Raw genomic sequence first — 72,089 nt, 5'->3', positions numbered from 1 at the left:
CCCGGATCACGATAAAATTTTCATAGTATTAAGACTGCCGCTATTTATTATAACTTATCTCGAATACTTTATACTAGAAAATCACTGCTATTTTTCGATTATTTTTATTATCTTTAAGTATCTTAGAATACCCGATATCCTTAACCTGTCCGAGGGCTAAAAAGAGTAGTAGAAAAGGGTGGTAGAAAAGGGTAGAAAAGAGTGGTAGAAAAGGGTAGAAAAGAGTAGTGGAAAAGGGTAGAAAAGAGTGGTAGAAAAGGGTGGAAAAGAGTAGTGGAAAAGAGTAAAAAAGAGTAGTAGAAAAGAGGGCGGAAAAACTTTCTTATAAGGTCACGTAATCAGTTATATAATTAGTTACGTAATTAGTTATGTAACTAATTACGTAACTAATTAAGCACCGTATTATATTATATTAAGGTATACGTATTATTGGCTTTTAGTTAAGTAACTAGTTACGTGACCAATTACGTGACTAATTACGTGACCTTATAAGAAAACTTTTCCGCCCTGTTTCCACTACTCTTTTCCACCCTTTTCTACTACCCTTTTCCACTACCCTTTTCCACCACCCTTTTCCACCACCCTTTTCCACCACCCTTTTCCACTACTCTCTTCTACCTCTAGGTAAATAGACGTGATATATTCGTATCGCCTAGAGGTTGATATATAGAAGGTTAGTATAAGTAGTGAATTCATAGTTACAGATATTAGAGATAAGATTAGGTGAGAAAGTCTTGTCCGAATGTATACGTACTGGTACGCTATATCTGTAGCCAAGATAGTGGCGTATACAGACTACTACGCGCGCTCGCGTAATCTTCCGGAATAGGATAGAGAGGGCTGCAAATACCAGACAGGTCGGCTGCACATAGTGGTAATACTATTCCATCTCTTCCTTAAAGTTACCCTTAAAGCCGATCACGATATCGTCTATATAGAAGAACAGGATTAGCCCACGGTATATAAAGCAGTAGGGCTCTCATGGCACTATCTTAAACCCCTCTCTTTTCAACACTTCTATAATATGCTTTTACTATAGTAATAAAGACTCCCGTAGCCCGTATAGCGCCTTCTTCAGCAATAATAATTAACCCGGCACCGCGGTCCTAGGCAGGAACCGTATATATATATATATATATCGTGGGGCAGAAGGGCGTGTATAAATGCGTTAGTAACGTCGTACTATATCAAAGATAGAATTAAAGTGGGCGGCGATCGCTATTAACGATCTAAAGAAGCGACCGGTAAGAGTGGCTGTATATATATCTTCTAACGAGTCCTAATACTATTAATCACCGCAGACCACTAATCTAGCCTTACACTTCTATAGAAATCCGTGCTTATTAAACTTATAGGTTATTTTCTATATATAGCTAAGCACCTAATACCCCTTCGCCCTATCCTTTAAAAGTAATCTATAAGCCTATCTCTTTATAACTCTTTGGGTGATCCCTTTAGGCTTATCGGAATAGGATTTCGTATAGGTGGTTTTTAAGGTCTTATTAATTTCTCGGAGGGGCCGGTAGTTATTTACGGTATATCTTACTGGGTCTCTTAAGTGCCTTTTTAATTTTTAACTTTGTTAGCGGCTTACTATTTAAATTACGGACTAATAGTATCAGAAGGTGTTCGCGCGCGGAGTGAAAGAAGAGTATCGCAGGGCAAAGGGATATAGAAATCACCCCTGTGAGGGGGTGTTAATGAGGTGAAAATTAAACTCTGGCCTCCTCCTAAAGAGGGGTTCGGAGGCCACGTATTTATAATATAAATCCGATTATGTAAGCGTATCGCTTACGTATTCGTGCCCGTGACATAGCGCTCCCTCTCGTGTACTCCTGCCCTTAGGAGTAAAACAAGCAAAAGAGCTGCCTTTAAAACAGTCAGAATTAATCCAAAATAACCGAATAAATCGATTAAGATTAATCTATCGAATCGATCTATTAAATCGTTAATCCGGGCCTTTAAAAAGGTCCAGCCAATTACTTAAAATAACCGCCTAGGTCCTTCGTAAAGGTCTGTCCGGTCGCTCGGTTTAATCGGTTCAATTAGTTTAATCGGTTTAATTAGTTGAATCGATTTAATCGATTTAATCGCTTCGATCGCCTAGGTCCTTTAATAAGGTCCGCGACCGCGCGGTTCAATCAGTTCGATCCATTTACTCGCCTAGGTCCTTCGTAAAGGTCCGCCCGGTTCCGCGATTCGAACAGCTTAAAACAACCGCCCGGGTCCTTCGCAAAGGACCACGGTCACACGGTTTAAACAGCTTAAAACAACCGCCCGGGTCCTTCGTAAAGGTCCCGTTTCCGCGATCGGAATAGCTTAAAACAACCGCCCGGGTCCTTCGCAAAGGACCACGGTCACACGGTTCAAACAGCTTAAAACAACCGCCCGGGTCCTTCGCAAAGGTCTACCCGGTCACACGGTTCAAACAGCTCAACAGCTTAAACAGTTCGATTAATTTAATCGCCCGGGTCCTTCGTAAAGGACCACGGTTCTATGATTCGAATTAATCAGTTCTATCAGTTCCATTAATTCAATCAGTTCGATCAGTTCAATCAATCCATCAGTTCCATCCAGCTAATCAGTCAGTTCCTAGGCAGCCCCGCCCTCCAGCCAGTGAGTCCGTAACAGCCCACGGCACGAATACTCTATAGCAGCGCAGCGTCCCCTAGGACCTGCCTACCAGTAACGAGTTAATCGCCCGCGCGTATATAAACCCTAACCGACCTAAACGATCTAAATAACCGAATAAACTAATCGAACTGCTTAAACTAATCGAACTGTTTAAACCGAAGACGTAACTAAAGACGTAATTAAAGACGTAACTGAAGACGTAACTAAAGACGTAACGATCGTGACTGCCCTAGGCGATATAAGCCTAATATAGAAGACGTGATAGAACTGACCTGGCTGCCCTGTAATAGTTCCTAACGGTCGGCGCGCCCTTTAAAAGGTAGAGAGTTTAATATATCAGAAGGTGTTCGCGCGCGGAGTGAAAGAAGAGTATCACAGGGCAAAGGGATATAGAAATTACCCCTGTGGGGGGGTGTTAATAAGGTGAAAATTGAACTCTGGCCTCCTCCTAAAGAGGGGTTCGGAGGCCACGTATTTATAATACACATCCGATCACGTAAGCGTATCGCTTACGTATTCGTGCCCATGACAAATAGGGCATATCTTCCTACGTTAAAAGCAGCGATCCAGACTCGGTTACTGCTATAGCTTCGAAATTTAGCTCCCCCCTGCTTTATAGGTATATAGCCCGCGAAAACAGCCGCCGTGAGCCCTGCCTAAGGAGGGGTTTTTAGTGGAGTTAGAAGGTAACTATCTAGGCGTTAGTAATCAATCTCGGCTATAGAAGAGTCTTTTTCTAGCTCCGGCCTCGTAGGCTTTATAAGCTCCTCCCACTATTCTAGCCTTTCGGGCGCTGTAAACGGTTCCACCCCCTAAGCCTCGAGGCCGGCAGGCGTAGCCCTTAGGAGATGTTCGTTAACCTCGCTGCCCGACTAGAGAATAGGCTCGAAGTATACTATTATATACATCTCGGGCGACGACGGCTCGCCTTACTTAATTACGTATATATCTAGCAGGCAGATCTAATTAATAATATCCGCCAGCTCTTCTTACGTTAATTAACATAGGTCGTCCTTCAGGGCTTTAAGACTACCGTTAAAATACTCCTTTTTATTAAAGATAACGTTACTTATACGAACGATCCCGTTCCTTCTCGTCAAAGCTGCTCTGGTTATAGGAAAAGCTTTATAGCTAAAGGCCCGAAGGTGACCTAGCTATAGCTTACGATAATAGAGGACCTCGAACAGGGTCTTCTAGCTAAGGCGTTTTCTTAGCGTTCTGTTTTATATATAAGCGGCAGTAAGAACGACCTTAACCTATAGGAAATCGGGTAATCGGGAGTAGATTCGTATAGCTCGTCCCTTTAGCATAATAACAGCCCTGGATCTTTCGGCACCACCGTTCTAAGCGGAGGTCTCTATTAAAGAGAACTCTAATTAGATACTAAAACCCTTAGCTAAGCGCTGTATTTCGAGTAATTATATAAGTTTATTATAACACTTAAAGACTCGTACCTGCCGGTTAAATTAACTCTGAACCTATCGGATATATTAGTTTATAACTGCATAGATATCGGAGGCCCTTTTTAACGTTATAACGTAATAGGCCACGAATCCGCTATATCGATCCTGTAACGAAAGGAAAGTCCGTAGACTTTAGTTAAGGAAAAGATATCATAGAAAAGACTCGATAGCTTAGTATCGCAGAGTGATCGTAGTATATTCGTTAACTAAGCGCTGACTCCAGAACTAAGACTTTAACTTAAGGCATTAAACTGATCCCTTAACGCATATACGGACATAGGTTCAGATCGGTGGTCCGTGCGCGGCCATCGGTCCGACTGTATGCCGATAGGTCTCCGATCATCTTATTATACTGCCCCCCCTCCTGACGAGTCTGGTCCCGTAGACTCGTATTATCGTGATGCCTTTAATTACGCGTTTATCGCGATTAATTAATTACCTCTCCCTATTTAGTTCTATACGAGCCCTTGTTAAAACCCCGTAGGGAAAAAAGAGTGGCCGCTCCTTTATTTACCTTTATCGGCGTTCTATCGCCGACTATATACCTCGTGATTTATCCGAATATTACTATAAAAACTCCGCGATACTTTTTATTATTACTTATAGTTATCTAACTCTTTATAGATATTATACCTAGCCTTAGGTAATTATTCGGCGATAGGTATATAGCTCCGTTACGTAATTCTCCTTATAGTAATTCTAACCTTCCTTCTATAACTATCTTTTATTATTATTATATTGCCGATTACACGGCGATAATCTATATTTACTATCCTATTAATTATTATTATTTCTCGTTATCCGTTCGCCGAATCGTTATTATATTAGATATCTCTTTATAGGTTATTCTCGCTATAAGTGGCTATCCGTATAACGCTACTCGAGGATAGTACTCCGTCCTTACTAATAAGGCGCCCTGTTAGCGTTACGTTACTAGCTTAGGTCGGTATATCGAGATCGAGTACTTTAATAAGTCCGATAGCGTTACTGGCGTTAGTTATTATATTAGTTACGCCCGTGATTAATAATAATATTCCGCTATAAGTTCGATAATACCTTAGCGTTCCGTGGTCCTTAGTTACCAAAAAAAGATTATTAGACTCCCGAGTTCCTGCTAGGAGCTGCTTAGCTGCTTTAAAAGTATAGTAAGTAAATCCTAGATCGGGATACTCTTTCAACGCCGATCGAATAGTAGCGTGCTTATACGCGTATTTCTATTACTTATAAGTGGTTCCGTGTAGTTATTCTTCGGGGTAATCGTGATTTACCTGTTATAGCCGTAAGTTATTCTTCGCTAAGCGTTCGGCGATACTTAGCTAATAAGTTAATAGAATCGGTAACTTCTTTTAGATAAGGTCGCGTCCTTTTATTCGGTTATAACTTTAGACTTTATACACCGCCTTAGCCGTATCTCCGATAACGATACTATAGTCCTTTTAAATCAGGTTCGCCCTCCGCGTAAGGACGACTTACGCGACGTTATATCACTTCGCCGTTATATCGCCGACTTATATACGATATATCGCTGCGAGTATCCCGATAAGGCTCGCTAGGAAGGCATAAAGGCTTTCCTATCTCTCCCTAGTCTCGCCGACTTATTAGCGGTAATTAAGGTCCCGCGCTGTCTTTTTTTAGGTCGTTATTTCGCTAGCCGCCCCGCGGCTCCTTATCGCACCTAGGCTCCCCGCGCCCCGCCTACTTAGAACTAGGCCGGTTCTTCTAGCGATATCGACTATTCCGCGCCCCCCGGCCCTTAGGCTAATAAATCCTTTATCGACGGTGGTAATAACGAGTAGCCCCCCCGCCGCCGTATTCGTATTCCTTATCGCCGCTCTTCTGCCGCGTCTTTAGCGGCTATTATCGATACCGATAAGGATACCGAGGGTATTCCGGGCCCTTTCTAGCCTAACCGCTAACGTTATACGTCCGGCGCTTTATTATCCGGTAACTTCGACGATTCCTTTTATGGGTTTAGCGATTAAAGAAACTTTTTATACGCTAAGTATTCGCTAGTAGTAATTACCCGTAATAGCGTTAAACTTTATACTAATAGGTTTAGGGCTAGTCGGGGCGCTAACCCCGTTTATTAAGTCACTATAAAAAAGGTTATTATAGCCTATAATTAAGTTTCTATTTTTATCCGATAACCCTTCGGCGCTTTATACTATCTCGTAATCGTCCTACTTTTTATATCTATGTTTTTTATGCTTTTAGTACCTTTTCCTAATCCCTAGAGCGTTCTTTAGGTAGTCCTCTGGTTCCTAGGTATTATACTCTACCGGCTAACCCGCCCACTTTATAAGATAAAACGTTTTCCTTTATTTTTCTTTATAACTAACGATATCCTTTACCTCCTATTTATCTTACTCCTCCTCTAAAAGCGGGAGATCCTTTACCGATAGCTCTACGGCTACTCGGTATTTTTATAGTTCTAATAAGAATACCGGGAATATATCGTGTATCCTTATATACTATAAAGGAAGGCGAACCCTATACGCCTACTCGCCGATCCTCTTAGTTATTTATACCCGAATATATCGCGGTGCTAGCTTCGAGCCTTATCGGAATCGGAAGTTCCTTATAGATAGTCTAACGACGTCGCCTACTTTATATTACTATAGCTGGTGGCGTTTATTATAGTGCCGAGCCTGGTACTCTATAGCATGCGCGTAGTATTCGCGGACCTTTTACCGAACCTCCGCTAGCTTCTTAATACGTTCTTAAACGTCCTATACCCGGGTATCGTCCCTAGGGCAGATATACTCCACTATACGTGGATAGTACTAGTATAACGCTTTATACGGCGAAATACTAAGTAAGGAATACTCGCTATTATTATAGGCGAACCCTGCTTCTAATAACTAAATAGGCCACTACGTCGTCGTATTACCGGCGATTATTCGTAGGTACTTAATCAGGAACTAATATATTCGTTCCGTCTAACTATCCGTCTACGGATAGTATATAGTGGATAGTCGCTAGGCGTTCGCCCGCTCGCGGCAAAACTCTATCTAAAACTAACTAATAAATAGCTTATCCCAGTCTATTACTATACCCTTTAGGCTACCGTATCGGCACTTAATTTCCCGGTATAGTAGCGCCGTTAGCTAGGGTGCTATTAAGTCCTTCCTTATAGGAATAAATAAGGCGTACTTTATATACCGGTTAACGATTATTAAAATAGCGTCGTATATTTACCTATTAGCCCTATTTATAGGCGGTAGACCTATAATAAAGTCTATACTAATCTCTTAGAACGGATATATAGGTAACGGTAGCGTTTATAGCTGGCTATACGGTTTATATCGTGGCACTTATACTCTTTAACACGCCGAATATACGGCGACGTAATCGTGAACGTCCGCCGCTAAGTCCACTTAGTAGAACTTTCTGGAAATCAGCTTAAGCGTCTTATTCGCTCCTATATACCCCGCCCTAGGGTTATTATAGTGCTATTATAGGACTTCCGCCTTTAGGGAGCCCTATGAAGGTAGTACTAACCGTCCCTTAAATAATAGTATATCCTTTTCTCTAAGAGAGTACCCCGCTCTTTTTCCGGTCCTTCGGCGAATATTCTTAATTAAGGATATATAATCCTGGTTAGTGGTCTATAGCCCTCTAACCAGATCTTTTAATTCCTCGCTAATAATACGCCGACCTACCGTTTTATTCCTAGCTAGCTCTTAGGCTATAGAATATAGGATATACTAATCCGGTATTATAGTAACCCTAGCCTTAGCCTTAGGTATCGGCGATATTTTATCGGCGACCCTTCGCTAAGTAATCGCCCTTTACCCTATATCTTATCTTCGGGAGTAGGTAATAGCGGCGATAATAATATACCGGGTACCGTTAGTAGGATATAGGGGTTATAGCCCTTTTCTATCCTTATATTCTTTTAAGCTAGGTAGGACCCCCTCTTATAGAGTCTATGCCCGCTTACGCTTACTAGACTAGTATTCGGGTAGCGTTACCCGAGCGGCTTAAAAGTATATTATCTTTACTACGTTACTTATTATGGTAAGGTGAATACTTATAATCCGTTAGCGAAAGCTTATTAGGAAATCGCTAACTAGTCGTAACGTTTATAGTAAGGTAAGAAGCACGTTATCGAATAGTGTCTTATTTATTATATAATCCGGCTATCTTAATAGGCCGTTTACTATATTACTTTTGCCCGGGCGGTGTTATACTTCGAAGTCGAATAACGATAATCGGTATACCCACCTAGTAAGCCTTCCGCGAAGGTCCCGCGCCGGCGCGTTTAGTATACCCTTAAGCGCCTAATAGTCTATTAGTAGTGTAAACCCCTATTCTATACCTTCTAGGTAGTGGCGCTAATACTCGAGGCTCTTTACTATAGCTAATAGCTCCTGCTATCTTATACCTTATCGTTACTCCGTTTGGGAAAGCTTCCGTGAGAAGTAGACGACTAGTTATTATCTAGTCTTATACTTTTAACTTAGAATTCCGGAAATAGCCTTATTCCAGGCGTCCGTTTCGACCCTTATATCTAGTACCGGATTCTAGTATTATAGAATAGTCGCTGACCCGAAGGCGACCTTTAGTAGTTCGAACGCCCGCTTAGCGGTATCTAGGAACTTAAAAGGTCCCTTCTTCTTACCCGCTTAACTGCCTTTTAGTAGTATAGTTAACGGTGTTATAACTCGGGAGTACCCCTTAATAAATCTTCTATAGAAATTAGTAAAACCGAGGAAGACTTAGATATCCCGGAACGACTTAGGCGCCGGCTACTCGGTAACCGTATATATACGTTCCGGATCTATCGCGATACCTTTATAAGTTATTATAAACCCTAAAAAGTCTACTCGGTCATAGTAGAATTCGTACTTTAATAGCTTCGCGTATAGCTAGGCTCTACGAAGCCGATCTAAAACCTTCTTTAGGTCCTTCATATACTATTCCTTTAACGTGGAATATATAAGGATATTATTAAGGTAAACGATATAATATATATCTAGTAAACCGGCGAGTGCTTAGTAAATATACGCCTAGAAAATAGCCGGAGTATCTATTAGCCCGAATAGTATAACCGTATACTTATAGTAGCTATATCGTGTTCTAAACGCCGTCTTCTAGCGTGCCTCCTTTTTAATCCAGATCCTATAATAGGTATCCCGGATATCTACCTTAGAAAAGTACTTTGCCCCGGCGAGCCTATCTAATAGCCCGCCGACTAGGGGCAGAGGGTACCTATTCTTAATCGTTATAGCGTTTAATCCTTAATAATCAATATAGAGTCGTAGGCTACTATCCTTTTTAGGTATAAATAGCACCGGTAAGCCCGCGGGTCTTATTAACCGTTAGATACGACCGCTTACTATCCCTTCGGCGATATACTTCTTTAGCTCCTTTAGCTAGGCTTAAGATAAGGGATATAACGGCCTGAATAGCGGTTCCTTCCTATCTTATAAGTTAATCGTGTATTTAGTGTCCTTTAATAAGGGCGGCTCCTTCGCGGCCTATTCCGAAAACACGTCCTAGTAACTAGCGATTTCCGGCGGTAGTTCGATAACTAGTCCGTATACTACCTTATCCTCTATAGACGGAATAGTTATATCCGGCGTCCCTAGTATAATAATAGTAGCGGTAGCGATATATATAATATATACCTTTACCCGCTTTTCGATAACCTCGCGAGCCTATAGCTCGGGGTCTATAATTAAAATCGACCCGTAGACGAATATTCGGCGAGCCGTATTAATTATAATACCTTCTTAACCTATATTATCGTTTAAGAGTAGTAATTACCCGGTACCCTTAGGTCGATCCGTATATAGGAAGACCCTTTTTAATAGGCGTGGCCGTCCCTCTACGTCTAGTAGATAGAAAGCTAAGCCGTATACTCCGCGAACTCTCGCCGGGCTGCCATCAAAGCCTTTAATCTCCAGAGTCTTAACCTTTAAAAGCAGTTTTAACCCTAGGCGTTCCACTAACGGCGGGCTAATAATATCTACTTACGTATAGGTATCTAAATCCACGCTAAACTTAATCTCCTTCCTATAACGGATTATTATCGCTATAGATCTCGCTACCTTACTAACTACGATCGCTGGCTAGTTATTAGGCCTAGGTTCGGCCTCCCTATCTACGCCGACTCGTTTCCTAATAAGTGGAGTTCCTTAACCTGAATATCGTTATCGAGGTTATTATATATAGCGTGTATATTACTAACACGGGCATAACTCTTCGCCGCCCCGTCGTCGGCTATTATCCGCTATTCCTTATTACTATAATAGTCCTTAGAATAATAACCCTTTTTGCCGTAGTTATAGCACTCGCCCGTGAAGGTATACGTGTTAGGCTGCGCTTACGGAGGCTCTAGGCCTCAGCCCGATACCTTTTAACCCGTAAGGGCCGCCCCCTTAGAGTCCTTACCTGGTTTAGCGGGTATACGCCGACTAGTCGCCGGAGTGCCTGCCCGGCTTAAGCGACCATCCGAACACTAGAAGTTCGATAAAGTCCTTTTATAACCGGTATCCGATCGCTTACTACTCGCCTTCTTAATAGGGCTTATATCCTAAAATAGTTACGCCTTTTAAGCTAGCGTCACCGCCTCGTCTAATTTGGTTTTCCGCTCTTATATCTTATCCTTAATACGTAGAGGTAGCCGACTAAAATAGTCATAGATATACTTTTCGCTTCCGCTTATCTCCTAGTCTAATAGCCTATACAGGTTATCTTATTATTCGAATAGCTTTATCGGCGTTATATCGCCGGTTATTTATAGCTTACGAAGTTCCTTACGGTAATAATACCGTTATATATCCCGGGATAGATACTCTTACCGAATAAATACCCTAAAGTCGTTCTAATTCGGGTTAGCGATCTTCCTAGTATAGTGCCTTTAGGATATCTAGAAGGTATATTCGAGCTTCGTTAAAGCCTATTTAATCTATTATAGTATTAGGGCACCGGGTCTAAACTAATTCCTAACCTTAATCGCTACTAACTAATTATCGATTTCTGTAACTATAGATAGCTCTTTAATTAGCTTATAATTATATACCGGCGGTTTTTCGTAATCGCGCCGTGGCGCCGGTTATTTAGCAAGCTTCTCTATAATTACTAAATTAATTTTGTTCTATTACTAGAGATACGACGAAAATATCGTAATTAACGCCTTTTATATCGACGTTAAGGAGCCGGCGACGGATCGCCGATCGACCTACGACCCGCTATCTTTAGGACTAAGCGTAACCGGCGTATCCGTAAACCCCTTATTTTTATCCAGTCCTTACTCGGGCACTATTATTATTGATTTCGGTATACTAGGCGCCTGCTCGGTATCCGCCTTATTAGCTCCCCCCGGGGGGACACTTATTCCTCGAGTCCTTCTTAGTGGTATCTTCGGCCTAACTACCTTCAAGGTATAGAAGTTAAGGAATTATAATAAAAGGAAAGTCCGTAGACTTTAGTTAAGGAAAAGATATTATAGAAAAGACTCGATAGCTTAGTATCGCAGAGTAATCATAGTATATTCGTTAACTAAGCGCTGACTCCAGAACCAAGACTTTAACTTAGGGGATTAAACTAATCCCTTAATATATATACGGAGATAGGTTCGGATCGGTGGTCCGTGCACGGCCATTAGTCTGACTATATGCCGATAGGTCTGCGATTATCTTATTATAGATCCGTGAAGAATATAATCCGTATATAACCCTTAGCGGTTAGTTAGAACTCCGTAAAGTCGATCGCCTACCTCTTACCGGCGTAGCTTAGTGCTATACAGGTCCGCCGGCTAATCTAACGACTTATCTTCGATTAAGCGTAGACGTTATACTCTACCGTTCTAGGCCCCTTTGGCTTAACGCCCTATGACTGCTCTTCTAGTTACTTTATTATATTAGGGCCAGTATACCCTAAACAGAGATACTATAGGTTGCCGTCGGCTTAGCTGGCTGCCCTCTTAATCGGTTGTCGGATTAGTAGATTCGGGGCTAGAAGAGCAGCTAGGGCGTTAATAAATAGAAAGAGCTTTATAACGGTTTAATCGTAGTAGACACTTAGCTTATAAAGAATTAATTAATTACGGCGGCGTATATAATCGTTCGGCGGCTCCTAATCGTACTAATAGCCGTTCTAACGTATCTTCTTATTAGAGAATAGGTTATAGACAAAGTCTTCATAGTAGGCTACGTCCTTTAACCAGAACTTTATCGGGCCGGCCGTTCCTTCTATTATAATAATAACGTCTTTATATCCTTATATCGGCACCGTTATAGTGCCGGCGATTATAACCTTACTAGGGCGGGCCGGTCTATAATCCGTAAATCTGCTTCTATTATAGAAAACGTAGGAGGTGGCACCTAAGTCTAGTATAGCGGACTACCGTAAAGGATATACGGCGGCTAAGAGGGCGGCCGCCGGGGCTCCTAGCCGGCATAGCTCTATTCCATTATTAGCGCCGCCGCCGCTATCTTTATTATTATTATCCGTTACTTTACCGTCACGGACGGTGTTTAACGCCTTACCTTGCCTTTCACAGAATACATTTATAAGCTTTTCTTGCTTCGTGGACTTCTTAATTTTAAATAAGACTTTGTTATTATTATCGGTAACGGCTCTTCTAGCCGTATATAGTCACGCCCCCTCGAAGACTTGGTTATTATTATCGCCGTTACCGCCGCCGCCACAGACTTCGTTATTATTATCTATAGCTTTGCTATTACCACGGACTTTATAATCGGTAACGGCGGTTCTTTTCTTTTTATTACGGGACCTAATCTTCTCTACGGCGCTTTATAGGTCCCGGTCTATCCTAAGGGACTTCTCCACGAGCCTCCTAATAGAGTCGTTAGCTTAAAAGCCCTCCGGTGCTAACTCTAGGCATAGAATCTAGCAGCCCTATAGATTATAGCCGCGCCGGTAGTATATAGGGTACTCGTCCTTATAAAAAAGGGATTATCGGCGCTTAAAGCTTATATAGTTTGTTAACTTACCTTTAGCGTAGGCACTACGGCCCCGCTAGGCTCCGGTCCGGTTAGCCCTCCCGGCCTATTACGGCCCGTTATTATTATGGCCTAGGTTTAGGGCAGGGAAGGCCATAGTTCTATAGCATCGAGTAGGCAGCACGTCAAGTTATTCCGCCGCCTTCTTCCTTTCCGCGATAAGGGTTATCGCCGACACTATTTTAAGGTCTAGCGTTACTTCCTTATATCCACCTAGTTACCTAGGGCGGGTCGAATAGCATTAAAGAAGTCGTTAATCTAAATCTCCCGGGGTTTATTATATATCCCGATATTATAATAGTCCTAAAGCCGGTCCTGCTAATTATCTAGCTAGGCGGCTACCTTCCTTAGATTAGTAGGCGGCTTATTCTTATAATAATCGTAGTTCTTTTAGGAGTCTTTTATACAGGTCGCGATATAGGGTGCGGCATCGGCTTATACTACTACGTAGATCTTTTCCGGGGTTATGCCCTTTATTAGGGCCTTCCGTCTCTTCGCTACTATAGACTCTTCTACCCACTTAAGCATACCCTTAATACCCTTCTATTAGGTTTTATAGTCTTTACGATCCTCTTTATATCGACGGTAGTCTTCGGTATAGGCGGCCTTGCCTATAACCGTTAGCTCGGAGATATTAGTAGGCTGCCCGTTAACGTTAGCGGTAAAGGCGTAGGAGGTAAATTCGGGACGGGTAGCTCGTAGCGGCCTTAGGACTGGGTTATTAGAGCGTAGGAAGTCCTAGACTCCGTTCCGACGGGCCCTGACTTTATAGAGGCGCTTCTATAGCTCCTAGCCTTCGTGGCTTATATAGATAGTCGTATTAGAGGTTATGGTTATACCTATAGGCAGCTTAGCGTAAGTAGCTTTAATAGGTTATCGAGTAAAAATAAGACTCTTAATTGTTATATATAGCGTATAACTTAAGTATATAAAATAAGCGATCGATCTGTTAATTTAATTAACTCTGTGGAAATCTCTGATTGTAGTGCTAAACTCCTGCCCTTATTCCTGCAGCAGGTCTAATCTATTTTCGGGCCCGGAATAACCCATTCCGAGCCTGCTCTATTCCAGCCTATACGACAGGTAGCGACTATAACGTTGACAGCCTACGCGACGGTTATCACGCCACGTTTTTAGCTTAAGTAATCACTAAGATATCGTATTTACGATACCTGGTATATTTATATAATATATATTATAAGCCAAGTATATATACACGTATAATATGTATAGTATTATAGTATAGGTTAAGTTACTTACAAAGTAAATGTTTAGTTATATAGCTATAACTATATATTATTTATTTTAACTTAGATATTATACTTATTATTATTATAATTATTACTTATTATAAGTAGAATATTAACACCCCCCTATAAGTTGAGTCTTATATAATAAGTGCAGCTTAGTTAGGTTATAGTTATGGTTATGTTATAGCGCAGTACTCCTAGTCTATCTAAGACTAGAATACATAGAGGAAAGATTTAAAAGAACTTCTTCTTTTTAATTCAAGGGAAAATCCAAAAACCCTTGTTATTATTAGGGACTCTCTAGGGAGATCTTATATTTTTATAGGGAGACCTTATATATGACTTTTTATAGGGTAATAATAAAGCCGCTAAGACCGCTAAGGTATATATATAATTTATATATATTCCTATATAAATTTCCTAAATTATATATACACCTTAGGGAGGTACTTTTAATTAATATTCTAATGCTACGCAGAGTAATATAAATCAAATCTATCTAGATATCTAATAACTGCGTTACTACCTTTAATTCCCTTAACTCCTTCTATTCTTTAGATATATCTCTTTATATTATCTCTATTAACGCATCTATTTAACCCTTAAATTAGTCAGAAATAACCAGTAATTTATACTCTTCTAAGGGTATTAGCTCTTCGATTATATCCAGGCTATTAAAAACCCAGCTAGATCGCCGAGGCGCCTACTAAAGAAAGGCGAAGCCGTGACTATACAGAACGGCTCAGGCAGTATAATCTCGGATAAGTCTTCGATAACAGGAGTGCTTAAGACCACGAAGTGCATATAACCAAAACAACACACATAACAAGGAGACCTTTAAAAGAGGTTCCTGGAGGTGCGCGCTGCTCTGATCAGGGCAACGTAGCTTAAACGAAGTGAATATAATAAACGTGGCAAAAATTAGGGTTAAAAGGATAATGATTGTGTGGCATAATAAGCATCCTCTGTGTCTGGGTGGCGTCGCCACGTATATATAATATATAAGATAAATAAAAAAGCGCGCGTCTTATAACGTCACGTGACGTCCTAACGATATGGCACTGGGTCTCCGATCCACCCCTCTATACTATATCCCGGCCTTATAAACCAATACTAAAGGGGCTATTAAAGTCGGTAGGGAGTTACGCGACTCTTTTATAGCCGGAATTTCGAATCTAGATAGGACGCGCTGGGTACTATTCTTCCCGTGGCCCTTCTTCTTCCCCGTATTAGATATATTAATAGCCCCTTTTAGCCGGCCTTTTCCTTAGATTATTATCGGCTTAAAGGGAATATCCGGTTATAATAAAACTCCGGTATAAGCGTGGACCTCGTTATAATTTCTATCGCTAATAGATATTAATTAATATAATATTAAGCGGCTTAGAGTCCCGTAGATATATAAACACCACGTGCTAGCAGGGTAGGCCTAGAGATATCGTGATAGTATATAGTCGGCGGGGTCCTAGATCTAGCGGCGAGCTTCCTTATACTATCTCTAGCGAAGCCACCACGGTTCGGATCCGTTTAAAGGCCTATAGCACGATTTAGTAACTAATAAGGCTAAAAAGAACACTCGCTATAGAAAAGTCTACCTTATTTATTCGGTAGGCTCTTATTAGGGCTAGGTCTTCCCCTTAGTTCTTCTACTATAGCGTTAGGCTATAGAAGATTATTATTAAGTTACCTATCGAAGAGCGTAAATAGCGCTTAAGCCTAGTATACGAAGACTCTATAATTAACGTTATTCGGTAACCGAAATAAGGTATTGTATCCACGTAGTAATCTATAATTCTCTCTGAGAAGGGACGGATCCAGATATTTATAGCGTAATTAACTACGTTTTCTAGGTGCTTTCCCCGTTACTAAAAAGATTATAATCGCTCTCTAAAGACCTTTTCCGTAGGACTCGAAATCAGGGAATTCTAATCCTTAATAAAGACAGAGAAGGTAGGATACCGTCTAATTCTGCTATTACCGAGGCTAGTGGCCTTAGGGAAAAAGGGCTTAACCTTTATAAGTATATTTATATTAATATACTAGCGGTATAGGATATTAGAGATTAAACGTAGATTTAGGTAGGATTTTAGTGCGTTTAGTAGCGTAAGTTCTTAATCCGTGATAATATAACGCGGTAAAGGTGAATCGGAGGCGAGGATATATTCGGTTAGTACCCGAAGAGCCTAGGTATACTAGTCTTTCTTTTTACCGTCTAGGAATATAACGGCGATAAAGAAGGCCTTATAAAGTAGCGATACGGTATAAAAGTTTAGTAATAGTATCTTAAACTTATTTATTTTATAAGTCGCGTTAATTATAAGGATATCGGGTAATTAATATAGGTAGACGATTATAGATTTCAGTGTAATAAATAGGGCCTTAATCCGATTAGCGTTATCACGACGGTTGTGGTAGAAGAAGTTGCTTTTTATATTAATTTACTAAGAAATTAGTATATAATACTATAATAGTAGTAAGAAGGAGAGGTAACGTATATCGTAAAGGTAGTGGATTAGAATCCTACCGGCCAGTTCTTTACGGCGATACCGAGCAAACAGGTTCCAGATATCGGCTATACTAACGTTTAGGGCCGATTAATTCGGATCTTTCGGATTCCGGAGCGTCGTCACGATCTTACGGGGACTAATACCGCTATTCAATATAGTAACAATCTTATACTTAAATAATATAAGGCCCTATAATAGAAACTAGTAGAAGGTAGTAGGCTAGATCCAGCTATAGTTATATCCGCCTAGTTTATCGGTGCCGCGTTTAGTAATAGCTTTAATAGCCTAGCTACCCCTATAAAGGCGGAGGTTAACCCTAAAAGGGTAGCCGGTTATTTAGGTGGTTATTTTACGGCGCTTAGATTTATATGTTATAGTAACACGACTAATAGGCGCCTTACCCTTCCTATAGCGATAGGTGATACGTATCGGCGCCCTATTATTCGGATACTGGTTATAAATAACGAGGCTATATCCGTTTAAGAAGGTGTAGGCGATAAGGGCTTACTAGGCCTACTCTTTAGAATGAAAGGATCCCTCTAGCAGCTCGGAGCCGCAGGGTCCATCGTTAATTATTTTATAGGTTATAAATATCACGTACTATATCGTGGTGTTTTAGGGTTTTTTATTAGTTAGGCAGTTTATAAGTTATATAAAGGCCAGAATATCAATTAAAAGTGTTGATATTATACTTATAATAAGTAATAATCCTAATCATAATATAAATATACTAGGTATCGTAAATACGATATCTTAGTTATTACTTAAGCAAATAACGTGGCGTGATAACCGTCGCGTAGGCTGTTGACGTAACAGTCGCCACCCAATCTTTCAGGGTCTTTTACCAGCCCCGGATCCAGGCAGAAATTCCAGAAGTCAGTTCTTTACACAAAAGTGAAACAAGCAGTAATTCTACGGATCTACGAATTTAATAGCTTTTACTTAATATTCCTCTTTTCCGCGCGTATAGCCTACTACTCGTAGCCTAATCTATTAAAAGGGTATAAGCCCGGGTTAGTAAAGAAGGAAATCTACTCTTTTCTACCCTTTTATCCTACTCGAAATATTAAAAAGACTCCCGCCTTTTTAGGCTATATAAAAATACTAAAAAGACTCCTACCTGTCTTTTTAGGCTGTCCCTTTATCCTCCCCCGGTCGCAGATCCTTATCTCCGACTATGTATAATCCCTTTATCTCCTATAAACAGCTAATCGATTCGAACCGTTTATTCTGATACCACGGTTTAAAGCTCTTTATTCTTCCTAATACGGTCGCTAAGAGTCATACTAAGAGGCCAGCTCTTTATTCCTATTCCGGGAGAACCACCCGATCGGAATAAGACTCTTTATTATAATCGGATATACTATTCCTTTATTTATAAAGGGACTTTTTTTAAAAAAAAGGATAACGAATACGTGGATTAAACGTAGCTGCTTTTATAGTAATTATAGCTCCACGAATAATAGCTATAATAATTAAGCCACTTAACCTACCGCGCTGCCTATAATAATAGGATATTATAATATAGTACTAGCCTCTATGGTATAGTAGTGGTACACCTAGTACACGGTCAGAGGACCGGGTCGGTTCGAATCCGGCTATAGGCGCATATAAAAGAGGGAACCCGTTCCTTTTTTATGCTACTCGGATCCTGTTCTAGGGGGCCCTTATCTGCCTTAGTATATACGATAAGGGTTAAACAGGGGGCCTGTTAGACCCACCTTCCGCCCGGCTTTGCTAGTTAATAATAGGTGCCACGGGGGAGTTAGTCGCCTTACTATAAAAAACGAGAAGACGGTACCGCGCTATCCCTAAGCGCGTAAGTAAAATACACGGCGTCTCTTCCACGATACGGAGGCAGCCTCTTACGCTATTATATAAGCGTTCTGCGTAGGCACGTAGCCCGCGTTAGCTCTACCTATAGCTATAGAATAGGGAAGCTTAGGAGCTTTAAACCCTAGGAAGCGTATATATAAGTCGCCTATAGTAGGCCCGCAGGGTTAGCCCTAGGGCACACAGAAAGCGTATAAACCAAACCAAGATAATCACGCGCGCGCCGTTAATCGAGCATATAGTCGGCTTTAAAGCCGCTACGGGCAAAAACGCCACCGGCTTCCTAGAATAGAAGCCACGAGTTTTATATATATATTAAGTTAGTAATAGGGCCCCCGTGGTACCCGTATAAGGCAGTAATCCTAGAGGAGGAGGGTATAGGGGTTTTTATCTAAGTCTTATACTAGTTCCCTAAGTCTTATACTACGGTTTTCCCCCCTATAGGCATCTAAGAAGGACCGTATAGTTAGAATTCTGGCTCCTTATATATATATATAGGATAGCGGAGTAAGAACTAATAAATAAATAAATAAATAATATAGTATATAAGCTTTTAGTAAAAAGTCCGCCTATAGAAATCCTATTATTCGCTTTATATAAGCATCGCTTTTCTTTATACCGCGAGATTTATAAATAGCTTTACTATTTAGACTCACTTTTAGAGCCACTTTTCGAAGCTAGGCTAATCAACATCAGACCTTTAGCTTAGTATTCTTTATTTCAATCCTTTATCGATAACGTAATAAAGAAAAAGCAATAAAGGAAAACGAATAAAAATAATAGAAATAAATCGTTAAATAACTTAGTTAATTTTAACCTAAATAAAAAATAAAAAATATCGTTCTGCTACTTAAAAATAGCTTAATAAGAGACTAGGAAACAAATTTCGGTCGGAAGCTCCAGGGCAGCATAGACTATCAAAACTAGATTATAGGAATACACGCTCACTTTGCCCGTAAAGGAAAATATATTAAAGACGTTATAAAGCCCCTTCTAGTAAATCCTTTTATAAAATAGAAGGAAGAGTCCTTAAAGACAGCTAGAGATATACTCTCTGCTTTTTTAAACGGTCCCTTAACCCAGGTTTAAGGAATAAACGAAGCTTTAAAAGTATAGGATAAACTAAAGGATTGATATAAAGCAAAGGGATTCTAGGCCGACTATATCGTCCTGACTTCTTTTTTTAACCTCTTACCTTCGGAATTCCCTAATCTGAAAGCGTATGTATATAAAATATAAGAGAGACTGCTTACCTTAAATCAAAGAGGTATATCATTTTCTGATAAGGTGATCTTTGCCTGGATTCTTAATAGTCTTGATAAGAGGTACGAATCTATAGTAGGGTATATAACTTAAGCTCTCCGTCACGATATTACTAGTTATATCTTAGATAAATTAATAGCGGAATTAATAGATACTTTAAGAAAGGTTAATTAGCCGTTAAATACTCTCCTTATATAAGATTCGAAATTATAGGAGAATAATAGTAAAAAACCCTAGAAGAAGACTAAGTTATTCTATAAGAACTATAAGAAGCCTGGCTATACGCCGACTAACTACTACTTTCTCTATTCTAAAAAAGCACCTAAGAACTAGGTAATAAAGGATAATTCAGGATTAAGGAAAAATACCTAGAATAGGGTAAATAAATCCTAGTCCGCTTAAAAGGATAAGGAAAAGAAAGGAGGTGGAAATACGCGTCTCTCTCGAAAAGAGAAACGTATTATAAACCTCGTACTGAAGGCAAAGGAATAGCACGCCTTAGATACGTCTTTAGACAAAGAAAACGACGAGTCTGCTACGGTTAATATAATTATAGATTAACAGAATCAGTAGCAGGATTAGCCGTAGCAAAAAGAAAAGGAAAAAGAATAGGAAGACGATAACAAAAATAAAGAGGCCGGCGTTATTTTTAAAGATATCCTCCCTCCTCCGTTTCCTCTTCTAGACCGTCCTAATCCTTTTATACAGGATTTAATAGATATAGATCAGGTATTTATTATTTCTTCTAAAGTTAATAATAAAGAGAATAAAATTACTAACCTTAATATAGATTAGTTAGTAGAAAAGATTTATAAAATATAAGCAGAAAATAGTATTAAATTAGACCTGAATTTCTATATAGATAACGGGGCTACGGTGTATATTATTATAAATAAAAGACTCTTTTCTACTTATAATTCTAAAGAGAGAACTATTCGTTAGGGTTAGGGAAAGGAAATAAAGATATAAGGTAAAGGAGACTATGTTATAAAATTCAGGGATACTAAAAAGCTTCTGCTTTTAAAAGAGTGCCTTTATATACCGGAAATAGGCACGAATATCATTAGTCTCTCTTATCTTAATAGTAAAGCTCGCGGTCTCACTAGAAATAAGAAGCTCTTATTATTTAATAATGAAGAGCCCCTCTTTCTTTCTTTATATAACGGCTCTGCTTCATAACAGGCTATACTAGGCTATAGTATAGGCACTATTATACAGGGGGTTAAGTCTTAGAAAATAAATATAATAAATAGTAGAAAAAATATAAAGAAACTGTTATAAAGAGGTATTTTACCTAAAGAATAGTCTTAAGACTTAACTAGAATAAAGACGTTTTAGAGGTTTAAAGAATAGGCTTTAAAGAAATTAAATAAATAAAGAATGGGGTTAGTTAAACCTTAATAAAGAAATAATATAATAAAGAAACCTTAACCTCTTTAACCTTAAGAAGGGCTTTATAAGTAAAGGGACCGTAATAGCCGTTAAAGGACTACCTCTATAACTATAAACATAACGCTATAGTATAATAGGATAGGTTATATTAACCCTATTACCTTAAAAAGTCTTTATACTAATACTCTTTAAAAAGAATAGAATATAACTAACGAAGAGTTAACTAAAATATAGAGCTATAACGCCTATAAGAAGAGTAAGTCTATTACACTTATAAATAAGATTCAGTTTATAAATACAAAGACTTTTCCTATTTAGAAAAGGTTTATATAGATCTTTACGGAACGATCGAACCTTTTTCTTATAATAAAAAGCGTTGGATTTTATTTATACTAGACCGTTCTACCCGGTTTCTATAGGCATAACTGCTCTTAGATAAGTCTAAAACGACGGTAGCTATAGCTATAAAAGAGTGGAAAGCTTAGGTGGAAAATAGTAATAATAATAAAAATAATAATAATAATAAATATCACTTTTTTATTAATAAAGTAGATACTAACGGTGGAAAAGAATTTAATAACGCCTCTTTTTAACGCCTCTTTATAGGTATAAAGCATAATACAAAGCCACCGTATACTTATAAAGCTTAACGCTCTATGAAACGAGTTATAAGAACTATAATAGAAAAGGTTTAAGCTCTTCTTTTCCACTTAGGGCTACCTCGATACCTTTAGGGTAAAGCTATTCTCTTAGCTATTTATATATCTAACAGATCACCTAACTCAGCTCTTAAATATAAGAGTCCCTTTAAGCTTTTATAAGGTTAGAAACCTAATATTAATATTATACGGGTTTAGGGTTCTATTATTTATTATAAAAATAATAACCCGAATATAAAGAAACTAGATATAAGAGTATTTTAAGGTGCTTTAATAGCTTTGAATGACTATAACTATAAGGGTTATAACCTAGTAACTAAAAAGACTAGTTAGTTTCGAGACGTTTATATCTTTGAAAATCAGTTTCTTTACTCTTTTTTAGATAATTATAATAATAACTATACGCCTAAAAATAAATATAATAATAACCCGCCTCCTTATATTAATACTTAGGTATATAATCAGGTTTCTAACTACGGGTCTTATTAACCCGTTAAGTATACTAAAGGAATCACTTTTAGTATAAATACCGGTTAATTCTTATAAAATATTCCTTCGCGCGTTTTGAAACGTTCTGTTAAGTCTATTTAACCTAAAAAAGAGAATAATAATAATAATAGACGTAAGAGTCTTTGTCTACAGGTAGCGGGCTATAAAGTTCTAGCTATTAATAATAATAATAATAATAATAATAATAATAATAATAATAATAATAATAATAATAATAATAATAATAATAATAATAATAATAATAATAATAATAATAATAATAATAATAATAATAATAATAATAATAATAATAATAATAATAATAATAATAATAATAATAATAATAATAATAATAATAATAATATCTACTATAGCCCGGCTAATAATAATAGTAGCTAAAGTACCAGGGTAAAAGTCTAAATACCGTTAGAACTACTAAAACCGGACTATAAGGATTTAATATCCTATAATAATAGTGCTCACTTACTATATTATATAAAAGATACTATACTTAGAAACCTATAGTTTTAAGAAAATTCCCTATTTCTTTTAACTATAAATTCGATTAACGAACCAGCTACCTATAAACAGGCTATAAACTGCCTAGATAAAGTTAAATAGATAGACGCGATAGTAGCAGAAATATCAGGACTCGAAAAGAGAAAGACCTAGGACTTAATAAGTATAAGAAATACGCCTAATAATTATAATAAAATAAAAGAAGACTACCACGTACTAGGAGGTCGTTAGATCTTTAGAATCAAATATAATAGCTCTAGCGAAGCTATTTAATATAAGGCTCGGTGGGTTATTAAGGGGTTTAATCAGGTTCTAGGTCTAAATACTCAGAAACCCTTTTAACTACCTACCGGCCAGAAAGCTATAAACTGGCTTAAATACTAGGCGTATCACGTGACTAGAAATTCAGGCAGTTTGACGTTAAAAACGCGTTGGTTTATACTGTTAATATCTGGTATTAATAACTACTTTCTAGTTATAGGCAGTGGAATCAGGAGCAAAAAGATATATATCTTTATACTAATTTACCTATCTTAATATCTAATAATTAATATAGGTAGTTAGTAATACGGAGATACAAGGTACAAGCAGAGACAAAAAGTCTATTACGTAATAAAGAATCTATATAAGAGGCATAAAGAGGTCTTATTAATTCGTGTTAAGTCTCTAGGCTTCCTACCAGTGTCTAGTACGAGCTTATCGCGTAAGCTATAGAGGCCTCTCGTAAAGAGGTTCTAGAGGCTTACGTGTTAACTACCAGGTGGCTTTGTGTTAAGAGAAGGCTTATCGTGTATTTAGAATATAAGAGCTAGCTTAGAGTATATAAAGGGGGTGGTAGCCTTTATAGTAAGGCTACCTCGTTTACGAAGGTTCCTTACTTACTCTAAGAGGAGATTATATAACTAATACCTTCTTATTAAGTGGCACCCAGAGGTCTATAAGTAGAGGCCTTTATACCTATATCTTTTAAAGGAACTTAACGAATAATCTTAGTATAATACCCCCTCCCTTAGTCTACTAGTAGACCTCCTTATTCGTCTTATAATAGCTTCCTTTACTCCTTACTTAAATCCTATAATATTTCATTCGTTCTCCCCTTCTATACGGGTATAACGACTATTAAAAGCTATTAGCAGACTTCGATTAAGCATTTTACTAGTTATCCTCCTAGTAGGAACTCGCCTTCTATTACGATATAGGCCCTAGACGCTATCCTCCCCCTAGTCCTAAACTAGAACCTAAGAGCTCTGGACTTAGTGACCCGCCTTCCGACCCCGAAGACTTTAATAGTAACGCCGTTATAATAGCCTCCCGTCCTTTACCTCCTAATAGCTAATCCCTAGGAACCCCTAGTCCTGCCACTATCGCCACTATACCGTCCTTATATCGTCTAGCGGAACGGTTCTATCCTTTACCTGCTTATTATACTCAGGGAGAGCCCTTAAGAGAGGCTCGCCCTCCCTAAGTTAAGTATTCTGACCTATTATTAAGAAGTCCGAAAGGGAAAGGAAGAGAGACTTCCTTACCCCCGGCTAACCCTAGGCCTTAAGCTTTAGTCCCGCTTAACTATTTAGTCGGATATTACGATCCTTAGTAGGAGGATACTCCCCTTAAACAGCTTACCGATAAATAACTAAAAGCTATCCTATTACGTATCGCCGACCGAAAAGAGCGAGAAAAATAAGAAGAAAAGCTGCGTTGTCTATAACGTAAGGAAGACCTAGATAACGACTATTTACTAGCTAACCGCCATAAGCGTTATCGCCGTCGAGACTTACTTTCGCCCCCTAGTTAAGGCCGTTTATCGTCACCGCGGCGTGAGCGTAACGATTAGGCTAAAGTTAGTTACCCTAATCCGAAATAAGATAATAAGTCCTATAATTAATTCTAGACCTTTATAGAGGAGCTATAAGAAAGGTTTAATTTAGATCGTTATTACTTTACTACTAAGAGGTAAAAGGTATACTTTACTAATAGGTATCTCCCGCCTTTAATAAAGTCTAGGTAGCGTGCCTACTAGCGGAGGGTCTATAACCCTATAAAAGGGGGGAAGCCCGCTTAATAGGTTAATATTCGTAAATTCCTTACTAGCTAGCTAGTAGACCACGATACTCGTAAAATATCTACCACGGAATAGCTCTTTTTAGATTAGACTATATAACGCCCTAACTAGTCCTATAGCTAGTTCCTTAATCGATTAGACTCTTTATTTAACGAAGTCTCCTTAGAGTTCCCCGATAAGTGGCGTATATAGCTTATTCTTATAAAGCTATAAAAGCCCCTTCGCGATTAGATTACTATTAGTAGCCTCCCTTAGGACTACGAGCACCTTAACGTTTTAGCTTGTTAAGCTAAGGTTAATTTATCCTGGTCGATAAAGGTCGAGTTACCTGCCTTTAGCCGCCCCTTAGCTTATTATCTAGCTTCCTATTAAGGCGTAGCTATTAATAATAGCTCGCGGTCCTCTTAGCCCTTTACCTCTACCCCCGCCGCCTTATCCTCCTCTACCCCGTCTACCTCCACTTCTACTTAGCCTTCTTTAAATAGTCCTACTACTACCTTATTAACAGAGAGTCCCTCCTAAGACTCTGCTAAACGCTAGCCCCTCTTAGAAGTCGAATATTATTATTATTATTAGTTTAGTTATTATAAGTCTGCGTGCCCTAAGTTAGCTAATTCGTCTTTCGCTAATGCCTCCGCTTCTAACACGCCCGGTAGCAGTAATTATCGGCTATATAATACTTATACTCCGCTAACCCGCTATATACCTCCACCTTAGTCTAGTCCTAACGACTAGCCCGTTAAGAAATAAGTTGTTGGCTAAGTTTAAGCTAATAACCTATTAGTAGCCCCCTAGGATTAGTCCCCGCCTAGCTCGCCGTCCCTAGAAACTAGGACCCTTAAGACTAAGCTCCTAGTACGGCTAGGTGGTAGTTAGAAATAGTGTCTTACGTTTATAGATTACGGAGCCAGTATTAACCTTATTAACCGCCACGCCTTACCTCTAGGTATTAACCTAACTAGTCCCCTAAAGCGTCTAGATTAGGGACTTTCCGAAGTCGAAAAAGACACCTACGGTTCTATCACTTTATTTATTAAGGCCACCGATAATTAGGGCCATACTCGTATATATCGCACTTTATTTCGTATTATCGACCTTACTAAAGGTTCTTAAGTCCTTCTAGGTATCCCCTAGTTAACTACCTATAATCCTTATATCGATTAGTCCGACGGCCTTTAGAATTTTCGTATCGATAAAGAAGACTTTGGATTAGCCACTAATAAAAGAGGGATAGTCTAAAGCCCTAAAGAATTTAAAAAAGAAAGAAAACGCGCCCACGTAATTATCCGATTAGTTAATTTAGTAGTGGCCCCTTAGGAGGATACCCTCTATATAGGCCGTGTTACTATTCCTGATTCCGACCTAGCAGCCCGTTCCGATTCCGTTTCGCCCTCCGCCTATTCCGATTCCGTTCCGCCCGCTAATTCCGTTTCTGTTTTACCCGAACCTAATACCCCCTTAGAGGACGTTACCTTTAACGCCCTCCTAAAGTTACCCGAGTCCTTTTTACCCGAATAGTATCGAGATTTTTTAGACGTTTTCGCGTCGAGGCTAGTCGCCTCCCGCCGTATTATAGGTGGGACCACGCTATTAAGTTAGAAGACGGTTAGACTCTACCGTTTAGTCCTATCTATACCCTTACTAAAGAAGAGTTAGAGACTCTATAATAGTATATTACAGACGCCTTAGCTAAAGGTTAGATTCGAAATTCTACTAGCCCTGCCGGTGCCCCCGTACTCTTTAAACTAAAGAAAGGAGGTAAGCTTTATCTTTATATCGACTATAAAGGACTTAATAAGATTACTTATAAGGATCGTACCCCCCTCCCCTTAATTTATAAGATTTTAGATCGTTTATCTAAAACGAAAGTATATACTAAGTTAGATTTAAAAGATACCTATTATAGGCTACGTATAAAAGAAGGGGATAAGTGGAAAACTATGTTTCGTACTAAGTATAGTCACTTTAAGTATTTAGTTATACCCTTTAGACTTTATAATACCCTTACTAGTTTTTAGCGATATATTAATAAGGCACTACGCGGCCTTATAGATACTATTTATATTATTTACTTAGATAATATTTTAATTTATAGTTTAGATAAGGAGACCTACTATATATATATACGCGAGGTCCTTTAGAGGTTAAGAGATTAGTCTTTATACGCGAACCCGGAAAAGTGTATCTTTAAGTATTAGGAAATAGAGTTTCTTAGTTTTATTTATAAGCCTAATAGTGTCTATATAGACCCTATACGGGTAGAAGCTATTCGCGAGTAGGAAGAGCCTAATTCCGTTAATAAGGTGCAGGTTTTTATTGGTTTTACTAGGTTTTACCGCCACTTTATTAAGGGGTACTCTAAGATAGCTAGGCTACTTACCGACCTATTAAAAGGGGGTGGTTAGCTAGGGGTCTTTACCCTTTCCGATAAATAAAGAGTATCTTTTAAGAAGCTCCGAGATACGTTCTAAGACGCCCCCGTCCTTCGCTATTTCGACCCCTATCTTCCTATTCGAATTAAGCTAGACGCCTCTAACTTCGCTATTAGCGTAGTTATTAGCTAACTAGAGGACCGTACTTAGCGACCCGTCGTGTTCTTCTTTTATAAGCTTCGAGGAGCTAAGTTAAACTACCTAACCCCTAATACTAAGCTTATAGCTATTTATAAAGTATTCTGTTATTAACGATACTATATAGCCTATACTTAGACCCTAATCGAAGTCCTTACTAACTATTTAAATTATCGTTACCTTTTAAATAAGCCTCGTATTAAGGCATAGTATACCCGCTAGTTAGAAGAGTTAGCTGTTTACGATTTCGAAATTCGTTACTGTCCGGGTGTCTAGAACCCTGCTAATAGACTGTCCCGAAAGCCCTAACACGCTACTAACCCCACCGAAATCGATTAAGAAAGGCGCCGTCTAGTTAAAGATTTTACGAAGAAGTTCGTTATTAGCCTCCTAAAGCTCGCTAATAGGGACAAGCCCACTCTGCTAAGTCTAAGGGAGGAAGTTATTAAAGTATAGAAAGACGACCCCTTTTATTTAGCTAATAGTAAACTACCTACTTAGTAGACTCGGGATACTAATAGTGTGGTCTATTTTCGAGAGCGCCTCTTTATCCCCGACGAGTCCGGTCTTCGAGAAGCAGTTATATAAGCCCTCCACGATACTCTTACTACTAGCCACTATAGTATAGGCAGAATAGCTAAGCGTATTTCCGATACCTTCTTCTAGGAGTTTATATCCTAGGATATTAAGAAGTTTGTCCCGAGTTATCCTATCTGTTAGCGCACTAAGCCTAGGCACTATAAGCCCTATAGCCGCCTTACTAGTTTGCCTATTCTAAGCCGTCCTTTTTAAGAGATTTCTATTAACTTTATTACTGGCCTCCCCCCGGTCACCTACTAGGGTAAAAAGAGAGATATAGTATTAGTTATTATTTACCGTTTAACTAAGTACGCCCTATATATCCCTTATAGTAGTGGATTATTAGTAGATAGACTCGCCGACCTCCTATAGTCACACGTCTTTAGTATTTTTAGTCTCCTTAATAGGATTATCTTTAATCGAGGCTCCCTCTTTACTAGTAAGTTTTAGACTACTCTTTATTACCGTCTCGATATTCACTGCCGGCTATCTACCGCTTTTTATTTATAGACCGACGGTTAAACGGAACGTTAGAATTAGAACTTAGAATACTACCTTTAATCCTACTATTACCTTTAGCAGGACGACTAGGTAGAAAAGCTATCCCTCGCGTAGTTTATATATAATATAGCCTGGTATTCTGCTATTCGCTAGACCCCTGCCTTCGCCCTTATAGGATTTAACCCCCGAGGTCCCGATAAGATTAAGTTACCTAAGACCGGAGAAGTCCGCGTGGTATAAGCCGAATAGCTCGCTAGTTACTTAGTATAAAATCGTTAAGCTATATAAGTCCTTATCTAGCGCGCGTAAAGGACCTATAAACGTTATTATAATGCTGGACGTATATATTAGCACTTCTAAGTAGGTGACTACGTGTTACTTTCTTCGAAGAATATTAAGTAAGGCCGACTAAGTTATAAGATTTCCGATAAGTACCTTAGTCCCTTAAAGTTATTAGTATTATCGGTAATCACGGGTTAGCTTACCGGTTAGAACTCCCTTTATCTATAAAGATTTATAACGTCTTCCTTATTTTGTTTTTAGAACCTTAGGTCTCTCACGATAGTCACCCTCTACCCGTCCCTATAGAAGTTAATATCGAGCCTTAAGAGTCGGATAAGTATAAAGTCGAAAAAATCCTTAGTCACCGTTATAATAGGAAACGCCGCGAGTATCTTATTAAGTGGGCAGACTACGGATTCGAAGATTATACTTAGGAACTAAAGAGTTACCTGCCGGACTCCCTCTTAGAATATTACTATAGTTAGACACCGCGTTAAGTTAGTTAGTCGTTATTAGTATAGGGTCTGCTATAAGGTGGCCCCTTAGTTAATTATTAGTATCGTTATACCCTAGGAAAAAATAATAAATAAAAGATAAAAAACTATTCCTGTTGTTTATTATATAGCACTTATAGTGCCTAGCCCCCTATTCCCTTACTCCTACTGCTTATCTTTACGCTCCGCATATTACACGAGGTATTCTAGACTATATATAATACGTTAGCTACGATCGGCTATCTTATCCCGCTATTCTTGCTTAATTTAAGCCTTTTTCTTAGCCTCTTTAGCCGCCTTTTATTCCGCCTAACGCCGCTTATTAGCCCTCTCCTTGGACCCGTCCTTGTTTTCTTCCTTAAACTCAGATAACGCCTTACGTAGTTTCGTCTAGTTAGTTAGAGCTTTGACCTGTTATATAGTTAGTAGTAGTAGGGCACTACCTTTAAGTTCGATATACCCGCTCGCGGTTAGTTAGACTACCGTCCTCGACGGCTTTTAGTAAAATCTTTTATAGGCTACTAGCGGCCCGAGTAACGGAAACCGAAAGCTAGTCCCTGTCTTGTTAGCACCCACCTAGTGGTCTATTAGAGTAGTTGGCTTATAACTTGGTAATGTTTCGATCGGCGAATTTAATAATGTTGGTATTTCTAAGATGCCGTAACGCTATCGCGGTAAGCCGCGAATTTGATCTCGCCACGGCTTTTATTGTCTAGCTTAAGCTTTAGCCACTGACGGGTATACCGCCCGCACGGCGTTAACGTCTCTAGTCTATCCACCACTTTATATATAACACGAGGCTCGGGAGCCTTGTTAACGATATTATTATCGCTATTATAGGTGGTATTCTAGTAGCCACCCGCACTATTATCCTTAGCACTAATAGTAGTATCCTTATTAGTATTAGTTATAGCGGTATCACCGCCCGTAACACTCTCCTTATAGTGCTTATTATTATAACCGCTGTTAGCCCCGCTTATCGTGATATTAATATCGTCCTGTATACTCGACTAATTAACGATATTACTGGCATTATTATTATTTGCCCCGTGGGACTTTTTAATAGCCTTTGCCACCTTACGCGCCTTCTTCTTGGCCAGCTTGCGCGCCGCCTTAGCGGCCTTACGATTAGTGTTAGTAATGTTAGGTATTATGGCTTTTATGATATTAGTAAGTATTATATATAGGGCACTATCACGACACTTATATTAACGACGCTAAGGGAGATATTATTATTATTATATAAGAAACTGTCTTTATATTAGTTCTATTTATTATATTCTACTACCCGGCCGCTAGGAACGAATTCGAAACCGATAACTAAGTCCGCGAAGTCGATAAGAGACTTTAAGCTATATATATAGCTTTATACTACTAGCAGGGAATTAACTTATATATATAGTTATCTATCGATAAAGAATTATAAAGATAGACGATAACTAAAGAGAAGAAGAAAAATAATAAAGTTAGGAATTAACGAAATATTCTTATGGATAAGTTAGGAGTTGCCTATGGGTGCCTGGCAGCCTAATCTCTCGTGGAATTCGCCTTATTTATATATTATAACTTCCCGCTTTAAAAGCACCTTCTCTTTTTGGATATTATAAGTTATGATTATAGGCCTCTAGTAGGTAAAGGAGTATTATATAGGTTATTTAAGGATTAGACGATAAGTTAGGAGTTTATAGTGGAATCCTTTAGAATAGGTTCTTAGTGGTGGTCTCCTGGCTATTATAGGGTCTTTGTGTTTATAATATTAGCCGCTAGTTAGGATCTCTTAGAATAATCTTCTTTATTAAGTCACTTTATTCTCTATAATCACGTTTATCTATATAGTGTTAAGGGAATCTTTATATTTATAAGCTTAGTTCTGTTTTCTTTTACCTCTTGCTTTTATCTCTTATTCTTTAATGCTTGCTTTAGGAGTGGTGTTGCTTTATAGGTGGTATAAAAGGAGGTTCCTAGATTAGGCGGAGTTCTTTATATAGAAGAGTGGCCGAGCTAAGGGAGTCGTTCTTTTTTATTACTTCTAGACCTTTATTACTCCTAAGGGCAGGAGTTAAAGAAAGGGGGGGTAATCTATAAGAGGCATAAAAAGGTCTTATTAATTCGTGTTAAGTCTCTGGGCTTCCTACTAGTGTCTAGTACGAGCTTATCGCGTAAGCCATAGAGGCCTCTTATAAAGAGGTTCTAGAGGCTTACGTGTTAACTACCAGGTGGTTTCGTGTTTAGAGAAGGCTTATCGTGTATTCAGAATACGAGAGCTAGCTTAGAGTATATAGAGGGGGTGGTAGCCTTTATAGTAAGGCTACCTTGTTTACGAAGGTTCCTTAGTTGCTCTAAGAGGAGATTATATAACTAATACCTTCTTATTAAGTGGCACCCAGAGGTCTATAAGTAGAGGCCTCTATGTCTATATCTTTTAAAGGAACTTAACGAATAATCGTAGTATAATACCCCCTCCCTTGGTCTACTAGTAGACCTCCTTGTTCGTCTTGTGATAGCTTCCTTTACTCCTTACTTGAATCCTATAATAATCTACTACGTAATATATTATGCAATAAAGAGTCTACTGCGTAATATATTATATAATAAACAGTCTATTATATAATAAGGAAGTAATCTATTATATAATAAACAAAGCTTATTATTACTGCTTTAAGACTAGTCTCTCTATATACTATTTATCTATATATATCTGCTTCCTCTCCTTCTTCTTTCACTGCTTTTCTTACTCTTCTTTTATTAATTACTATATTCTACTATCAGTGCTATGGAATATTAGTCTTTTCGATTCACTCAGCCTTCTATTCCTTAAGCCCCTTTTACTATCTCCTTCTTTAATCTACGGCTCCTAGTTAAGCTTATAGATTTTATCCAAACTCTTATAGGTTATAAGCCCGGCAAGCTTAAATACACGTAGGCGCTAGGTTTTATAAACCCCTTTATTCACTACTTAAAGCTCGAAATCCATTTTGAAACTAACGAAGAAGAGGTTCCCTTCCTACTAATTCTTAAACGTTACGCTCTTAATATAAGAGCTTCGCCGATCGAGCTTCTTAGGAGTATTCAGTACTTTCTGAATTAAAACGGACTCCTTCGACTAATAGTCTTAGACTCCCCTCCTTTTCTTTATAAGAAGAGTCTCTCCGCTCTCCCTTATAACGATTATCTAGTATCCTATCTTAACAAGAGGTAATAAGAGTTTATTTATAAAAAGATAACCTGTTTCTTAACTCCTTATTATATCCTAAATAAAAATCTTTGACCTTATATCGACTACTAAGAACCGTACTTCGAAGCTGGAGAAATTAAGGAAAGTATTAAATAAAATAAAAGAAATCAATAACTTCGCTATCCTTTTATACCTCCTACCTATCCTTTTCCTTGGCTAAAAAACAGCCTAATCGACGAGTCTAAAGATATTATCGATCTTACTAACGCTAATCAGGATTAATATTTATCCTAAAATAACTTAGGTCCTGGTATTTACTCTCCTAGTTTATCCCTCTAGGAATTTATTAATCCACGGCTCTTTTCTATCGGTCGCGTTCCTAATTTATTAATCCACGACCCGTTCTATCGGTTTAATTACCTCTTCCGACTAATAGAGGTTACACGGTTCCGTTTTATCGGTTCCACGATGTATTTTATCGGTTTAATTACCTCTTCCGACCGATAAAGGTTACACGGTTCCGTTCTATCGGTTCCACGATCCATTCTATCGGTTCAATTACCTCTTCCGACCGACAGAGGTTCTTAAAATTACTACCTTTCGAATCGATCCGATTATCTATTATAAAGAAAAAATTATAAAAACACAACATCATAAAAACAAGTATCAACACGAGCAGGCATTAAACGTGTAAACTAGCTGTATCTTTACCACTGCGTCACTATTCCGTTAAGGTATATAGTGACTTGTAATTAACTGGTATATATACTTAGTTATAGTTAAGTAAAAGTCTTACATATCAGATATTATCTACAAAAATCAACCGTTTTTAATACCGTTTTTAGTTTCTAATTCCTCTATTATTCGTGTTATAAACGCCCGACCTTATTCTCTATCTTTATTTATTTAAAAATAGGAAATAACGAAGATATTAAAGATATTAAAGAGATTTCTACCTCTAAACTTCGAGGTCAAGAAGGCTACAAAACGTGGACTCTTAATATTAAAGCTTACTTCTTTTAAAAAGGAAAGCTTCTAGAAGAGGTTATAGCCCTACTTCCGGCTAACCCTTCTAATAAACAAAGAGAAGAGTCCTTAAAAGCTATAGGAGATATTCTATCTACCTTATTAGCTGGACCTTTAACCCACGTTCATAACCTTAACTCCCTACACGATATAGAGGAAAGGCTTAAAGAAGTATATAAAGCTAAAGCCTTCCAGGTTAATTACAAGGTCCTACGTTCACTATTTAACCTTATAGTATCTGACTTCTCTAAGTTAGAAAACTTTTTATATAAGGTATAAGAAAAGATAGTAGAACTATAGACCCGTAGTATAGAACTATCAGATAAGGTTATTTTTACCTGGATCTTAAATAGCCTTGATGGTAGATATAATTCTATAACTAGCCAAATAACTCAAGCCTTACGTTATAATATTCAAGAATATTCTCTTAATAGACTTATAGGCGAGTTAATCGACGCCTCCCGTAAAGTGGAACGCTCTGATACTACTTTGCGTTTAAATAAGGGACGTAAAAAGTCCTCGAAACCTTGGAAAAAGACTAAGGGAAAACACTGTGACTACTATAATAAAGCTAGTTATAATACTGCCGATTACTTTAAATTACATCCTAAGAAAAAACCTAGTTGGTTTAACTGTAGGGGGGGTCAATAGTAAAAAGTCTCTAAAGAATAAAAGGATAAAAATACCGGATCTAAATCCGTTAATTTATCTAAAAGAGATCGGCAGATTTTAAATCTTTTATCTAAAGGAGACTAGTTATCTAAAAAAGAGCGAAAGGTTATAAACCTTATATCTTAAAACCCAGATAAGGAAAATGATTTAAATGACTCTGAAGTCGTTAATATTATATAATAACGTTAACAAAGCCCTATTATTAATACTAGAGAACCTAGTATTAATAATAATATTATTCTTAAGGATACATATTCTCTACCTATCCATACAGAAAAAATGGATATAATAGAAGATCAAGAAGAGGTATTAAACCATTAATCTTCTTTATATTAACTATAATTCACTGATTCAAATATAGATCGAATAGTGGAAAAGATTCACGAAGTTTAGTTATCTTCGTGCCCTTTAGATCTCGAACAGAACTTCTGTATCGATAGTGGAGCTACGTCTCACGTTATATCAAATAAGGGATTATTTACTTTTATTAAATCTACGTCCAGAATAGCTAAATAGGGACAAGCAAACAGTATTTTCATTACTTAAATTAAAGATGCCCTAGTTAAATTTAAGGATACTAGTAAACAGCTTCTTTTAAAAGACTGTTTATATATTCCTAAACTAGGTACTAATATTATTAGTCTTCCTGTTTTAGACAGTAAAAATATTCGGGGTCTTATAGGAAATAAAAGACTAGTAATGTTTAATAATAAGTCTTTATTAAAATATACTACTACTTTATTATATAAAGGTCTTTACTAGACCACTATACGGGCTATACGTGTTAAAAAATCTAAGCTATTTATATCTAATAATAAGCTTTAAAAACAAAGAAAAAGGAATCTAAAAAGAAGATCCCTTTATTTAAAAGATACTTTATCTTTATAGCATAACCGACTAGGCTATATTAATCCTAAGGCTTTAAGCAGTTTATCACAAAATACCTTACTTCCAAAAGATATATCTATATCTAAAGAAGAGCTACAAAAGATTAATAGCTGCCATGCCTATAAAAGCGCAAAACCTATTACTTTAGCTAATAGGTATTCGGTTAATAAGAATAGGGTATATACCTATTTAGAGCGTGTTTATAGAGACCTCTATAGCCCTATTATACCTATAACCTATAACCGAAAACGCTAGATCTTATTAATTCAAGACCGATTAACTAAATATATTTAGGTTATTTTACTACCCGATAAATCTAAGGAACTTATTACTAAGGCCGTTACCGAATAGAAGTTATAAGTTAAAAATATATCTAAAACCACTATTAAAGAAGTGGGTACCGATAAGGGAAGCGAATTCGTTAATAATTCGTTCACACGTCTTTTTATAGGCGCTATACACCCTATTAAACCCCCTTATACACACAAACCTTAAGGCTCTATTAAAAGAGTAATAGGAATTATAATGATTAAAATTAGGGCTCTATTATATCATTCAGAGCTACCTCTTTATCTTTAGGGAGAAGCAGCAATGACTACAGGTTATATATATAACCGAACCCCCAATTCAGCTATAGGCTTTAAAACGCTATATAAGCTAAAGAATAATAAAAAGCCTGATATTTTAAATAATAAGGTATAGGGGTCTATAACGTATTATCGGAAAACAGACCCTAACCTTAAAAAACTAGGCCCACGAAATCTACGTGGTGCTTTAATAGGCTTTAATAATTATAACTATAAGATATATAATCCAGATCTAAAAAGAATAATCTGGGTTCGAGATATGTATATTATTAAAAATCAGTTTTTAAAGTCTTTAATACAGCGCGAGGAGTCTGATTTAGTTATGTCAACAGATCAGACTAAAACTTCTCCTTAAAGCAATTCTATGGAAAACGCCTCTATCCAAAAAGAAAACGATTTACGGGCTACTTCCTATAATAGTAATAGGGCTCTAACCGGGACTATAAATCCTAAATAAGACCCACTATAAATAGGACCATTAACCTTATATAAAGGTGGTGATAAGGCTATTTAATATTCCAGAAACCCTCTAGATAATCTAGAAGCGGTGCTTCCACCTTTTACTAAAAGGGAAAGCTATAAGGATTTTATCTCTAAGTCCTTAGATCAATCTACAGATCAAAGAAGTAAGGCCTTACTATATCTATCAGAAGATACCCTATTATGAAGTTTTCAGCAGCTTACTATAGAGTCTATACTCTTAACTATAAAGACTATACTTAAACCAGCTATATACAAATAAGCCTTAAAAAGCCCTGAAAAAGATTATTGGATAGAGGCTATAGAAGGTAAGATTTAAGAATTAAATAAAAGAAATACTTGAAATATCATTAACGTTAATGCACTTCTAGAAAAGGCAAAACACAGCCTATACATCTTAGGGGGGCGGTGAGTCTATAAAGTTAAATACGATAATACAGGAAAACCTATAAGATATAGGGCCCGTTAGGTTATATAAGGTTTTAATTAGGTACTCGGTATAGATTACCTCGAAACCTTTAGTACTACCTGTAGACCAGAAGGCTATAGGTTGGCCCTTATCCTTAGAGTGCGTCTCGGTTAGAAATTTAAATAACTAGATGTTATAAATCCGTTCGTACACGCTAATATAGATATTAAAAATATCTATGCTATATAGCCTATTGGTTTTGAAAACCAAAATAAGGCTAATAGTCGAATATGCAGGCTTAATAAGGCACTATATGGGTTAAAATAAAGCCCTTATTTATAGTATTACTACCTTACTAAAATCCTAAATAATTTAGGAGTAAAGATATCACCCATAGATAATAGAATCTTTATGTATTATAAAGATAACGAAAAAGCCTTGTTTTTATATCACGTTAATAATATAATTATAATAAGCCCTGATGAAAAGACTATAAATTGGTTCTATACGGAATTATCTAAGGATATATCCCTTAAAGATCTAGGAACCTTAAGTACGTTTTTAGGCTATTAAACTACTATTAATTCCAAAAGGAAGGTAATGTATATAAGCTAAACTGCCTATAGCGCTAGAATATTATAGCGGTATAAAAAGCAAAGCCTTAAACCAGCTAATACTCCTATTATTATAAAAATAACTTTATTTCCTAACTAGGAAACTACCTGTTAAGCCGATATAAATTAATATTAACAGGAAAGAGGAGCACTACTATATTTATCCCTGCATCCTAGACCCGATCTAGGTTTGGCAGTTAATAGGTATACAAGATATATAAGCAATCCTATAAAAGACTATTTTATAGCTTTAAATAGGATCTAGGCTTATTTAAATACCTATCCTAATATTAGTCTTATTTACGACTTTTAATAAATTGGGCTACGAGTAGTAGGCTATACGCGCGGAAGAGAGGAAAATCAAGCAAATAGCTGTTGAATTCGTAGATCCGTAGAATTACTGCTTGTTACGCAAAACGCGTAGTTATGGGTAAAGAACTGACTTCTGGGATTTCTTCCTGGATCCGGGGCTGGCAAAAGACCCTAAAAGATTGGGTGGCGACTATAACGTCAACAGCCTACGCGACGGTTCTCACGCCACGTTATTAGATTAAGTAATAACTAAGATATCATATTTACGATACCTAGTGTATCTATATTATATATATCATAAGCCAAGTATATATAAACGTATAATACGTATAGTATTATAGTATAGGTTAAGCTAGTTATAAAGTGAACGTCTAGTTATTAGCTATAACTATATACTATTTATTTTGACTTAGATATTATACTTATTATTATTATAATTATTCCTTATTATAAGTATAATATCAACACCCCCCCGTAAGCTGACTCTTATATAATAAGTTCAGCTTAGTCAGGTTATAGTTCTGGTTATAGTTATATTATAGCGCAGGAATCCTAGTCTATCTAGACTAGAATACATAGAGGAAAAGATTTGAAAAACCCTCTTCTTTTTAATTCAAGGGAAAATTCAAAAACCCTTGTTATTCTTATAGTATATTATGCAAAGGAAAATTCAGAAAAACCTTTGATATCTAGGAAAACCAGAAGATAAAAAACCTAGTTATATCCCCTTATAACGAACTAAGAATACTAAGTATTAAAACCTAGTATTTTAATTCTTTAATATTATTATAAGGCGGCAAATCATACTCAGGCAACGTATCGTCCTTATAACCTAGGTTCATATAATCGCAAAGAGTATTATAAGTCTCTTTTGCTAGATCTTTATTTATTAAATCAGCTATATTAAATTTCGTATTTATATATACGATTTTTATTTTATTATTATATAGTTATTGCCTATGGTAGTGATACTGCCTATCGATATGCTTTGCCCGTTTACAAAATTCAGGGTTTTCGGCGAGCTTCTTTATACTCTTATTAGCTATTAAGATAAGAGGAATCTCAAGAGTTTTATTATTATTATTATTACTATTATTATTATTATTATTATTCTTATTATTATTATTATTATTATTATTATTATTATTATTATTATTATTATTATTATTATTATTATTATTATTATTATTATTATTATTATTATTATTATTATTATTATTATTATTATTATTATTATTATTATTATTATTATTATTATTATTATTATTATTATTATTATTATTATTATTATTATTATTATTATTATTATTATTATTATTATTATTATTATTATTATTATTACCTCTTATATTGGAATCTAGACCTAGATTCTATAGTATATCTTTATATATATTATAAAGATAGATTCCTTCTTTAGAACCTTCTATAAGAGCTATATATTCAGCCTCTATTATTAATAAAGCAATAACTTTTTGTTTAGTCAAGGTCTAACTAACAGGGTTATTTACTCCCACGCAGTAAATATATCCTAAAGTCGAGGTCCTATCCTTAATTATATCTAAAAAGCTGGCATCAGAATAACCGTAAATACCAAGGTCTTCTTTATTATAATTATATAAAAGACCAATATTAGGATATATATTTATATAAGTCTAGATTCGATTTAACGCAGTAAAGTAGTCTTACGAGGGATTACTTATATAGCGAGAACACTAGTTAACTACGTACGTTATATCTGGTCTTAAATACAAGGCTAAATATAATAAAGCCCTGATTTCCTGTTAGTATTTATTTATATTATTAATTATTACTTATTTAGGATTTATTATTAGGACCTTCTTATATATATAAGGGGTATTAACCTTTTTCAGATTTTATTTATTATACCTTTTAAGTATCTTATTAGTATAAGGCAACTAACTTATAGAATAAGTCTTATTTTGTTTATTTATATTTATTATATAGCCTAGAAAGGTATTTATTTTGTCACGGGTTAACCCCTCGAAAGTATAGTTCCGGCATAAGGCCGGAACCGCCAATTAGCACGCAGATCCGATACTCGGACCTCGCGCTACCCTTACCGCGGATTCGTATAAACGTAGTAAATCCTGCACCTCTTTATAGACCTTTTCCTTTCCTTTTCCTTAATTCTAGCTAATATAATTATTCGGCCTTACTTAGTGCGATTAACCTATAACTAGCCGCTTATATAGCTAGAATTTAGCGAACCCCACGCGCTATGTTAGTATAGAGCCAGATACGAACGCGCCGTTAGGCGGCGGAGGTCCTATAAACCCCGCTAAGCTAGCTAAGTGGACGGATAAAAGGATCACCGAAGCTATTAATACGATACTTAGTCCCTTATAGGAATAGATAGCTTAATAATAAGAGCTACTCTAACGACTTACGAATAGCCTCGCGAATATCTAGGCCCCGTAGTAACCTACCTCTAACCTCGCGCCCCCCTTGGAGGGAGCCCCCACGAACACGCTTACTAAGTCGGTGGTACGTCCCCCGACCCTAGTAACCTCTGCTCCCCCCTAGATTATAATCCTATAGGAACTAAATAAACCACGCCCGCTATATACTAAGCCCCTGCTATACCCCGCGAAGTTTAGCGGAAAATAAATAGAGTACGCTACCTAGTCGTAGCAGATACGCGATAAGCTCCTGCTAGATAAGCACTTATTTAATAACTAAGCCGAAATATAGTATTATATTAACTTATACCTAGAAGGGAGCGCCTAATAAGTAGTGTTAGCCTTTTATGCCGCTAAGGGGCCGGGAGGTACCCGCGACCTAGAATCGTTCCTTACCTACCTAGACCGTATATATAAGGACTAGAATAAATAGCCTTACGCGGCCCTCGCGCTATATTCCCTTAAATAACGCGAGGAGTAAACCTTTTCGTAGTTCTTACCGAAATTCGAAAAATAGATCGCCTAAGCAGGTAGTAGCGAGTAGGTAGATTCGGCGAAGATTACCTTCCTAAAGGGAGCCCTAAGCCAGAAGCTATATAGCGCCCTAGTTACCGCGAAGTTACCCTATAACTATATAAGCTAGGTTATTAAGGTATAAAGTATCGCCTAGAAGCTAAAAGGACTATGCCTAACTAGCCGGAATACTTATATACCGAACCGAACCCGGAACTAAAAGACCGACGCCGATAGAGATATCGCGATAAGCGGGATTAATTAGGTCCGGCCCGATACGATTATAGATTAACCTCGTAATAACCGGGAGTACTAGGGTTATAGGAAAAAGGGATATATTCGTATAAACTATAAGTCCCGGGATAAGGGTAAGGCTAAGGGCGCCCGCGTAGCGAAGGTATAGGCCGAGGATAGCGATATCGCTATAAGTTTAGACGGTTTAGACGATAAAGAGTCGGGAAAAGAATAGCTCTAACGCGAAAACGGGCGTTAAAGCCGATAGCCGCTTTATAGCGGGAGTAGGAGGCGTTTAAACACCTAGCTAGCGGCGACTTAGCTCTAATATTAATATAAGTCAATAGAAGATATATATATACTCTTATAGATACGGGTTATAATTACTACGCTATTATAAACGAATACTTTACCTAAAGACTTTAGTTACTATTAGTCGATAAAAGGAGACGACTACTAAAAGGATTCTTAGATACGTCTAAGCCGGATATTAGCGCCGGGATTACCGCGTTTAAGCTTAAGATTAGCGGCTATATATAACGAGTCTTCGCTTATATAATAAAAGGACTAGATCAGGATATATTCCCAGGAAAACCGTGGCTAGAATATAACGATATTATATATTACGTAAAGAACTATAGGTTATACTATAGAGTCGCCGATATTAACCTACGACTAATAGGCGAGGAGGAACTAGCCGATATATAAGCTATCCGCGAAATAAGGCTAGTCTCGGGATCGGTGTTTACGGCTATAATATAACAGATAAAAAAAGAATTAAGGGGAAAAGAAAGAGACGAGTTTAATACCTTAATCCGGGCTATTAGTATACGGGATATCGATAAGGCCCTCCGTAAAAAGGAACTAGTAGACCCTTAGGACTATATCCCTACGAATATACTATAAGAGTTCGGCGACGTCTTCGCGCCTAATAAGGCTAACGATTTACCCCTTTACCGACTAGGCGTTAACCACGAAATCACCCTAAAATAAGGTCCCGATAAGCTTAAGCCGACCCTGCTATAGGGGCCCCTTTACGGTATATCCAGGGAAGAGTTACTAGTACTCTAAAAGACGCTTAACGACCTAATAGATAAGGGGTTTATATAAGCTAATAGCTTAGCGGCTACCGCGCCGGTCTTATTCGTAAAGAAGCTAGGGGGCGGTCTATGCTTTTACTATAATTATAGAGCCCTAAACGCGATTACCTAGCGGGATCGCTACCCCCTCCCCCTAATCACTAAGACCCTATATAACCTGGCTAGCGCTAAGTAGTTCACGAAGCTTAATATAGTCGCCGCCTTCTATAAGATCCGTATAGCTCCCGGGTATAAAAGCAAAACGGCCTTTAAAACACGCTTCGGTTTTTTCGAGTAGCTAATATATCCCTTCGGACTAAGCGGCGCCCCCGCTACCTTCTAACGCTATATTAACTAGACCTTATAGGAGTTCCTTAACGACTTTATCACGGCCTATATTAATAATATCCTAATCTACTCGAGTAGATCTTATAAGGACTATAAGGCGAAGGTCCGGCTAGTACTATATAGGCTTATAGACGCCGGCCTAAATCTAGACCCGGCTAAGTACGAGTTTAGCGTGACGATAATAAAATACCTAGGCTTTATCGTTATAGTAGGTAAAGGAGTATCCTATAACCCTAAGAAATTAAAGGCTATCCGCGACTAGGAGGCCCCTACCTCCGTAAAGGGAGTACGAAGCTTTTTAGGATTCGCGAACTATTACCGGATATTTATTTATGACTTTATAGGTATCACGGCCCCCCTTATAGCATTAATAAAAAAGGACCGGCTTTTTAGGTAGGGGATTAAAGAAGACGCTGCCTTTAAGGAATTAAAACGACTCTTCTAGATAGAGCCCGTCTTATAGTTATAGAACCCGGACCGTAAGACTATATTAGAAACCGACTACTCGGGCTACGCGCTAGGTGGTATCCTATCCTAGGTGGATAAGCTAGGATATCGCTATATAGTCGTATATTACTCGCGTAAGCTTACCCCGGCGGAGTATAACTACCCTATCCACGATAAGGAGATACTAGTAATTATAAGCTACGTACTCGCTTAGAAAGCAGAACTAACTAGCTATAAGTAATTCACGATATTATAAGACTATAAGGCCCTTAAGTACTTTATAACTAAACGGTCCCTTACTAAAAGGTAAAGCCGCTAGGCTAGCGAATTAGCTTAGTTTAACTTTATACTAGAGTACCGGCAAGGTACTAAGAACTTCGTAGCGGATACGCTCTCCCGTTACGAATAGGATGCCCCAAAGGATAGCTTAGATAACCGGGAATAAGGGCGGGTAATCTAATTAATACCTAATTCCGCGATCCTAAAAACGATTCCTAAGCTAATAATACGGAAAATATCTATTAAGTATATATTCGAAGTAAATAAAGACCTTTAACGACTTTAGGATAAGACTATAATAGCCGACCCCTAGTACTAAGGAGTCCTCGCCGCGATTACTATAAGAGCTCGTAGCTTTAACCCCTCCCTTAGGCTATGACTATAAATCGCGGAATATTCCCTTAACCCCGCGGGATATATAACCTTCCGGGATCGTCTCTAGGTTCCGAGCTCGGGGGAGGACTTACCACTAAGGGGACGCTTAGTATAAGCGATCCACGACTCTGCTATTAGCGGCTACCCGGGTAAGGAGAATATAATCGTTATAGTAGCCCGATAATTCTTTTAGCCCGGTATAAATAAGGATATACGGAAGTTTATCCGTAACTATAATCCATATAACGGAGGTAATTAATAGCGGAATATAAAACACGGGCTACTAAAACTATTACCCGTGCTAGAGCGAATTCGTAGCCACCTTATAATAGACTTTATAACGGACCTGCTACCTACCGGCGAGGTCGGGGCGAGGTTCTTATAGGTAATTATAGATAGGCTAATAAAGTTAGTGATATTAAAAGCGATAAAAATAATAAAAGCGGAGGCCTATATAGAACGCTTCCTAAACTACTATTTTAGGTTCCACGGTATACCCCTTTTAATTATTAGCGACTAAGGTTTAAACTAGACTAAGAGGTTTTAGCGATACTTCTATAAACTCGTAAGGATTAAGTAGCGACTTAGTATAGCTTACTACCCCTAGACTAATAAAGGGCCTAAAAGGTTAAGCTAAGATATCTAAGCCTACCTCCGTGCCTTTATATACTATTCCTAGGACGACTAGGGTCGCCTATTACCCGCCGCGTAGTTATCGCTTAATAGCAGGAAGAGCTTAACGACCCAGCTAAGTCCTTTCTTCTTAGAACACGGGTTCTATATCGACCCTATCTAAATCTATAACCCGATACCCCTATACCCGAAAAAAGCCGCCGCTTATAACCTACTAAGTCGCTTATAAGGTGCCGTGGAGTTCGTATAAGCAGCTATAGCCTCGAAGTAACTATAGAATAAGGAATCCGCGAATAAATAGCGACTCCCGGCAGAGCGCTTTAAAGTAGGAGACCTCGCGTAGCTCTCTATAGCTAACTACTCTACGCCTAGGCCCTTAAAGAAGCTAAGCTAGCTATACTAAAAGTATAGAGTAATAAAAGTAATTAACTCCTACGTCGTAGAGCTAGATATACCCTCGGGGATACACCCCCGCTTCTATATCGATATCCTAAAATAAGCTAGCCGCGACCCCCTCCCTGGATAGGTTATAACCGACCCCTAACCCGAACCGATTAGGGACGCACTTTATAGCGATAAAGAGTAAGAGGTAAAAAGTATCTTATATATATAGAATAAACGGCGAGGTCGCGGCGTATTATACGAGGTATTAGTATAATAGGCGGGATACACGGAACCTATTTAGGAACCGTTAGATACCGTATAGAATACTAAGGCGTTAGACGATTTCGAAGCGGAATATAGCCCCGCGGATAAGAATAATAGGCCTTTATAGGATTACGTTATAAGGAATACACGAAGATAAAGAGACCCTAATATAAGGAGGGCATAACCTATAGTTATAAGTTAATTAAAGGGGGGGAATTTACTAGCCCCCTTACCGGTTTTTAAGGAGATAGATAGTGCCTCCGTAAAGGACTTTAATTAGCGACGTTATCGCCTAGGCCCTTCTAGCTACTATTATTACTACTACCGGTAGCGGGACCGCTACCTCCCTAAAGGGCGGCGAGGATACCCTTTAGGAGGCGCGTTATCGCCGCGCCCTATAAGCGAACCTCGCGGCGAAAGGCCACCACCTCGCGGTAGAGACTCTCGCTGTTATTAATACAGGCAGGGGCGGAGTTAGCGGGGGCGATAGCGGGAGCTGCCTTAGATAGGGAGGCATAATAGTTACTACGAGCTAACTTAAAGGCTTCGCGGAGCTAGACTAGAGTTAGTAGCGACCTTAAAGAAGACACGGGAATACTTATATTATCGTCGTCTAGATTATTGTGTATAGCGCGACCCGCCTTAGCTATAAGGCGGATAAACGGGGTGGTGGCGGGAGGGAGCTAAGAAGGTTAGTCGCGACTATTTAGCCTATAGATTATAAAGGACTTATTAGGCGGTACGTATAAGATCCTATAGCGTATTCGTAGCACTTAGGGTTCTTATAGGCTATACTAGGCCCGGATTAGTTATAACACGTTTAGTTAAATTTTATCTTAATACCCGCGATATAATCGGCGTAGGGGCGGTAAAAGTCGTTATAATAATAACCGGGAGGGTAGGCCGGGCCACGCTATCGCTTATTAGGTATAGTAGGCTACCGGAGAGTTAATAGGACCCTTATAGCGAAGTATAGACTCCCGTTATATACCTTTTTATTATCGGGACGCTTACCGGTATTCGTTATCTTAGCGATAGCCTTTTCGGCTATTTCCTTAATAGAGGGGGAGGGGGGGGCGGCGGAGGGAGAGGGGGCGGCGATATTACTAACGGCTAGGACCTCTTTAACGGTGCCCTCGCGGGTATAATAAGCGTTACGGCGGGGGGCGGATATCTAAATATACTCCGTTAGCCGCGACCTAACCGGATTAGTATAAGGACTCGTTAAGAGACTCACGATAGTTAATTAAATAATCGAAAAATAGAAAATTATTAGATTAATAAAAAAACTATAAGGACGGAGCGACTACGCTAAGAGTTAGTAAGGAACGACACGGCCCTTAGTATAGAATAGGCGATAGAGTTTATTACTAAAACGATATTATAGGCTTATAGGAAGAAGAATTAACTATAAGCGAAAAACCGGGCGAAGCTATACTTATACTATAATATCGGACTATAGAACACGATAAAAGCCTATAAAGCTATTTATTATAATAGTTTACGAATAAAGAAGAAGGAGTAACCGGGCGTTTTTAATATAAAGAGTAAGCGCTCGGCGCGATATAGAACGCTAGCGACTTAGGAGCGAAGTCGCCGCGAACGCCGCGCGACTTAAACGTGTTTAACGTAAAGGAGGATACACGCCTCCCTCGCGACGCGTTCAGGTAAAAATAGACTCGGCGCTTAGGTATTACGGCCCCGGAGGGGGGAGGAGGGGGGTAATATCACGGGTTAACCCCTCGAAAGTGTAGTTCCGGTATAAGGCCGGAACCGCTAATTAGTATATAGATCCGACGCTCGGACCTCGCGCTGCCTTTACCGCGGATTCGTATAAACCTAGTGAATCCTGCACCTCTTTATAGACCTTTTCCTTTCCTTTTCCTTAATTCTAGCTAATATAATTATTCGGCCTTACTTAGTGCGATTAACCTATAACTAGCCGCTTATATATTTCACCTAAGTCTTTAAGTGAAATATCTTTAGATATCTCCTTAAAGAAATAGTCTAAAGTGTTTTTAGAAGGGCTTAGAGCCACTATATCGTTAATGCGGCATAGAAGAATAGCTCGTTCTTTTATTCTACTATTATTATTATTATTTTTATTATATTTATATTTGTAAAAAGTAAAAGGTCTGTTATTATATTCAGAGACCCGGCAACCTAGCTTAGATAATATCTTAACCCGGTAATTATACTAGAGTCTAGGACTTTGTTTTAACCCGTATAAAGCTTTATTAAGCTTATAGAGTATTATATTATTTTTAGTTTTATTTTTATTATTTTCTAAGCTATCTTCTTTCTCGAAGCCTATAGGTTATATAGCGTATATCAGGGTATCTATATTAGGATGAACGAACGCGTTTTTGAAGTCGAACTGCCCGAATTTCTAGCCGTATAATACGCCTAATATTAAAGCTGGTTTCTAGCTTTCTGGCCGGCAGGTAGTTAAAAAGGTTTCTAGATAATTAAGACCTAGAACCTGATTAAACCCCTGAATAACCCACCGAGCCTTATATTGAATAGCTTCGCTAAAGCTATTATATTTGATTCTAAAGACCTAACGACCTCATGGTACGTGGTAGTCTTCTTTTATTTTAGTATAATTACTAAGCGTATTTCTTATACTTAGTAAGTCCTAGGTCTTCCTCTTTTCGAGTTCTGTTATTTCTGCTACTATCGCGTCTATCTATTTATCTTTATCTGGGCAGTTTATAGCCTGTTTATAGGTAGCTGGTTCGTTAATCGAATTTATAGTTAAAAGAAACAGGGAATAGTCTTAAAACTATAGGTTTCTAAGTATAGTATCTTTTATAAGGTATAGTGCACTATTATTAGTGGATATAAATTCTTATAGCCCGATTTTAAAGGTTTTAAAGGTATTTGGACTTCTAGCCTAGTACTTTGGCTACTATTATTATTATTAGCCGGGCTATGGTTGATATTATTATTATTATTATTATCAACAGCTGGAACTTCATAGCCCGCTGCCCGTAGACGAAGACTCTTACGTCTATTATTATTATTCTCTTCTTCAGGTTAAATAGACTTGATAGAACGTTTTGAAACGCGCGAAGGAATATTTGATAAAGATTAACTGGTATTTTCACTAAAAGTGATTCCTTTATTATACTTAACGTGTTAATAAGGTCCGCGGTTAGAAACCTGATTATATGCCTGAGTATTAATATAAGGAGGGAGGTTTTTATTGTTTTTAGGCGTATAGCTATTATTATAGTTATCTGAAGAAGAGTAAAGAAACTGATTTTCTAAGACATAAACGTCTCGAAACCAACCAGTCTTTCTTATTACTGGGTTATAAACCTTATAGTTATAGTCGTTGAAACGTATTAAAGCACCTCGAAGTGCCCTTAAATCTAGTTTCTTTATATTCGGGTCGTTGTTTTTAAAATAAACAATAGAACCTTAAACCCATATATTATTAATATTAGGTTTCTGACCTTATAAAAGCTCAAAAGGACTCTTATATTTGAGAGCTAAATTAGGTGATCTGGTATATATATAAACAGCTAAAAGCATAGCTTTATCCTATAGGTATCGAGGCAGCCCTAGGTGGAAAAGAAGAGCTTGAACCTTTTCTATTATAGTTCTTATAACTCGTTTAATGGAGCCTTAAGCTTTATAAGTGTACGGTGGCTTTATATTATGCTTTATACCTATAAAGAGGCGTTAAAAAGAGGCGTTATTAAATTGTTTTCCACCGTCTATATCTACTTCTTTAATAAACAAGTGATATTTATTATAATAATAATTATTATTTTCCACCTAAGCTTTCCACTCATTTATAGCTATAACTACCGTCGGTTTAGACTTATCTAAGACCAGTTATGCCTATAGAAACCGGGTAGAACGGTCTAGTATCAATCAAATCCAACGCTTTTTATTATAAGAAAGAGGTTTGATCGGTCAGTAAAGATCTATATAAACCTTTTCTAAATAGGAAAAGTCTTTATATTTATGAACTAAATCTTTATTCGTAAGTGTAATAGACTTACTCTTTTTATAGGCATTATAGCTCTGTATTTTAGTTAACTCTTTGTTAGTTATATTATATTCTTTTTAAAGAGTATTAGTATAGAGACTTTTTAAGGTAACAGGGTTAATATAACCTATCCAGTTATGCTATAGCATTATGTTTTTAGTGACAGAGGTAGTCCTTGGACGGTTATTACGGTCTCTTTATTTATAAAGCTCTTCTTAAGGTTAAAGAGGTTATGGTTTCTTTAGTATATTATTTCTTTATTAAGGTTTAACTAACACCTTTCTTTATTTATTTAATTTCTTTAAAACCCATTCTTTAAACCTCTAAAACCTCTTTATTTTAGTTAAGTCTTGAAACTGTTCTTTAAGTAAAATACCTCTTTTTAAGAGTTTCTTTATGTTTTGTCTAGTATTTATTATATTTATTTTCTGAGACTCAACCCCCCCGTACGATAATGCCCGTGCTGCAGCCTAGTATAGCCCGCTACAAAGCAGAGCCGTGATATAAAGAAAGAGGGGCTCTTTGTTATTAAAGAATAAGAGCTTCTTGTTTCTAGTAAGACCGCGAGCTTTACTATTAAGACGAGAGAGACTAATAATATTCGTGCCTATTTCCGGTATATAAAGACACTCTTTTAAAAGCAGAAGCTTCCTAGTATCCCGGAATTTTATCACGCAGTCTCCTTCACCTTATATTTTTATTTCTTTTACCTAACCCTAGTAAACGGTTCTTTCTTTTCTATTATAAATAGAAAAGAGTCTTTTATTAGTTATTATATACGCCGTAGCCCCGCTATTAATACCGAAATTCAGATAAAGCTTAATACTATTTTCTGCTTATAATTCTTAAATCTTTTCTACTAACTAGTTAATATTAAGTTTAGTATAGTTATTATTGTCCTTATTATTAATTCTAGAACTGCCCTATGACTTCTAGACAGAAACGACTTAGACAGTCTCTTATAGAGCCATTTTTAGGGAGCAGAACGAGATTTTTAATTATTTATTTAAGTCAGAATTAACTAAGTTATTTAACGATTTGTTTTTATTATTATTTTATTACTTTTTCTTTATTACGTTATCGATAAAGGATAGAAATAAAGAATACTAAGCTAAAGGTCTATTTCTGATTAACCTAGCTTTTAAAAGTGGGTCAAAAACTGGGTCTAAACGGTGAAGCTATTTATAGATCTGGCGGTAAAAAAGCGATACTTGTGTAAAGGGAATAACAGGATTTCCACGGGCGGACTTTTTGATAAAAGCTTATATACCACGTTACGATATCCTGTTGTTATAGGCAGCGCGGTGAGTTAAGTGGCTTAATCGTTATAGCTATTATTCGTAGAGCAGTTATAAGGGCTTCAAAGAGCTATTACGTTTAATCCACGTATTCGTTATTTTTCTGCTTTTTTAAAAAGCCCTTCGTAAAATAAAGGAATAGTATATCCGATCATAATAAAGAGTCTTATTCCGATTATGTAGTTCTTCCCGGTTAGGACAAGCTTAGTATAGCTCTTAGTAACCGTATTAGGAAGAATAAAGAGCTTTAAACTGTGGTATCGGAATAAACGGTTCGAATTAATTAGCTATCTTCGGGAGATAAAGGGATTTTGTACGGTCGGAGATAAGGATCTATAACCGGGGGAGGATAAAGGGATGGCCTGAAAAGGCAGGTAGGAGTCTTTTTAGTATTTTTGCGTGGTCTAAAAAGGCAGGAGGCTTTTTGGTATTTCGAGTAGAATAATACGGTAGAAAAGAGAGGATTTCCTTCTTTACTAACCCGGGCTTATAACCTTTTAATAAAGTAGGCTACGAGTAGTAGGCTATACGCGCAGAAGAGAGGAAAATCAAGTAAATAGCTATTAAATTCGTAGATTCGTAGGATTACTGCTTATTACGTAAAACGCGTAGTTATGTGTAAAGAACTGACTTCTAGGATTTCTTCCTGACTCCGGGGCTGGCAAAAGACCCTAAAAGATTAGGTGGCGACTATTATGTTAACAGCCTACACGACGGTTATCACGCCACGTTATTAGATTAAGTAATAACTAAGATATCGTATTTATAATACCTAGGATATTTATATTATATATATTATAAGCTAAGTATATATAAACGTATAGTACGTATAGTATTATGGTATAGGTTAAGCTGGTTATAAAGTAGACGTCTAGTTATTAGCTATAACCATATGCTGTTTATTTTGACTTAGATATTATACTTATTATTGTTATGATTATTACTTATTATGAGTATAATATCAACAACGACTATAATAAAGACCTTAATATATTCGGTTACTCTGATTCAAGCTGGTCTGATATACCAGAAGACAGAACTTTAATAGGCGGTTATACCTGCTGTATAGGGCTAAATAATCCTATAAGCTGGAATTTATAAAAATCAAAAACTATAGCCTTATTATCTATAGAAGCCGAATATATAGCTTTAACTAAATCCTATAAAGAAGTCGTATATATCTATAACCTATATTAAGACAGTATTACAGGTCTTAGGTTAGATATAGAGTTATAAACTCCTACCGTTTTACTTAATAACGAAGAGGCAAAGAACATAACTCAAAATCCTGAATTTTATAAAAGAGTAAAACATATCGACAGGCAATATCATCATTACCGTCAATTATACTTAGACGGGAAAATTAAGCCCGTATATATTAATACGGATTATAATATAGCGTATATATTCACTAAGGGTTTAGCTGCTCTAAAGCATAAAACTCTTAGTGGCTATATAAATTTAGGCACTACAGAAGAACTTCTAACGGAGTATAAGAAACCCGATTATACCTTGTTAACTGAATTTAAATATTAACAGTTAATTGATTAACGAAATCAGAGTAATTATGGGTTTTTAATTCCTAAACAGAGGAACTCTCCTATAAATTCAGTAGGTTTTTACCTATAGAGGTTTTTCCTATTATAAATATACTTAGGATATTTTTTCCCTAGTATCAGGGCTTTTACCTAAGTAAATATTATCTTGAATAAGTATAAATTGCTTTAGGACTTATTGTAGGTAATAAGAAGAAATTAAGAAAAAAAGGAAAATAACTCTAATACCTCCTATAGCAGCTATTAAGCTAATGTAAGCTAGATAGTCTAGCTTACGAGGGGGTGTTAATATCTGCTATTAATAACTACTTTATAGTTATAGGCAGTGGAATCAGGAGTAGAAGGATATATATCTTTATACTAATTTACCTATCTTAATACCTGATTATTAATTTAGGTAGTTAGTAATACAAAGATACAAGATACAAGCAGAGACAAAAAGTCTATTACGCAATAAAGAATCTACTGCGTAATATATTATTCACTAAAGAGTCCACTGCGTAATATATTATACTATAAAGAGTCTATTACGGATTAAGGAACTAGTCTATTATATAATAAGCAAAGCTTATTATTACCACTCTAAGACTAGTCTCTCTATATACTGTTTGTCTATATATATTGGCTTCCTCCCCTTCTTCCTTTACTTCTTTTCTTACTCTTCTTTTTTGGTATTACTGTATTCTACTATCAGTACTATGAAATATTACTCTATTCGATTCACTCAGCCTTCTATTACTCAAGCCCCTTTTACTATCTGCTTCTTCAATCTACGGCTTCCAGTTAAGCTTATGGATTTTATCCAAACTCTCACATATATATCTTAGGTAGTATGAGAAATTAAGAAATATAATTTAGATATAGAGCAGAGAGTAACTTATTTATACTCCTAGATCCTTATGGGATATTAATAAAATATATATAGATTCTATAATAGATACTATGTATAGAGTATAGAAAATACTCTATAAGTTAGAATATAATCTAAGCTATATCTTAAGCTATATTCTAAGCTATACTATAGTGTATATGTTGTGTAATAGTCTAAACCATAAACTAAGTTAGAATCTAAGCTGTAATATAGAGTTAGATTAATATATATTAGATATAGATTATTCCGTATAAGTATACTAATATAGGATTATAATAAAGTAAACTATAATATATAATAACTGGTTTGTTATAATAGAGTATTAGCGTATAGTATAAGAAGCTTTTACGTGGAATTATTAATATATCCCGGTGGCTATCGGCCCGTAGAGGGGTAATCTGTAACGCGGGATAATTAATATATCCCGGTGGCTATCGGTCCGTATAGGGGTAATCTGCAACACGGGATAATTAATATATCCCGGAGGCTACTAGCCCGTAGAGGGGTAATCTGTAACGCGGAATACTTAATATATCCTGGAGGCTATGGGCCCGTATAGGGGTAATCTGCAACACGGGATAATTAATATATCCCGGAGGCTACTAGCCCGTAGAGGGGTAATCTGTAACGCGGGATACTTAATATATCCTGGAGGCTATTAGCCCGTATAGGAGTAATCTGTAACACGGGATAATTAATGTATCCCGGCGGCTACTAGCCCGTATAGGCGTAATCTGTGACACGGGATAATTAAGATATCCCGGAGGCTACTAGCCCGTAGAGGGGTAATCTGTAACACGGGATAATTAATATATCCCGGCGGCTATTAGCCCGTAGAGGGGTAATCTATAAGACTGTAACGCGGGATAATTAATATATCCCGGAGGCTACTGGCCCGTATAGGGGTAATCTATAACGCGGGGTAATTATTACCTTACGGTAGTCAGATCTAACAGCAGTTAGTACTTACCTTAGTAATTCTAGAATTAATAAAGGAAAAAATGAATATATATAGAGCTAATAGTATAGCTTTAGGACTCGCTTTTTATCTCTAGAATTAACGATGACTTTCCTTTTGGAGCTAGGACTGTAGGCCCCTAATACCGGCCCTGGCTGGCTAAAAGAATAGTTTTTTAAGTACCTGGACCTTTGGCTGCTTAATAATAATAATTCTTTGTTAGTAGATTCTACTATATCTGCTTCTCTTTTATAATAAGCTCCACCTTTGGCTATCACATAGCCTATTAGGCCCTCGGAAACCCTTCCTAATCAGGAAATTGACCCCACTCTTCTCTTACTAGACTATACTAGTCTAGGAGGTACCACGGTATATAACGACCCAATTTCGGAACTTCTGAATCTTTAAGACTTAGATACGTAGCAGCAGACTTAAGAGGTATTATATATTCTCCAGGAGTATCTTATACTTCTTTAACTATATATTTATATATACTAATTAGTTATATTATTGTAGGAACTCTCTTTGTCTTTAGAACCTATCTTGTATACGAATACTTATCCCGACACAGAGAGTAGTGCCGAAATACCTCCATAGATCTCAGTATATGGTGCTATTACTACATTAAGTTTCTTTATATATACTATAGTATAATATAGCTAACTATAACTAATTAAATAGGGGCTTTTATATAGTTACTATAGAAGTACTAAGTTTAGAACTAAGACGTAGTTAACTGCCTACTTACGGTGGTATAAGCGAAGGGGCGGCCGCTATTATAGGACGAAGAAGGAACGTATGCTTCGTACTACGACGACTTAGGAAAATAGTAAATAAGAAGATATAGGTATATAGTATATTATCTATTATTATATCCTCTCTTAATATATTATATAGTAGTACGTGTCTTTACCCAGACTAATAAGACTATATCGTATATATATTAATATATACTTAAGAGTTATTTATCCCTCCTTATTATATATAGATATATATAATATGGCCTTTTATATATATATAATATAGAGTAAATCGTAATAGCTTTATTATATATTTATAAATATAGCTATATATATACTATATACTCTAAAATAAGAGCTTTATATATAGTATAAAAAATATAATTTTTCCCCTAACATTACAAAATTACATTACAAATTACATATAATGTAACGTAATGTAATGTAATGTTTTTGGAAAAAGTTATATTATATTATATGTAATTTATAATGTAATTTGTAATTTGTAATTGTTCTTTAATGCTCTGGCTCTAGATAAGGACCTGTGACGAGCCTAACCCTTCCTTTAGGTAGCCTATTAGTTAGTTTATGTTACGGGTTAACCCCGTGGAGATAATCCGGTAAAGCACCGGATCTTCCGACTAATCATAGCGTGTTCCTAGCGGGTCGCCGCGATATTATATTAATATCGTAAGCACCTATAGAGTTTTCCCCTTTCCTCCTTTTCTCCTTAGCTTTAGATAATTTAATTATTCGGCCTTACTCTATAAACAACGTATAACTAGCCGCTTATATATCTAAAACTAAGCGAAACCTATACGCTACGCTAATAAAGATAGACTATCACTTTAATCCACCTCCCGGCGCTCTATTACGCTTAGCGGGCGAGTCGCCCGAGGCTATAGAGTAGAGGAGGGGGATTATTAACCCTTTATAGACTTAGGTCGTAACCATAACTACCTAGATCTAAGAATAACAGAATACTATTAAATAGCTATTATAAACGATATAAAACTAATAATATATAGCTACGCCTTATCTCGCTATATTATCGGAAAAGACTATATAGGGCTCCTAGCCGCCCGTCCCGATACCCACGCCTAATATAACGCCCGTTTCGAAACTTAGGACTAAAGCACTTCTACTATTATAGAAGTTTAATAGTAAACGCTTAGAGTATATAAGCTAATCGTCTAAGATTCGCGAAAAGCTCCTACTCGATTAATATCTCTTCTAAAGCCCTTATAAGAAATAGTATTTTATTAACGCGTATTTAAATAAAGCACCCCGCCGCGTTATCGCCTCCTTCTAGGCTATAGGCAGAACCGATAGTTAATACGACCCCGACGACTTCCTTAATTACCTTTACCGTATATATAAAGACGTTATTAAATAACCTTACGCGGCTAATACCCTAAGAACGTTATGCTAGCGCGAAGACTAAGTGTTCGGAAGCTTTATACCCGGTTTCGAATAATAGCTTATTATCGCCGGTAAAGGTTAATAGGATAGTACTATAAAGATTATATTCCTAAAGGGAGCTCTTAGTAGTCGCCTCTATACCGCCCTTATTACTACGAAACTACCGAATAACTACTATACTTAGGTAACTAAAATATAAAGTATTATTTAGAGACTTAAAGCCCTCGTTATAAGGCTATGGTTCGGCTAAGCGCCACGTAATAGTAATAATAATAGTTATACTTATAATCACGATAATAATACAAAGATAGGAGGAGTTAACCGAGTATTGACTAAGAAGAAAGAGATAAGAGAGTGCTATAATTATAGAAAGAAGGGATACCTTACTAGGAGATATCGCTTAAGGAAAAAGGACGCCGAGCATAATAAAGAGAACCGTGTAGCGAAGGTCTTAGCGGCCTCGGATAATAAGACGATCTATATAAGACTCACGGATAATAACGAAGACTCGGAAAAAGAATAGCTCTAGTATAAAAACGGGCACTAAAGCCTATTATAAAGAAATAAAGGGATTAGAAAGAGTTTATATTATAGTCGCGTAGTAGTTATTTAGCTCTTATATAAACATAGATAAATAATAAGTTAATTACCGCTCTTATAGATACGAGATATAACTATTACGTAGCTATAAGTAAACGTTTTATAAAGTCCCTCCGCCTTATATTAGTCGATAAGACTAGAAGACCCCTCTCGGGGTTCTCCGATATTATAGGGTCTACTAAGAGTTCTGGTATCGCCGTATACGATCTTAAGATTAGTGGATATATATAACGATTATTCGCTTATATAATACTAGGATTAAATCACGATATATTCCTAGGGAAACTATAGATAGAATATAATAATATTACCTATTATATAAGGAGATATCGCCTTTACTACGGAGTGGCTTAGATAAATATCCGACTCTAGGGCGAAGAAGAACCCGATAATATTAGAGCTATCCGCGGAGCTTAAGTAGTGACTAGGTCGGTGTTCGCCGGTATTATACGCCGATTATAAAGGAATAACGGTTCGATAAAAAGGAACTCACGCTCTACGTAGTAAGTATTAAAGATATCGATAAGGCCCTCCGAGGTAAGTCTTTAGTTAACCCCCGGAAGTATATCCCTAAGGAGATATTATAACGATTTCCGGATTTATTCTCCGATTTATAAGCGAACCGCCTTCCCCCTTATCGACCTAGGGTTAATTATAATATAAACCTTATATAAGGGCCTAATAGTAAGGAACCAGAACTACCCTAGGGCCCTTTTTATAATATATTCAGAGAAGAACTATTAGTCCTATAAAAGACCCTTACCGACCTAATCGATAAGGGGTTTATATAAGCTAGTAGCTCCGCTGCTAGAGCTTTAGTTTTATTTATAAAAAAAGCCAGGAGGAGGGCTATAATTCTATTATAATTATTATACACTAAATATAATCACCTATAGAGACCGCTATCCTCTCCTACTAATTATAGAGATACTCCGAAACCTAGAGCGAGCTAAGTAGTTTATAAAACTCGATATAGTTACTGCGTTCTATAAGATCCGAATAGCCGCTAGCTATAAAGCGAAGATAGCGTTTTAAACCCGATTCGGCTTATTTAAATAGTTAGTATACCCCTTCGGACTTAGTAGCGCCCCCGCGTCCTTTTAACGATATATTAATAAGACGCTATAACGTTACCTTAAGGACTTTATTACCGTATATATAGATAATATCCTAATTTACTTAAGCGAATCCCTACACGACTATAAGAAGAAGGTTAACCTAGTACTATAATCGCTAAGCGATATAGGATTAACGCTTAACCTAGCGAAGTGCGAGTTTAGCGTAAAGACCGTGAAGTACTTAGGGTTTATAGTTACCGCCGGTTAGGGTGTTTTATATAACCCTAATAAACTAAAGGCGATCCGAGAGTAAGAAGCCCTGACCTTAGTAAAAGTAGGCCGAAGCTTCCTAGGCTTTATAAACTATTACTATATATTCGTGGAGAACTTCGCCTATATTATAGCCGTATTAATAAGACGAATAAAAAAGGACCGAGCGTTCTCCTAGGGTCCTAATTAATAGGCGGCCTAAGAGGAGGTTAAGAAGAGGTTCTAAGAAGAACCGATCCCACGGTAATAGGTCTTAAGTAATAAGACCTTCGTGGAAACCGACTACTCGGGATTCGCGCTAAGAGGCGTATTGGTTTAAGAAGACGAATAGGGATATCGTTATATAGTCGCCTATTATTCGCGGCGACTTACTAAAGCTAAGTATAACTACCCTCTTTATAATAAAAAGATATTAGCGATTATAAGGTATATAATATACTAAAAAGCCGAGCTCCTAAGTTATAGTCGCTTTACGATCCTATCCGACTATAAGGCCCTAGAGTACTTTATAATAAAAAAGATATTTAATAAAAGATAAAGCCGATAGGCCGGTAAGCTTGCCTAGTTCGACTTTATACTAGAATACCGTAAGGGTGCCGATAACTATACCGCCGATACTCTCTCGCGAAGAGAATAAGATAAACTAAAGGACTTCTCCGATAAATAAGAATAGGCGCGATAAATATAGCTAATCCCGGAGACCTTAATCTCTCTAAGAATCCGCCTCCTTCGCGAATACCCACGAGTATTTAAAGCCGATAACGAATTATAATAGCTATAGGACGCTACGGTAAAAAAAGATAATTAGTATAGCTAAGCTATATAAGGCGTATTTAAGGGCGATTAATAGTTCCCCCCCTTATTAAGTCTTTAAGCCTAGATTACCGAATACTAGACTACCTTATAAAGACTATTAATATTCCGAGATCGGCTATAGGTACCGGGAGCTTAAGAAGGGAGTATATTATAAACACGAGTAATATAATCTATACACGACTCCATAATTAAAGGCTATCCGGGGTAAGATAATATAATTACTCTTATAGCAAGACGCTTCTTCTAGCCGGGAATAAACTAAGATATACGCAGGTTAATATATAACTATAACGTCTATAACTAGAGCTATACGTAGAGGAACGCTCGATAAGGACTTTTAAAACTACTCCCGATTCCTAAATAAATAAGGAGCGACCTATTAATAGACTTTATAACGGATCTGCCTCCCGCTAAGAAAAGAAAGTATAGGTACCTATAGGTTATAACCGATCGACTTATAAAGGCTATTACCCTTATAACGATAGACTCTATAAAGGCGGAAGCGTATACTAAACGGTTCCTATACTATTATTTTCTGTTCTATAATAGACCTTATTTAATTATAAGCGATAAAGGTTCTAATTAGATAAGTCGCTTTTAGTGATACTTTTATAAATTAGCTAGAATCGAATAACGATTAAGTATAGCTTATTACCCCTAGACCGATAAAGCCACTGAATAAGCGAATTCAGAAGTATAGGCGTACCTCCGAGCCTTTATTTATTACGCCTAAGACGATTAGGATAGGTTACTACCCGCCGCCTAACTAGTATTAAATAACTAGGAGAGCTTTACCACTAAGATAAGTCCGTTCTTCCTTAAACACGGATACTATATCGACCCGATCCAGATCTATAAGGAACTAAGCAGCGACGCTTAGGAGTTCGTAGCCTATAACCTACTCCGCCGCCTCTAAGAAGCTATAGAGTTCGCCTAAGCCTTAATAGCAGCTATATAGCTATAATAGGAAGAGTTAGTAAATAAGCGCCGTATCCCTATTAAATAGCTTTATAAAGGCAACCTTATATAGCTCTTACTTATACACTACTCTACCCTATAACTATCGCGTAAATTAAGCTAGCTATACTAAAAGTATAGGGTTACTAAGGTTATTAACCCGTATATTATAGAACTAAATATGCCTTTAAACGTATACCTAAGGTTTTATATAGACCTCTTACGATATATAAGCGAAGACCCGCTTTTTAATTAAATCCTATATAACCCCTAACCCGGACCGATTCGTGATAATCTAAAAGAAAATAAATAGATAGTAGAGGAAATCCTATACGCTAGGAAAAAGAAGGTAGGCAGAGGCGTAGTAAGAGAGGCGTTAGTAAAATAGGAAGGATACGCCTAGATAGATATCTTAGGAACTAATAGAGTCCCTATAAGAACTAACTGTCCTAAACCGTTATAAAGAGAAGTATTAATACATAGTATCCATTAGCTTAGTCACACAGATACTCGTTAATTAGCCGGACCTTGCAGATATTAATCTGCGGTCCCACAGAGCTCTGTGAGCTCACACTTTAGACAATACATCTTCACTTCTCTGAATTCTCTTCACACATGTTTATAATATACAGATACGGGAAATCCGTATAGCAAATAGTATTAACTGAATTATTACAATCGTTCGCCTTATACCATACCTCTAGATCCTTTTTCTCGTTTATATAATATAAATCAATAACCCGCCGTTTAAAATCATTCCCCCCCCCCCCTCTCCTAAAAGCCGCCCCGCAACGATCTCTACTAACGGTTAATCACCGGTCTATAACAGATAGCCGCAGACGTTCACCTCTATTAGTAATACTAAAGCTCCCTCTTAAAATAGCCGATAAGACGCCTATAGCCGTTATAAAAACGGTTTACCCCGAAGCGTTCGATAAAATCTCCTAAAACTACGCTCCCGTAGACCTAGTCTGCCTATTTTTTCCTTTATTTTCCGTTCTATACTCCTCTATAACCTTATTTTTGTCGATTACGTTATCCACTTATAATTACACCTTCCCTATCTTTTATACCCATTATCACCTACTATATTTAATTATACGAGCCACGAAACACTAAGCTATAAACTCTAGACCTTTATTATTTCTTTTCCCTATACCGTTATAAACCTATATTATTAGCACCCCTGCTATAAATAGAACCACTAATAATTACCGAAAAAGAGTTATTCCATATCCATAAATTTCTTTAAGCATACCCTAAGTAGGCTATATAATAAAATTTGCTAGACGGAGCCATCGCTATTATTAGATAAAAGGGAATAGCACTATATAACAGAGTAGTAAAGGAATATCGAGACGTAACCCGTATAACTATACGTAATAATAGAGCCCCCGGTATAGATAACGGACTGACTTTCCTAGTATAATAGGAGACAGATAATTAGGTAATAAAGGCAACTCTTATTACCGTGCTAAGGCACTTAAATATTAGTAGAAGTTAAAATAATAGCAGGACTCACTCCCGTAATAACAGCCAGAACCTATTATAGAGTATATAGGTAGGCAGATAAGTAATTAAATAATATAGTTAATAGCTATTAGTTAAGAATAGACTATAAACCGTTAATAATTAATTAACGTCTTTAAATATTAACGCCCTACGCCGACCTCTATCCGAGGAATTATATATATAGTAGCCGGCTAGCTAAGTTCCCCTAGCTTAAACTCTATAGACGCCGGAGGATAGTTAACCACCACTATATATATCTCGCGAACCCTTTATAGCCCCGGAGCAACCATCACGCTAACCGGTTATAGATACTAATAGATAGGCACGAGCTTCTAGCTCTAGCACCCAGAGCCAGGGGGGGTTAATAACAGTATTAGAATTAATAGCAGTAAACGGCCCCCTAGTTAAACCCATAGCCGCCTATAGTTATATTTACCCCCGATTAGTTCTAACGCATAATAAGCTTCTTCGCCGATAGAACTTTAGCCCCCGATAACGGAGGCACCGGAGGCGCCGGACCGGTTAACGCTAATAGTAGCGACACGCAGAATAGCTACGGCCCTTAGGTTTTCCGTTATAAACTAACCACGATCGGATTCTTTAGCCCCCCTAAGTATATATCGCTGACCTCTACCCTATAGTTAGTCTTAGGAGATAAAGTCCTTTAGCACGATATTAAACAGTTTATCGAAAACGTTAAGGAACTTACGGTTTATAGCCAGGGATATTACTAACGGTAAAGTGTTTACCGAATAGGCAAATCACCTCGCTTATCTATATAGAGCTTTAGGAATTAGCCTATATACTAATCTCGATATATAGCAGGAAATCTAGCATAGAATTAACCTATTACTTAGAGAAATCTATGCCCGGCCGGATATAAATAAGTACTTAGATGAATTTATCCGATAGATTAAGGATTAGATTAGTAACCGATAGCTCTCTTTAAGATACTAATTATAGTATAGTATATTTCGTGTAGATTAACTAGGACCTTTATCGATATAATAGACTATACCTCACGCTAACGTTAATGCACCCTACGCTAACGTTCCCGTATAGGTAATCCCAGAGAATCGCCTAATCGTATACACGGTAAAGGTGGCCCCCGTAGACGATATAAATAAGATAGGCGAATACACGAACTAGGGATATTAAGGCGGAAACTTTAATAAAGGCCGATTTAATAGCGGCGGAAATCGCTTCGGTAATTATAACAGCTTCGGAAAAGGCCGATTATAAGGAAATAAGTTTAGTAACCGCGATAAATTATTGTAGGGCGTAAAGGCAATAATAACCGCGGTAACCATAGTCGTAGAGGTCGCTAGTTTCGTAGAGGCAGACGCTAGTTCCGCGAGGAGCATTACCCGTATTAGCGATGTATACGGTAATAGGTAAAGAGTAACGGTAACCCTAACCACTAAGTGGTATATATAGCGGAGGATAACCCTAGTAGAGATACCGATAAAGAGGACTTATATAAAAAAGGCTTTATTCTTATTAATAAAATACTTAGCGAAGGCGAGGAGATATACGTTTATAAGATCGGCGAGGAGGATTTAGCGAATAGCGAAATTAACGTTTATTATTCTTATTTTATAAGCTAAGCCGGCCGATCCTATATAAGTAACCGATAAACGTATAAACGTAAGTTAGAAGGATAAACCCTAGCATGTTAATAATAGACCTTATAGACTCCCGCCTTACCGTAATCACTAAAGCCGCCGACACACTAATATAGAAAATACGACGCCTATTTCCCTAGTAATATATAACTCTTTCGACACGTATTCTTAAACACCTATACAGAACCAAAGCCTAAGGGATAGGGACCTTATAAAGCCCCTATTATCCTAGTAATAACCAGGCTAATCACGCTAAAAGATTCGGAGACGCTATTTAAGTCTATAGAATAGCTAACTAAACCAGATATCTATATAGAAGATGCTATATAAATATAATCCACCGATATATAGTACGGATCCGCGATTATACGTATATATTCAGAATATAAGGAGATCGAGCCGATAATAGCTAACGCGAAGCCACCGAAACTACCTAAGCCTAATAAACTTAGCTACTACTTAGTATTTAAGCTATATAAGATTATTAACGTATAGGCGTTAGTTAAACCCGAATTTAAGCGATACATATACTATAAAATAGTAATTAAGTTTATACCCGATAGTAAGACCACGGAAGTCTGTGTGGACTCTGGATATACCTTAATTCTGGTTAATAGAAATTAGCTAATAGAATATAGGAAGAACGTCTAATACGGAAAAGCCGTAAACCCGAAACTAATAAAGGGGCTTATAGGGATAATCTAAGTATAGGAGGTCGCTACCTTCGACTTTTACGTTAACAGCTATATCCGAGACACCCTAGTCACGGGACACTTTATAATTATAGCCTAGGTAATCGACGACCTAGAACTAAATATACTGCTCGGAAGAACCTTCCTAAAGACCTTCGGTATCGATATTCTATATTCTTCCGATATACTATAAATAGCAGGATATCACGGTATACGGATCCTAATTATCGGGTATCGTAGAAAGCCTATAGGCAGACACTAACGCTAAGTTATAATAGAGTAGACTATAGTGGTGCCGCTATATATAGCTATATTTATACTAATATAGTATATAAATCTGCCTAAGAACCACGAATTTCACTTTAATCTAGACCCGAAGTATAATATAATACGATATATCTACGATATAGAGACCCCTAAGGTGGTATATTATATAAACGACTCGGATAAAGCAAAAGTCCTGCGTAGAAATAAAAGAATAGGCCGACTAATAGATTTATAGGATAACGAAAAAGTTAAAGAGGTTAACTAAGTAAACGCTTATATACTAATAGCTATAGAAGAGTACGGAGAGTTTAAGGACTCTGAATTAGTGCGCCGATTACTAAGAGCCACCCCCGAGGAACTTTAGAAGATTATAATAGATAACACGATAAGGAATAGTAAAAGCGATAAACCCAGAGTAGATAGAGAGAAGCATAGCGATATAAAGACCGAACGGCCAGATAACGTACCCGAAATTATAATAAAGGATAGCGTATATATATATACGATAGACTTACCGAAGGCTCGGGAAATCGTTAAGTTATTAGAATCCTTTAATATATAGCGCGATAAAGGAATTATACCTTTACCCCCTAATAAACGGATATAAGTTAATCTTATCGACGGCTAGTAGAAAATAAACTTATACTTAAGGCCTTTTTAACTTAGCGGAGAAGATTATAACCTACTTAATAATAAGTTCGACGGGATATATAAAGTCGGACGTATAATATAACAGAAATTACCGACCCCTTTCGCTTTCCTAGTATTGATAGTATAGCGTATAGCATAGAAACTAAAGAAAGGTAGAGTAGTCGTGGATCTACGAAAGCTTAACGCGGCTATTCTGCCGGACGTATACCCGATTCTATTATAGAATAAGATTATCTAGTGCCTATAAGGGAAGAAGTGGTTTAGCGCTTTCGACGCTAGCTTATTCTTCTATTAGCTACCTATCAAGGAAGAGTATAAAGAGAGGATAACGATTATATCCCCTAGAGAATTAGAACGCCCGGAAATAGTACTTATAGGTTTCCGAAACTCACCGCCGTTTATATAACGATTTATAGACTAGAGACTATTTAAGTATCGCTACTTTTATAGGGCGTATATTAACGATATTAGTATCTTCTTAGACACCTTCGAAGAGTATATAGTATACCTCCGGACCGTACTAAAGCTATTCGAAGATATCCGGCTAGCGCTATCTCTAGTAAAGTCCTTCTACGCGTATAATTCGGTTCGATTACTCGGTTTTAAGGTAGACGGCTTAGGTCTATATACTATATCCGATCGAATCCAAGTATTATAGCAGATTAAAATACCTGAAAAGCTTAGCGATCTAGAGATATATATCGGTAAAGTGGGATTTCTACGGCTATTTATCCCGTGGTTTCGAGTTAAAGTCGAGCCTCTATAGCGATAAAAGACGACTATACTTAACGATATAAAAGAAGCCGGGCAGATTATAGTATACGCACCTAACTATTTAAGGCAAAAGTAAATAGGTAAGTTAATATATAAACCTATAGATATTAAACGGTAGGCCTTCGAGATTATATAGAAGTAAGTTACCGAAAAGATAAGGTTATACTACTATATTCCCGATAAGACGACTTTCTTAAACTTAGACGCTAGCGCGAACGGTCTAGGAGTATTCCTCTTTTATCTAGCGAAGCCGTGGGACGGCGGTAAAATCCTAGTTAATACTATTTAGCCGATACTTTTCCTTTTAAGAAAGCTAATAATAGCGGAATCGCGATATAAAGCGATAGAGCTAAAGATCTACGCCCTGGTCTAGGCCTATAAAATACTCTAAACGCGTCTATAATCCTGCTATAAGCCTATAATAGTTCTTACAGACTATTAAGTAACTAAGGGAATCGTTAAATAGATATCCCTAAAGACGATAGACGTTAATAAACTAAACCCGCGCCTAATAGCAGCGTCTACTTTTCTTAGTTAATTTTACCTAGATATCTGGTATATTCTAGGATAATAAAATATAGTATCGGACGTATTATCTCGACTACTAATAGTAAATAATAAGGACTCTAGAGCATTAATAGAAGCTCAAAAAGCGAAAAGAACGGATAAGAAGAAATAAGCTTATAATAGCGAGTTAGACGATATATAGACCAAGCACGATAAGGTATTAGTAGCGTATATAGCTATTTTAGACCTAAGGCTACTAATAGATATAGACGAATACTCTTTAACTTATATAGCGGTAGACTACGCGATACTAGACGATTTAAAGAGGGAGTTTCTATAAGTATATTAGGAGGATCCGAAATACAAAGATATAATTAACGAAGTTAACGCTAGACGAACCGATAGATAAACTTCTAGCGGCAGACTAATAAGGCCTCTACTAACCCGGCTTAAGAATGGACTATTATACACGGTCAGAGAAGCTAATAAACTAAGGTTAGTAGTGCCTTATAAACTTATTAAAAAGGTTTTATAGATAGTGTATAATAATAACCACTATTTCGGTAAAAAATAAATAATATATACCCTAAATAACTTTAGCTTTAAAGGTAAAGTATATACCGTGGCGGAATAAATAAAATATTACTTAGTATACCTAGATAATATTATAGATCGATAGAAACTGCTCGGAGAACTATAACCGATCCTACTACTAATAATACCTTTTTCTATAATTATAATTAACTTTATAGTCGGTCTATTACCTATAGAATACGGATACCTATTCTAGAGAATTAAGAGTAAGCTAATAAATAAACTTAATACTATACTTATAGTCACCTATAAGACTAGTAAGAAGATAATCCTTATTCCCGGATACTCGATATATATAGCTAAGGATTAGGCAGAGCTACTGCTCCGGATACTATAGCTAACGGACTAGGGCCTACCGATAAGAATTATATCCGATAAAGATCCGAAATTTATATCCGAATTCTAGCGCGAGTTATCTAAGGCACTAGGAGTGCTGCTAGCGATCTTAACGGCGTGGCATATATAAACTAACGGGTTATTAAAGAAAAAGAACTAATCTATAGAAATTATCCTACGATATTATACCTCTACTAGCGATATTCCGTGGCCGGATATTATCCTAGTAATATAGCACGCTTTAAATTCAGTATATACTAAAACGCTTAATACCTCCCCGAACGAATTTCTCCTTAGATTCCGCTTATAGATAGTTATAGACTTAACGGTCGGCACGGGTACTCCGTAAACCTATAACAGGGAGTAGACCGAGCATATTAGGCAGCTATATCACTAAGAGGCGGAGCACTTAGTAATAATCGCTATAGCTAATATAAAACAATAGTACGATATAACGCGACGTCCGTATACCTTTAAAGTAGGCGATTCCGTATATCTTCGTCTACACCAAGGATATAAGCTTCCGGGATAAGCTTATAATTCAAGGAAATAGTTATAATAGAGGGTTAGACCTTTCCGAGTAATCAGAGTAATTAATCTACTCGTATACGAGTTAGATTTCCCTTAGTCGTGGCGAGTTTATAGAGTAGTATCGATTATATAGCTAGTGCTAACGCTAATAGGCGATCCGTTTAGCAGAGAATAAATAAAGCCGGGACTAGTGGTAGCAGATAAAGATAACGGCGAATAAAAGTCCTATAAAATCAAAAAGCTATAGAGACGGCGAGTAATAAAAATCAGGGGACGACTATAAACGGAATACCTAGTAAAATAAAAAGGCTAGCCGATATAACATAATAAATAGTATCTACGATAGCTACTAATAAAGAACGTAAGCGATATAGTTTACGATTTCAAGAGATAAAACCCGATCACTATAGCGGAGTTAGCAGGTTAAATAATAAATAACGATAAGGCGGAAAAAAGATTAGTTAGCGTTAGCAGATAAAGGAATTAAGGGTATATCGAACTAATACTCCTATACGGCCGGCGCAGGGATAATAAAGAGTATTATAAAATAAGCCCTAATAACAATAACTAATAAAGAAGATAACTCTCCCTACTTTCGCTTACCCTTTTTTCCTATTTTCGCTTACCTTTTTCCCCTATTTCCACTAAAACTCTTTCTTTCCTTATTTCTTATCTTATTTTATCTCTAGCCCCACTCCCTTATATAAACAGAAGTTAAAGAACGACTTATATAGGCGTAAACGCAGTTATATCCCTTATAAGAAGACCTATTTAAACGAAAAAAGAACGCAAGACAACTAGCCGCTTCCGGAAAAGGAGGCGTAATCAGATATCCTTTATATTACCTTCTATTCTTACTGAACCCTTCTACGCCCTAAACAGAACAGGGAGATATAATCGTCTAGTCCAGAGACTTTAAATAACAAACCTATACCTCTACCTTAACCCTCTTAACGACTACAGCAGTTAATCTTAATCCTTCTACTCACGTAACGACGATAATTAAAATACCTCTCCTATATAAATAAACACGCAAACACACTACCCTAATAATCAAATATTATCCCACTATAGCGAAAAAAGGCAAGGACGTTATTCCTAATCTAAAGGAACGCTAATTTATTCGTAATAAGGCGGAAAAGAGCATTAAGCTGCTTAGGAAGATTTCTAAATATCTATATAAATACTACCGCTTATATAAGTAGTACCACGATATACTACTATTTCTGTCTATAGAATAGCGGTATAATAACTAGGATAGGAAGGCTACTATCACTTTCTATACCAGCTAGACTATAGCGAGCGGCAGTAATAGAAAGAAAGCCGATAACTTCGACGATTTTATCCTTAAGAATAACCTAAGCCCTTACCTGCCGGAGGCATAGTATACCGTATACTATATCCAGATAAACGGTATAAAATAATAAATTAACGACTAGCAGGATAAGTAAGAGGCGGTAAATAGATAAATACAGGATAATAATTACTTACCTAATAATAAGAACGCCCTATAATTATTCGAAAAAGCCTTAATCGACACAGAAACGTTTAGATACTAGGAGGACCTAGCTTTTATTATAAACGCCTAGGACGATAGCGTAATAGGAGACGATAAACAATAGAATATAGATTATATAAACTTCGTAATATCTAATAGCGATATCTATATATACGGTAATAACGACTTCGGCCTATATAATAATAATAATACCACTAATCCGAATAAGGCAGCCACGATAACCGGCGTAGGTAATCCATAAATAGTAACCCCACTACCGATAACCAGCCAGTAAACGGATCCCGACTAGTAACACACCCCTAACCTATAGCTAAACACAGCACTATAGACGACTAATAGCATAACCCTATAGCTAGCTACTAGCTTAGCTTTATAGCCTTCTATAGGCATAGCCACTTAGAAGCCGACGGCTAAACCAACTTAGGCATAGCTAACCGATAACGATAATCCAGTAAAACAAAAACTTATAGATTAATAGTTTATTATCGTAGGAGCTAAAGGGGCGATTAACTAGTATATAGCGGCTAAGGTAGATAACCTACTAGGATCTATATTCTTCGACCTTATAGACCTTATAGTCAGACTTAGAAATAAACTAGTAGCCGGGAAGTCCTTGGTTAAATACTATATTATCGTATTAGCGCTTAGGGATAAAGGGGTGATCGGACCAGACTAGCCGAATATAATAAACTAAGAGATTATAGTTAACTAGATTACGTAGTAGCGATAAAAGGGCGAGAACGATAGATAACGGAAGCGGCTAGTATCCCCTAGCGATCTATAGGAATTTATAGATATAAGTCCCAGAAAGAAAAAGAAGACTATTAACGACCCTAACGCCGTAACTACGCCCTTTACGTAGATAACTATATAGATAACGCCGCCGATAACGAATGTTACGATAAAGGATAAGCTAAAGGCCACGGATATAAGATCGAATAATTATATTAAACGCCTTAAAAGAATAATCGACGATAAGGACAGGGCGTTTAACGATAAATTTATCTAGCAGGCAAATAATTTCTATAAGACGCTCGATTAGAGAGCAGATATTATATATAAAGAATAGGATAGACACCACGTCCGGATTAATTAGCTAGAGGGTAATAGTTAACGATAATAAACGGAACTAAAGTAAATCAGTAAAAAGGTCGAAGATAACTAGGCAGTTATAGAGGCAAGCATCAGTGTATTAGAAGCGCGTATCACGACTATATAAAAGGAAATCACTTAGTTATAGATAGCGGCGAAGAATCAGAAACAGGTAAAATCAGCTTATCTAAAGTCGGCCTAGCTAACCACGTCTTAGCTATAGCTATAAGTGCCGCGATTAAAGCCGGTAAAGCCGAAGGCTCTGTAGTAATAGTAACCGTCTTTATCCTCGTAACCGTAATCATCGTAGTAATAATAGCCGGTATCCTCGTAACTATAAGCTCCTTTAATACCGCGATAAAACTCGTAATCGACGGATTAGCTAGAGGATTCCGATTAATTTTAATAGTACGGACGAACACGGGCGACCCGAGGAATATAAATTAACTATATATCCTTAAGACGCGGAAGCACGGCGGTACGAAAAGGGGATAAACACCGAAAGAGGGATACGCGAGATAAAGTTTTCCTTTATCTGCTTCGGAATAGATACTTACTTAGCTTCCACTTTACTCTAATAAAAACAATATAAATAAGGAAATACAAAGAAGTATAGTGTGGTAATCGGGACGATTGCTTTTACAGCGGAGGGCACTTAATACGTAGTATCCATTAGCTTAGTCACATATATACTTATTAGTTAGCCGGACCTTATAGATATTAATCTACGGTCCCATAGAGCTCTATAAGCTCACACTTTAGACAATACATCTTCACTTCTCTGAATTCTCTTTATACACGTTTATAATATACAGATACGGGAAATCCGTATAGTAAGTATAGCCCGATTAAAGTTAATAACAGACTACGTGAACCTTACGAAAAGAAGAAGGGTTATAAGAAAGGCGGTAAGGATTAAATAAAGGTTAGAATAATAGTAAAGCCGTCTATATTAATTAAGTCGGGGCGGATAAGCCCCGCCCCTAGCTACCGGGTTTAGGTATTAAGATTAATATTGTTACGAATATCCTCGTAACTATTAACGCTTTCCGCGGTAACGGGAGATAATATAAACGCCGCGACCTTAGCCTGCCTATCCGTTTTCCTTCCCTTAAAGGATTTAATATCCTTTACCTCGACGCGTATAACCCCTATAACGTTCTTAACCACCTATAGGAACCGGTTAAGCCGGCGTAGGCCTTTTACACTTATAAAGGTAATCGTTATACTAGGGATAGGTATAACGATAATAGGAGGCGCTATAATAGGTATAGGTCTACTTACCATAATATAGGAGTCCCCGGGGGGGGGGGGGAGGGGGGCGGTAATATATACTAATAAGCGAGGCTTACCGGCTCCCGAGTTAATAGGCGTCGAGATAGGCTTATCCTCCTATAAAGTGCTAGAAGCCTTTTCTAAGACCCTAGACGCCTTCTAAAAGGCCGAATAAGCCGCTACGAGCGCCTTTATCGCCTTAGGGCTATAAAAGGGGTTGTTATTGACCACCTTTACCGCCTCTAGGAGTACTACCAATAGACTAGTTATCCTAGGCGGAGGAGGAATATACTTATAACTACCCTTTAAGTAGTTATAGTATTTAGGATTGGGTATCCTCGCCCCGGGTCCCGGTTAGTTATAGTAGCGCCGCCTATCCTAGCTATTAGTAATTACTTTTATATAAGCGAAGTAATAGACTAAACGGATCCCTTTAGGAGGATATTTCGTTTTATAAGCGCGCTTCGCGGGGCTCTTAACCACTATAAAAGCTTCGCCCACGGAACGTTTACCCTTAGCCTTAGCGGCTCGGGCTAGCTAGGCGTGGCGGTCTATAGCCGAGGCAGGAGTAGTAATCTCCTTACTAGCCGGGGCGGGAGTAGGTGCCTCCTCGCCGGTATTATTATTATTATTATTATTAGCCCCCTATACTATATATATAAGTTCGTAAACGTTACGCGATGTTTTTAGGAAGAATAAGAAGATATACCTTAGGGGCCGGGGATAATCCTAGAAACTTAAATATCTTCTAAGAGAAGGAAATAAGAGATTAGCGCGATAGCACGAGGTATAAAGGAGTTATAGTCGATAGAAAACGTATTATAGATAGTGATAGATATTATTACAAAAAGAGAAAAAATAGATCCACGGAGGCGGCGGCGAAGTTAGTATAGTTAATATAAATCAGTTACTGGGTTAGGGAAGGTATATTACCGGGGCTCCTTATATAGCAGGAACGACCCTATAACCCGACTATAAATAATAACTATATCCCTATACCGAACGCTAATTAACCGCATAACTATAAAGGCTCGCCTTAAGCGCTCTTTAATAAATAAAGAGGTTATTTATAGCAGAAGTCGTTATTTAATTAATAAAGAGGCGTTATTTAACTAATAAAAAGGCGTGGTTTAATCGAATAATAACGCTTTACGAACCTATACTAAAGGTTAACGGCTTACCGACGGGGGAGGGGGGTAATATTACGGGTTAACCCCGTGGAGATAATCCGGTAAAGCACTGGATCTTCCGACTAATTATAGCGTGTTCCTAGCGGGTCGCCGTGATATTATATTTAGGTCGTAAGCACCTATAGAGTTTTCCCCTTTGCTTCTTTTCTCCTTAGCTTTAGATAATTCAATTATTCGGCCTTACGCTATAAATAACTTATGACCAGCCGCTTATAGTTTGTTTGTATTGTCCCACGCGAGCGGTTCTACGCAGTGACGGCTTCGCCTGTCTTTAGTATATCTCTATGCCTTTATATATTTATTTCTAGAAGCTAAAGCATTCCTTGAATTCTTTATAGACTAAGGCAAATAAAATAAGCGGTAA

The 72,089-nt window shown here is 37.3% G+C and overlaps 1 protein-coding gene across 1 annotated transcript; it reads right to left on the bottom strand.

Annotated features, from left to right (window-relative positions):
* Positions 1-31,670: 31,670 nt before the first annotated feature.
* On the bottom strand, positions 31,671-47,592 carry ACRALDRAFT_2019010 (uncharacterized protein; the record flags this gene model as incomplete). Its single annotated transcript, XM_071019949.1, has 3 exons — positions 31,671-31,681; positions 38,726-38,979; positions 47,579-47,592. 3 exons carry the CDS (start codon positions 47,590-47,592, stop codon positions 31,671-31,673), a joined length of 279 nt encoding a protein of 92 aa, XP_070876209.1.
* Between the last annotated feature and the right edge of the window lie 24,497 nt (positions 47,593-72,089).

Source organism: Sodiomyces alcalophilus (genome assembly GCF_042370955.1).
Source record: "Sodiomyces alcalophilus JCM 7366 unplaced genomic scaffold ACRALscaffold_3, whole genome shotgun sequence".
NCBI lineage: Eukaryota > Fungi > Ascomycota > Sordariomycetes > Glomerellales > Plectosphaerellaceae > Sodiomyces > Sodiomyces alcalophilus.
Note: the sequence above shows the minus strand (reverse complement) of the source record. Positions and strands in the feature narration are given on the sequence as shown.